Genomic DNA, 60948 nt, shown 5'->3' with positions numbered 1-60948 from the left:
TTTTTTCTATTTTTGGTTTCTCATAGGTTGAAGAATTTTGTGTTAATTGCCTACATTGTGGAGCTCAAGTTTGGTCACATGACCTGTTACGTTGTCACATCCAACTCCACTCCATTTGCAACAATCTTCTTCAGCCTTCCATGAAGAGAGGTAGTCCGTACCACTGCTAAAGCCTTCTCCAAACATGAGAAGAGCTTCATGCTCACTGTCCAAGCACCGAATCACGCTACTCATCAAACTGAACTCTACGCATTGAAGCCCAATGATGAGATAAACAAGTAGCTGAATAAAGTTACTTCCTTGAATCATCATGATCAGGATTGCACTTGAGATTTCCAGGTTCCAGCACTAAATGAAAAATAGCTTACAAATGTTTGGAACAAAGGAGAATGAGGGAGAGGAGAGCAAAGGTGGCTGAAATATTCAACTCTTTTGCACTCTTAAACATGTGAATAGAACGTAAACAACTCGGTTTTTGTTGATTCGGACCTCTACTTTTGTCTTTTTCCCACTTTTTTCTTACATTTCGCTTTCTCGTAATAAATCGAAAAATATCTTATAGTTATAATACTCGTTCTATTATTGTGTTATAAATATTCACCATTTATGCAAACATATTCGTAGTTTAAAACTATCATACATCTTTGGTACGATGGTCATTTTATAAGTATAAGTATTTATGGAATGTAAGAATAAGGACTGGAGTTCAAGTTTTCAAGAGGAAACTTTACACACCTATATATATACTTAGATTAAGTTAAAATATAATTCTATATATATATATATATATATATATAAAAAGTGAAATTAAAAGTAAAAAATAAATATAAGTAAAATAGTAAATATGAGAGCATCGTTGCCTTCTGTATTATTTGATACTCACACTGTCACACATCCAAAACAAATCTTTCTTACAATGCATATGGGGAGAAGGAAGGAATACTGTTTGAATTAGCGTAGGACGCATATCGTCGTGAATAGTTCTTGCTAAAATGATGCATTCCAGGATGAACAGTTCGTGTGATTTATAATATTATCTGGGGGTGCACCTCACCCTATAGTCCAACACACGCTTTATAGAAAAAGCTAAATCAACTTGTTTCACAAGTTTTTGACAAAGTCAGTCTTCTTCTTTTTCTTTTTTTTGGTGGCAAAGTCAGTCTTTTCATTTATTAAGAAGTGATGTTTTCATTTATTAGGAAGTGATGTTAAACCGTGTGCGACACACTGAAGAAGAAGAAAAAACAAGCTAATCGGACTAATTTCCAAGCAATGGCTACAAAGTCTCTCTCTCTCTCTCTCTCTCTCTCATTAAATATAAATTTTGATAAATTTACTATTACTAGTTAGGCCAACACTTACAAGGCACGTGCTTGTTATGAAAAAAAAAAAAAGTAGTAATTAAAATTAATTTTAGATTTTATTTATATTACAAAATAAAAATATGAATTATTTGATTTTTAAAGGTTATATAGATTTACATTAATCAAAAGAGACATTAATTTTAAGAATTTTGATAATTATGTCGCAAAACGTTAATTTCATTTGCTTAAGAATTTTGATCAATCACAAAGTATGGGTAACTATTTAACATATAAATATTTATCTAACTATAATAGTTTTGTAGTACCTACTTGCTAAAGACAATGTATCTACTCTCTACAAACTTCTAAAAATGATAACAAATATCATCATTTTTCAATAATAAACAACTAAGTTTTGTTAAGAAATTTAAAATAAAATAAAAAAGATAACAAAATGCATGTATCATCGAATTTTTCATTAGATAAATTATAAGTTTTGAAAATTTAAACCTAGAAAATCAGCGTTCTTTAGATAACAAATAAAACACCCAATATCATCATTCTAACTTTCTAAGAATTTTTATCATTTAAAACTCAAAATATGTAAAGAAAATTTTTAGGATGTTAAAATTTAGTGGGAGTAATTTAGACATTACACAATAAAATATTTTAAGAATCATAAACTTTCATTAAAGTTTAACTGAGAGAATAACAGTATGACATATTGGCTCTTTTCCAAAATATTAAGGGAAAAATTGGTTAATTGTAAAGTTTAAGGAAAAATTGTAAACTACCTCAAACATAAAAGATGAAAAATGTTTTTTTCTAAGTTTTTGTTTTTGTGTGTAAAACTATGCGCTTTTACTTAAAATAGTGTGTAAACCCAAGAAAATTCTATGTGGAATGGTGAATTTTGGCTCAACAAAGTTTATTAAACCCACAAAAAAATTCTAAAAACACAACAAAATGACACAACATTTTCATAATACCTTTATTATATTTTATTTTAACTAGTAAAGAATTGACAGCTCAGCAATTTTGAAAATATTGTGACAACATCAAGATGTCTTAACATTTTTCACACTAAAAAATGTTATGTCCATGACATTTTCACAACAAATTATAAGTAGTAGGTTACTACAAGTTGTTATTGGTGGCAAAAAAGTAGTTTCATTGATAAGTTTAAATTAAAACCAATAATAATTTACCATATTTTATTTGTTATGAAAGTGTTGTGAAAATTATTGTGGACATAACACTTCTTTTTCACAATACTAAAAAGCGGCCAGCAAAACAGTGAAAGTTGAACAAACCAAAATTACTGTAGCGAAATTATTATAGCTTTTCTCATTCACTCTCTATATATATAGAAATATACATTGCACTTACAGTATAAATTTATATTGTAAACATATAAAAATTGGTGAATGTTGCACACATTTGCAAAATTTGTATAAATTTTTTTTTTTTGTGCAAATGTATATAATATTTGCTACTTTTTGTGTGTATACAATGTAAGCTTACATTACAAGTAGAAAGTAAACATATAAAGATCCTTTAAAAGAAAAAAAAAAAAAAAAAAAAAAAGCTCAAACCAAGTTGGTGAACTTGAAGAAATAAAAATAAATAAATAAAAAGGGAAAGAGGCAACTCACTAAACCAAAAATACTATTCATAAAGTAAACATATAAAGATCCATAAAATAAAAAATAAAATAAAAAACTCAAATGAAGTTGGAGAACTTGAAGAAAAGGGGAGGAAGGCAATTCACTAAACCAAAAATACTGTTCATAACACTATTTATGAGCCTATTCGCTCTTTTTATACGTAGAAAAAAGAGCACAAATCAATGACTGGAAAAATAATAACAACAACAACAACAACAACAACAACAATGAATTGTACATATTGAACAAACAAAAAGTACTGTAACTTTTACACATTCACCCAACAAGTGTCACAACATTTTCACAAAACATTTATTTTCAATTGTGGTTGGTCATAGTTTCATATTTTATTATTCTTATAAGAAATTGACACCTCAATAATTGTGAAAATATTATAAAATTTGTTGTGTCAGTATAACAATATATATGCGGGTTCTTATAAATATTTAAAGGAAAAAAAAGTACAAACAGAAGATTGAAAAAAAAAAAAAAAAGTTGTAGCTACAGTGCCACTTAAACAAACCAAAGCGGCACGGTAGCAACTTTTCCAAAAGAAAAAAATTCACTAAACCAAAAGGGCACTATATAGAAGCATGGCCTCTTTTTATATAGTTAATAGACGTTACATTCTCTTATTATATTATTTAAGTCATTAATCGAATAACTTAGCTTAGATTCTCACTTAAAAATTAAAACAAAGTTCCAGAGTTTCTCTAACCTAAGGCGGCGTGGCAACCCTAGGTTGGTAGAATACGTGCCTACTCTCGAAGTGAGGCTTTTGTTTTGGTTTTTGGTTTCCTGACCGGCGCGGCGTTGGAGTCTATCTCTAGTTGGCTAGGTATGGAGAATATGTCTGCTTTCTGGGAGTCTTTTTCGCTAACAGAGTCTGAAGGCAGTAAGTAGTAAGTACCAAGTGGACGATGATGGTCTTGAAGGGAAGTTTCTTCTTGCGGCACGGTTTTTTACGGGTAGAGTTCTGAATATTGAGGCCATCGCTTGCACTTTCAAAATACTGTGGCACACTAAGAAGGGCTTCGAAGCACGCGATATGGGTGATCACCGTGTGTTGTTTATTTTTTCTGAGCAGACTGATGTTGACAGAGTTCTTGCAGGAGAGCCGTGGTCGTTTGATAGGTACTTGGTTTCTTTGAAGAGAATTGGACGTCAAGCAAAGATGAAGGGATTGGTATTTGATAGTGTGTTTTTTTGGATTCAGGTATATGACCTCCCTATAGGTAGTTTGAAGTTGAGAGTGGCACAGGACATTGTTTCGGTAGCAGGGGAAGTCGTAAACTCAGGGGCAGCGGAGGAGGACTATGAAGGCAGCCACTTTATGCAAGTAAGAGTGAGGATTGATATTACAAAACCATTATGTAGAGGTAGAAAGATAGGACTGAGTGATGGCAAGGAAGGTTGGGTAAATTTCAAGTATAAGTGTTTGCCTAACCTATGTTATTGGTGCGGCTGTCTTACCCACCATGATAAGGAATGCTCGGTCTGGTTGGCAAGGAAGGGTACACTGCAAGGTAGTGATCAACAATTTGGATCGTGGTTGCAAGTGAACACCCCGAACCTGGCCAAGAAAACTATGATTCGGGTTGCTGGGTATGAAGAGGAGAAGCACGAGGATAATGAGACTACCTTATATCCGAAGAAGAGTGAAGGTGGGATGTGGAAGTTTTGAATACCATGCAAAGCAATGGGGACCGAGAGCACCATCGGAGTGATGATGATGAGGGTCGAAGTGCCAAGTTTGATGATGTGCACGTTCAGATGGAGGTACCAGTGGTGACGAAAGTGAATGGGATTCCTGATGTGAGTAATCTACATAGGTGCATGGATCCAGGAGACATTCGGGGCCCCACTAGTCGTAATTTCCAAACTTAGTTAGATGATATCGATGCCGAGTTAGCACGCTTCGATGGTGGGAAGGAACTTGGGAAGAAGGTCCGGGTTGGTAAGGGTAGTAGTACACCTTCAATAATACCAATGGAGTTGTTTTCCTTAAAGCATCCAAGGGAGGTGTCCAGTGAGAAAATGGGACTTGCTAATGATAGTAGAAAGAAACGGGTACTTGTGGTCAGAACTCAATCGGTGGAGGCTGATGTTCAGCCTTGTCGACAGGCATGAAAATCTTAGTTTTGAACTATAGAGGGCTTAGGAACCAGCGTGCAGTTCAAAAGCTTGTCAATATTGTGCAAGCACAAGATCCCATGATTGTGTTTTTGTTAGAAACATGGCCATCTAAGGAACATATGAAATGGGATGAGATCGGATTTTGTTTTGATGGGTGTTTTACGGTGTCTAATGATGATGGGGGGGGGGGGGGGGGGGATTAGCTCTTTTATGGAAAGCAAGGGTGGATGTTTGGGTGGATTGTTTTTCAAAGTACCACATTGATTCTATTGTGCATGATGGTTCGGAGAATGCTTGGAGATTGACTGGGTTTTATGGGGAGCCCGATATAGGTCATCGAAATGAGGGTTGGAATATGCTTTGAATGCTTAGTTCTAAACTGAAGCTACCATGTGTTTTAGGTGATTTTAATGTGTTGCTTGAGCTGTAAGAAAAGAGAGACGAGGCTCCTTGGGCTCATTTTTTGATGCAGAATTTTCGTGATGTGTTGGACCATTGCGGGTTTGTTGATTTGAGGTATTCTGGTCCAGATTTTACTTGGCATGGCAGGTGAAAGGGGGAGTGAATTTGGGAAAGATTAGATAGGGGAGTTGCTAATTATGAGTGGCTGACTCATTTGCCTACAGGTAGGGTGAAGCATTTGAATTGCCTTACATCAAATCATAGGCCACTTCTTCTATCCTTGGATGGGGATAATGAGTACCAAAGGTGGCGCAGGAAGCCTTTTCGGTTTGAAGCAATGTGAATTTTGGACCCTGAGTGCAAGGAGGTGGTAGCAAGGGCTTGGGATTGTGCTCCTAATGGTACTCCCATGTTCGTGGCAGCTATAAAACTTAAAAGATGTAAGAAACGGTTGAAGTCTTGGAGTAAGGTTCATTTTGGCAATGTGAAGCAGCAAATAAAGCAAGCAAAGGATCAATTTTGGCATGCTGAAGACGTTTTGGCCAGGATTGGGGATCTTGAGGAGGTTATTCAGATTAAGATGGAATTGAATGCTCTTTTGATAAAGAGGAGAAGATGTGGTAACAAAGGTTCAGGGTTCAGTGGTTGAAAAATGGTGATCAGAACACAAAAAATTTTCATGGGACTGCCACTCAAAGGAAGAGGAAAAATTTTATTAGGGGATTGTGTGATGGGAATGGAGCTTGGCATGAGGATGAGGAGGTTCTTTAAGCTATTATCACTGATTTCTAAACTCATTTGTTTACTTCCTCGAATCCATAGAATCTTGACAGGGTTTTGGAGGGGGTTGATGTTGTGGTCACTAAGAGTATGAGAACAGATCTAGAGAGGCCTTTTACTAGTGAGGAGGTGGGAGTGGCAATCAAAGAAATGGCTCTGCTTCAAGCCCCAGGTCCAAATGGTATGCCACTTTTATTTTATCAGATTTATTGGACTGATATCAGTATGGATGTTTCTCAGGCTGTTTTTTCTTATTTAAATTCAAGGTCTATCCTAAAATCTATCAACCATACCTTTATTACTCTAATTCCCAAAATTCAAAACCTTGAAAGGATCTTTGATTTTCGACCCATAAGCCTGTGCAATGTGATCATCAATAAGATGATTGCTAATCGCCTCAAGCCCATTTTAAATTCCATTTTATCTGAGACCCAGAGTGCTTTTATCGCTAATAGATTGATCACTAATAATATTTTAATTGCCTTTGAATCTTTGCATCATATGAAGAATAGTTTTACAGGGAAGAAAGGTTTTATGGTTATGAAATTAGTTATGAGCAAGGCTTATGATAGGGTGAAATGAGTGTTTCTTGAAAAAATTCTTAAGATGGGTTTCCCGGTGTGCATGGGTGGCTTTGATTATGGAGTGTATTACCACTGTCTCATATTCTATCCTCGTGAATAGGGAGCCAAAGGGTATGATAGTCCCATCTTGAGGTTTAAGACAAAGAGATCCGCTTTCCCCTTATTTGTTCCTTTTTTGTGCCGGGGTTGATTGCTCTTTTACGAGGTGCTGCAGTAAAAGGAGACATACAAGGTTTCTCGCTTTGTAGAAATGGGCCTAAACTAACTCATCTATTTTTTGCAGATGATTGCTTAATCTTTTGCAGGTCTACTTTAGAAGAGTGCAATAAAATTCAAGAGCTATTAGCTTACTATGAGATTGCGTCGGGCCAAGTGATTAATAAGGAGAAAACCACTCTTTGTTTTAGCAGGAATACAGATGAAATAACTCAAGAAGCTATCAAAGTGGCCCTCGATATCCTTGTTATTAGGCATTATGAGAAATATTTGGGTTTACCTTCTTTTGTTGGAAGAAATAGGTCGGCGTGCTTTGCTCAAATCAAAGAACAGATATGGGGTCGTATGCAAGGTTGGAAGGAAAAGCTGTTGTCTCAAGTTAGTCAGGAGGTTATGATTAAAGCAGTGGTCCAATCTATCCTAGTTTATTCAATGAGTGTCTTCAAGCTTCCGGTAGGCCTTTGTAAAGATGTTGAAGCCATGATTCAAAAATTTTGGTGGGGCAATGGTGATAGAAGGAAAATTCATTGGATTAAATGGAGTTCTCTTTGTTCTTCAAAATTAATTGGAGGCATGGGGTTTCAGAATTTCCAAAAGTTCAATAATGCATTGTTAGCTAAACAAGTGTGGCGTCTCTGTCATCGACGAGACTCCCTCATTTTTAAAGTATTTAGTGCTAAGTATTTCCTGAATGGTAATATTCTTAAGGCGTTTGTTTATCCTAAATGCTCTTATGCATGGCAGAGTATTCTTCAGGCACAAGGAGTTATTGAAAAAGGAGCTATATGGAGGGTTGGCGATGGAAAGATGATTGATCTTTGGCAACATAGGTGGCTGCCTGATTTGAATCATAGTAAGATCATCTCTCCAAGAGTTGATTCTTCAGTTCAACGGGTTTGTGATTTGTTTTTCCTTGATACAAGAGTTTAGGACCCAGTTCATCTTGCGAGTTGTTTGATTCCGTGGGAGGCTGACTTAGTGAGGAGGATTCAAGTATGTGAGGATGGGGCAGAAGATAGTCTAACTTGGCCTCTGACTAATGATGGGGAGTATAATGTTAGGAGTGCTTACCATATGCTTGTCTCTGCTGAATCTCTTCTTATGCCCAATTCATCATCTTCGGGTAGTAATGGTTTGGTGTGGAATAAAATATGGAACATGAGGGTACCTAATAAGATTCAACAATTTATTTGGTGTGCTGCTAAGGACTTTTTGCCCATGAAATAGAACTAAGAGGCTCGCCATCTCCCTATTGGCGAGGAATGTGATGGTTGTGGAGAGCACATGGAGTCAATTATGCATTGTTTATGGCTCTGTGATCAAGCGAGGTCGGTGTGGATGTTGCTCCTGGAATTTCGATCACTAATTCAAAAGAAGTGTCAGACTTTCTTTGAATTGTTGGAGGAGCTCTTCAGTTCTGGGTCGAATTTTAGGGCAGCTTTGTCCGCTAATGTGGCATGAAGTTTATGGCAACGTCGTAATCATATAAGGGAGCATCAATCTTCTTGGTCGCTACTTGAATTGGGTGATAAAGCTCGGAGGCTGGTTGAGGAATTCTGGGACGTGAATCCTCAGGAGCATGGTGCGTCTATTCCTCGTCTTGTGGTTCGCTGGTCTCCTCCGCCCGATGGTTACTTCAAAGCAAACTTTGATGCTGCTTATTTTGATGATTTGGGTTTAGCAGGTATTGGTGTTGTATGTCGAGATCAGTCCGGGCAAGCTATTACGGCACTATGTCAGAATCTGGGAAGGGTGTAGTCAGTTGAGATGGCTGAAGCTTGGCAGCTCGAAGGGTTGTGATTTTCGCAAGGGAGTTGAGTCTCTTTAACATTATTGTTGAAGGTGACTGCCTTCATGTTATTTAGGCCTTGAAGCGTAGTGGTCCTTGCCCTCTATTGTTTGGCCATATCATTGATGAGACCAAAAGACTTGGATGTATGTTGAGAAGTTGTTTGTTTCAGCATATTAGGAGGGATGAGAATAGATTAGCTCATAGTTTAGCTAAAAAATTAGTTTTATCCGCAGATCTTGAAGTATGGGTAGAAGATTTACCCAAGAATGTGAATGTTGTTTTCCAGTCGAATCTTCCATGAGTTTGATTTTTGTTTTGTAATTTGTTTTTTTCATTAATAAAAGATCGCTTACCTTTTTCTTAAAAAAAATAAAAAATAAAAGACTTTTAAAATACCCTCTCTCTTTGCACCGGAATTGATAGTAATAATAAAGTAATAACATTATTATTATTTTTTTGGTTAAAAAGTAATAAGTAATAACATTATTTATTTATTAATGTTTCCTTTCCTTGGTTGGTTCTCATTTTCAGCAAATGCAAGTCAAGCACGGAATAGTCGCCTCTGAACTTTGACAAAATGTTCTACCTTCTTGGACCCGAACTTGATGATGATGAAGATAAACCCAACCTAACCTCTTTACTGGTCTCTCCTCCTCTACTCTCTTACAAAGTCTTCAAAAAGCTATCTCAGTTCACACTCTGCTTATATATAGTTGAATTTTAGCTTCATCAATTTACTCCCTCTCTAATACTTGCATTTGAATATCCAAACCATATCCATCCCATCCTTTCAAACCAAAGATTGCCATGTTTCAAAAACCCCTTTCTGGGTTTCCTTTATTTTTCTTGGTAAGCCTCCTTAAACCTCAATCTCAGCTTGCTTTTGTATTCTCTCGCAAATTTGCTTCTACTTTTAGCGTTTTTTTTTTTCGTTTGATGAATATATTGACTTCTTTTGATCGGTAAACGAGTCAACTCAAACTGGGTAGCTCAATGTTTTATGCTTTCTTCCTATATTTGTTGCATACACTGTTTGGGGCTGTTTGGTTACGTTTTTAACCAAGAGTTTATATAACAATAATATTTTTAATATGTATTTTTATAACATTCAAACATGTATTTTTACCGTATTTAAAACTGAACGACAATACTTGAACACTGAATTTGGTTTTATTTTGTTATCACTTTTCTCATTTAAGTATGTTTAAGGCTTGTTTGGTAAGTCACCTTAAACTTACATTTTAAACAACTTTACACACATTTCTACACACTTTTTCATCCATATAAATTTTAAAAAATTACAAAAATTTCATTTCAAACTACTTTACCTAACACCCTAAATATTCGTAGAAAGCTGAACTGGTTTTTTTTTTTGTTGTTGTTGTTTTTCTTGATTTCTGTCTCAGGTGATGATGCTATGAAGGCTTTGGTTGTTTTTTACTTTAGTATTTTGAGCACTCTGACGTACATTTGACAGTAACCTCCAAGTGATTTAAAGAAACAAAAAAAAAATCCGTAGCTCGTTTTGGTTGCCTCTTGACGAAAATGGTTCTGAATGGCCGGCCTCTTACTGTTCTTGTAGTTGTTTCTCTCTGGTTGTTGCTTGTTTGTGGTTTGAGCTACGGTGTCCAAAGTGATATAGATTGCTTGAAAGGTATTAAGGCTGAACTTGAAGATCCTTATGGTTATTTGAACACTTCATGGAATTTTAACAACAATACTGAAGGCTTCATCTGTAAATTTACCGGGATAGAGTGTTGGCACCCTGATGAAAACAAGGTTTTAAATATCCGGCTTTCGGATATGGGACTCAATGGCCAATTTCCTGGTGCCATTAAGAATTGCACAAGCTTAACAGGCTTGGATCTTTCCAACAACAAACTTTTTGGAATTATTCCAAAAAATATCTCCCACATAATTGGATATGTGACATCTCTTGATCTCTCATCTAACAATTTCTCGGGGGAAATCCCAGCGGACCTGTCCAATTGTTCTTATTTGAATGTTCTGAAACTCGACCATAACAGGTTTACAGGTCAAATTCCTCAACAATTGAGTCTGCTTGCTCGGCTTAAACAATTTAGTGTGGCAAACAATCTTTTGACAGGACCAGTCCCCTACTTTGGTCCAAATTCTTCAATTACAGCAGATAGTTATGCCAATAATACTGGACTATGTGGGTTTCCTTTGGATCCTTGCCAGTCAGCTTAGACACAAGATTGAAGAGCAATGTGCTGGGTTGAATGGTGAACTTTGCCACCTCGTGGTTTTAATTTGAAGCTTGAATAAATTGAAACAGAATTATGCTTCTTACCTTAATAATAATTTTGTAGCTTGAAGTTTCTCACAATGTATCCGTTTTTTCTTTCATTCCTGTAGTTTCTTATTATGCATTGTATCTCGTTCTCTATTTTGTTATCAATTACCCTATAATAATATTTAACATCTCATTTGTTTTCTTCTATCTACAATTGATTGTTTTATCAGTACTTCTACTAAGTTTGGAAATAACATTAATGACATTATCCTTATTATCAAATACAGTATCAAATTTCTTGGTTACACTTCATAAAATAAAAAAAAAATTATAAAAAAATCCAGCTTACAGATTCTTTCAAATTTCACACGCTATGGTTTAAAGTAAAATTTGAATTTAAGAAACTTCATTGAAAATCAATTTGGGAAGTGATCCAAATATGAAGAAATTTTTTATTAAAATGTACATTTTGATCAAAATTTCATAATAACAAGAGTTCTATTCAACCCATAACAACAAACGTGACAGTATTTTTTTTTTTTTTTTTGGGAGAATCAAGACAGAAATTTCATTGAAAGACAACATATGAGATTAGAACATCCTCAAACATTTCTTCGAACCAAGCCCGAATCTCCTCAAAATCTCTAGCCTCATGAGCTAATGCGTTGGCAACACTATACTGGTAATTGTAGTCTTTCTGGTATACTAATGCCTCTATTGTAACCAGTTGAGAAAACCCTGTAAAAGAAGAAAGGAAAAATTACGGGGAAAAGGTTAAAAAGATGCTTATACAATATATGTGGAAAAGAAGTTACAAGAAATCCACTTAAGACCATTTTCACAGATCTTTGGCTAGACTAGAAGAGAGTTGAGTTCAACTGTAAATAGGCAGATAATACAAAAAGATGGATATGATCACTAACACGAGATCTTTAATAATCAATATCCCCACAAACACAAAAACCAGACTGCCAGAAGAGATGATAAGAGTACCTTCTGTAAGCCTTTTTTTCATTCACAAATGACACAAACTTTATTAGGAAACGATGAAATCTATATACAAACAGCACGCATAGACTCCCTCGAGACAATTACAAGCCAAAATTCAAATTATTAACCAAGACTACAAAGGAAGGGATACGAACACTACCAAAACCAATAGAATACTCATACATGACAACAAAATAAAGATTTTAGCTCAAGAATTGATAACTCAAAACCATTAAACCTGTGGTTACATATCTCTATCCATATTGTCCATATAAGCGAAGGGGGGTGGATATCCTAGTAAGAAGCAATTAAGCATGAAAGCTCATTTCAAATGGCAATTATGATCCTGATGATTACCAAACTTACATTACGCTTTCAAATCAGTCACGGCTACCCCAAGATAGTTTACATGGATTTCTTATTACTCTCAATTAATGCCAAAGTCAAGAGATTTATGCACACACTAATTACAAACAAGTAGGCCACTTTTCGTTCAATCACAGACCATACCCAGTAATTAACCCCAATTTTCAAACCCAAGCAAAATCATCAAGCTTTATTCTTAACAATAAAAACTCAATCATCAAACGGATAAAAACTGAAACAAAATGAGACCCATATCGTTAAACATAAAGAAAAATTAAAGAAAAAAGACAATAGAGAGTGACCAAGACGAGAGATAGACCCATACACTAACTACAGTTACCACTAGTCTATAGCAATGAAGGAAAAAAAAATCAATTAAAGGAAGGCAAAGTCTTTAGTGCTATAAATGAGTTGCAACTTGCAAGTGTTAGTCTTTTTATTTTTTATTTTTTTAAATATTAATGTTTCACTTGGAAGATAATAATATTTAACATTAAAAACTAAAATGACTATAAATATATATATATATATATATATTTTTTTTTTTTTTTGGTGCTAAAGATCAAAAATCGAGAAGGCAGAGAGGTGAATGTCTTTTGTCCGTCAATGTCAACACTCTCTCTCTCTCGCTGTTGCTTCTCTTTCCCCAGTGTTAGTAGCAATAGCAGTAGCCTTCCCAAAGCCACCGCCACCACCACCACCTCCTTCAATTCAAATTCAATCTCAACTCTCCTCAGAGCTTGTAAGACCTCTCTCCACCTCCGCCAACTTCACGTCCACATCATTCTTAAAGGCCTCATCACCCCTTTCATCTCCCTCTCCCTCTCCACTCTTTCCTATTCCACTTCCATCTTCAACAGCGTTCGTCAACCCTGAAGGTTTCTCTAGAACTCTCTCATTAGAGTTTATTCTCAAAAATCTCATTTCATCCACGTTGCTTCGCTCTTCATTCGCATGAAGAGAGAGGTTGGTGTGCCTGATAGCTACACCTACCCATCAACCATTAAAGCTTGTTCCACCCAGTGTGAGGTTAGCCTAGGGAGTGCCCTTCATGGGTCAGCATTGAGGTGCGGGGTTGAAGGGAATCTCTTTGTTAGGACTAGTATGATTGACTTCTATGGGAAATGTAAACATATTTTCAGTGCTCGTAAGCTGTTCGATGATATGTTTGATAAAAATGTGGTTTCATGGATAGTTGTGGTTGTCGGGTATAAATCTGTTGGGGATTTAGAAGAGGCAAAGAAGCTGGTCAATGAAATGCCGCAGAGGAATGTGGCATCCTGGAATGCTATCATTTGTGGCCTTGTGAAACTGGGTGACTTGAAGGGTGCGAGGAGGATGTTTAATGAAATGCCCGGGAGGAATGTGGTTTCATATAGTACCATGATTGATGGGTATGCAAAGGCAGGTGATATGGCGTCTGTGAGGTTTCTGTTTGAGCTGGTGCCTCAAAGGGATATTTTTGGGTGGTCCGCATTGATATTGGGTTATGCTCAAAGTGGTTAGCCTGACAAAGCGGTAAAAGTTTTTCCTTGAAATAGATTCAAGGGATGTAAAGCCTGATGAGTTTGTTATGGTGAGCTTGATGTCTTGTTCTCAAATTGGTAATTTGGAATTGGCTAAATGGGTCGATTCTTATGTAAGCCGGAGCACAATGGATATCCAGCAACCTCATGTAGTTGCGGCTCTTGTTGACAAGAATGCTAAGTGTTGAAACATGGAGCGAGCAATGAAGCTGTTTGAAGACCAAAGAGATGCCCAAAAAGGACCTAATCTCATATTGTTTCATGATACAAGGGTTGTCGTATCATGAGCATGGGAACAAAGATGTTGACCTTTTCAATAAGATGGCTAAATGAAGGGCTAGTTCCAGATGAGGTGGCCTTCATTGTCGTCTTGCCAGCATGTAGTCATGCCAGATTTGTTGAAGAGGGTTGACACTAATTTGAAAGGATGAGATATGAGTACTCTTTACTTCCTTCTCCTGATCACTATGCTTGTACGGTTGATCTTCTTAGCAGGGTAGGAAGATTGAAAGCAGCTTATGAGCTTATAAACTCAATGCCTGTGGAGCCACATGCTGGTGCTTGGGGTGCACTTCTTGGGGCCTGTAAGCTGCATTGCAATATTGAATTAGGGTAGGTTATTGCTGCTCGCCTTCTTTTCATTTTCTTTCTCTCATCCTCTCTTCTCAGCCGCCTCATCCCCTCTCTCCCTCTTCACTCATCCCTTACCTATTTCTTTAGCCACCATCTACATCTTTTAGATGAGAAGCCATTGGAGATTAGAAGAAGTTCTACCACTCTTTTTGCTTGGATTTAGTTTGCTGGGTTTGTATTTCTAGTTTTTTTTTTGTTTTTTTTTCTCTGGATCAAGGGTCTGTTTGGATAAAAACTTATTGCTGAAATTTGAAAACTGAAAACATTGTAGCAAAATAATTTTTAAATGTGTAAATAGTACTGTGGGACCCATTTTTAATGAAAAAGTTACTGAAAAGTGCATGAACAATGCATAAACAGTGCTTGCACAGTGCGTGAACAATGCTTGCACAGTGACTTGTCCCCCTAAAAGGGGGGAAAAAAAAAAAAGAAAAACTGAAAACGCAAACGCGTAGACGCTGACTCGGATCCAAAAATACCAAATATCTTTATTTTTTTTCTTTGTTTGCTTTCTTAGAAAATAGATGTGATAAGGAAACCCTCTTTTTGCTTGGATTTAGTTTGTTGGGTTTATATTTCTAGTTTGTTCTTTGTTTGTTTTCTTTGGATCAATTTCTTTATTTTTTTTTTCTTTGTTTACTTTCTTAGAAAATAGATGTGATAAGGAAACCCCCTTTTTGCTTGGATTTAGTTTGCTGGGTTTATATTTCTAGTTTGTTTTTTGTTTCTTTTCTCTGGATCAGTTTCTTTAATTTTTTTTTTTTCTTTGTTTGCTTTCTTTGAAAATAGATGTGATAAGGAAACTAAAAAAACCCACTGAAACCTACTGAAACTGAAATCCAATCGAAACTGATTGATTTCCAATTACTTCGGTCGGTTTCAATGGAGAAGTTCACAAACCAAAAATTTCGGTTTTGGTTGGCCAACACGTACAAAACCGACCAAACCGAACCAATTACACCCCTACTTTACTCACCACCAATACCCAGAACCTGAAACTTGTCTTTAGGTTACAAAGCCATAATGCAATGGACAAAATTTAGAGAGAAACCTTTCAAACTATTTATATATCTTTTTATTGATTGTGAATTTTGACAAATTCACCATTAAATTGCATTTTCTTATTATATATATTTCATGCTTGCAAAATTTTTAAAAGATCGAAGATAATAGCTATGTCATCAATCAAATATTTAAATTTCAATTTTTGTAGTCTTAAATTATGCATAAAAAAACATGTTTATGGATCGAATAGTGAATAATATTAATTTGAATGAAATTTGATATATTTATTAAGAACATAAGAACATATAATCTAATTGTTAGATGTTTTCAAAATATGTAGCTATGTTAATAGTTTAGTGAAATTTTGTCCTAATGCAAATCATTATTCTCTCTCTTACTAATGAGACTTTCTCTAATTAGAGTATACTCTTACCAATGATAATATACATAATTTCTTTATGATTTATTATTTGGTATGAATTTTTTAGCCATTGGAAATAGTTAAATTTGTCTTAAAAATAAAAAGGTATTCGAGACAAATTAATATAATGAGTTAAAATTGTATTTGGATACTAGAATTTGGATTTCAAATAAATAGACTTAGAATTCATTGATTCCAAGCATGGTTTTAAAAATCGGTATGGTCAAATAACCGATTTGTGTCTTGGTTCTTAGTTCAACCCAATTTTTACTGGTTTTGAGGGATTTTACCAAACCGGATTGGTGCTCAGTTTCCAGTTGAACCGGTAGGTCCAATCCGGTTTTCAAAACAATTTCCAAGTTAATAAATTTTAAAATTCTTCATTTGAACCTATTTTTTTGGAAGGAGGATTTGAATTCTAAAAGTCTAAAATTTATTATTTTGAAGCTCTAAAAAGTTATAAATTTGGAATTTGAAACCCATTTTCTTCTAAAATAACCAAATAGCTATCATGACCTCCAAAATGATGCTTGAAATCTTTAAATGATCGTACAAAACTAACTTTAAAACATCAAAAATAAACAAAATAACCCTAAAATTTCCTAAATAATAATTTAACCAAAAAAAAAAAAAAATCTACGAACATTTCTAATAGATTGGCCAAACCCAAATTGCTTACATTATACATGTTTGGCTTCCACTTTTAAGAACAATTTTCAAAATACTGAAAAAAAAAAAAAAACATCTACGAACATTTCTAATAGATTAGCCAAACCCAAATTGCTTACATTATACATGTTTGACTTCTACTTTTAAGAACAATTTTCAAAATACTGAAAACAAGAAAATGATGTTTGAAAGACTATTTTTTAAAAAGAATTACAAAAAGGTACGTGTAGAATCTGTAGATTACTTTTTTTTTTTTTCTATTTTTCTTTTTTGGATAATGATAAGGGAATAGAGCTCAAGTTCTTTTGAAGTATGAGACTTTTTTTTTTCTTTTTTTTTTGTAATAAAGATAAACCCCTTAATTTAATTTAAGAGATAAAAAAGTTTATACAAATATGTGGAGTCCACTATTTTCAATTTATTTACAACTATGCAATTAAAAAGCTTAGTTATAAAAAAGTACCAAACCACTGGTTAAACTGTGAACCAAAGTATTGGGAATGGTTTGGTGTAAAATACTGAATATGCAATGACCCATTATCAAACCCGGTAAACTGACGGATTGCATAGGTTAATCTTTTTAACCCGCAGATAAAAGCAAAAAAATACCGATTGGTTTGCATAGAACACAATCGACCAATATCACAACGATAACACCTAATTGATTTTGATCATCAGTTGTATTTGGAATAAGTTAAAGACTTATTTTGAATTTCTATGAGATATGTTGTTTCAAGACTTTTGGATTATATAACTTGCTTATTGGATGATTTATGTGAATGATGTGTTTTTTTTATACTATGTAACTTTACGTCATCTGATGTAATTTTTTATTGTTATAATTTATTAATTTACCAATTTGGAGTATTTTTATTTTTCTTTATTTTAGTTGCAATTTATAATTATAAAATATATTAATTAATTGATTAATTAATAAACCTACAATTCAACCAATGAACCATTGGTTGAACCAATGAACCAGCGAACCAATTCTTCAGCCAAGTCAACCTCTGGTACGGTTTTTGTAACTATGTTAAAAACATATTATGTATCTTGAAAACATCCTATCAACCGTTTTCAAAATCTTGTTTTTTTTTTAGGGGGATCAAAATCTTGTTTTGAATAAGGAAAATAGGAAACAATTTTCTAAAAACTATATTTAGAAAACATAAGTCAAACAATAGATTCAAGTATGAGACCACCATTTTATGGTTCACAAAACAAAAAAACTATAGTTTAATTCTCTTACCAAACAAGCCCATAGTTTCTCTTACATAGAGAAACATTTTTGCTTATTTACAATGACTCTTCAAGCAAAGACAATTACAGAAGATCAATAAAAAGATTTCTTGGTTCAAAAAATTCCTAAAGCTGAAATAAGGGATATTAACTCTCTTTCTCTCTCTCTCTCTCTTTGAGACTTGAAGGTATATGCTGAAGCAGGGTAGGGGTAGGGATACCAAATTGTTTTAATGAATAATAATGATCGCAAAAAATTAAATTAGAAAGAGGTGCATTTTTTTTTTTATAGATTAAAAGAGAGAAATTAGAAAGGGATTAATTTAATGGTTCCAAAAAAGAAATGTTGCAAAAACCTAATGAATTTTGAGTTAGTTTTGATAAATTCATTCCAAATTAGATAAGATTTGATAAATTTCCAGATTTGAACATATATTATGTATATGTATGTATGTATACTATAAAAGACTATAACATAGATTTGATAAATTTCAAATTGCTTGAAATTTTTAAACAACTTGTGCAAGACTAACATAAATTTGAAATAATAATTGTGGGGGCAGAAGGGTCAGAATATGTTTGTGAGCCTTAGGCTTGGTCCGAGGATATTAACTCGTCCGAGGAGGTCTTAGTGGTAATAACTATACTGAATATAAAAACCCACAAGCAAATTATTACGAAAGAAGGTGGTGGAAATGGTCCGAGGAGGGAGATCTCCTCGGTTATATGAAGTAAAGGTTATACCATACACCCTGATGTATATAAGGGAATTCTAGGAGGACTGATGAGGGAGGATATGTTCCACATGAGCATAGGGAGAAGGAGTGAATAAGAAATATCTTAGAGAAAGCTGCTACCACCGTATTAAAGACTCTGCACCTACCTCTCTGGCCGCATTAATGGAGAAATAATCTCTAAATAGTAGTGATCAGTGTTACAGCTATTGTTTGAAGACTTTAAGAAGGTGGTGAATGTGACAAGTATCTAGATTGGTGATCTGGTCCATACGTGAAAGATGGTGGAAAGAAGGAAGATGGTATAAAAGGAAAAGAGAGGCATTCAATAGGGGGGATCGGGAAAGAAAGAAAAAACACTATACACACCACCTTCAACTATAATTTATTGTTGAAAGAAGAAAAAGCAATACAAGTCATCATCGGCTTACGTCCGAGGAGATTTTCTGTTATATAATCATTTCATTGCTCATGTATTGGCGATCTAACCCACCATACTTGTTATCTAATATCCATAAAACCTAGATTTCAAGACTACGCTCTACAAATTTCATTGTATAAGGCTCTTTAGGCCTGCATCCTTCACACGGTTGGGTCCGGGTGCAAATTGTGTCCTTACAATAATAATGCTTAACATTAAAAGAAAATGTGAATCCATAAAAACATTTGATTTTTTGGAAATTTAACTTCTTTCAAATAATTTAAAATTTTCAAATTGTAATAAATTAAAAAAAAAATTTATTGTGACAAAAAAATGATTGTGGAAAAATTTGATGAATGTGTATTTTAAATTTGAAAAACATAAGCATGAGAAAGAATAAAGGTAGTGTGGCGGGCAGAGATTGGATTCAACAGAAATGAAAACGTACACCAGTTACTATGCGCTCACACAATTAATTTTTAGAGATGGGATGCAAGGCCAACCTTTTAGTACTCGTCACAATAAAAAGTGACGTTTAGAGTATTCAAATGAGAATAGTTTTGAAAAAGCTAAGTGTTCATGCTCAGATTTGGTCCGAAGAGGTTGTTACAGTTTGAAGTCTTCTCTCTCTCTCTCTCTCTCTCTCTCTCCTCATTTTCTTAGACCTTCCCCTTTATCTGGATGCTTCTTGGCTTTATATATCTCAGCAAAGATGCATCTAGATCTTATACTTGGAGGGTCATGATCATACTTCCTTGATACTTGTCCCATTAGACCTTGCTAGAAGGTTTTGACACCAAAGTATTAGCTGTGAAAGCACTGTTCAATGTCATTTCTTCATTAATGCAGCCAATTGAGTGGTTGTAGGGTATTTAATGCGAAGGGGATGGCCACTCTGACCTTTCTTTTTCTTCCCTTCCATGCTTAACACCAAATTACCCTTGTCTCCCCTCGGACTTAGCCATACTCCCCTTGACTCTGTCCCTCAACCTTCCGAGGTTAGGCATGTGTCCTCGGCATCTTCGCTAATTATGGTTGCTCAGTCCAAGTACAAATTACATGGTTAATTTTCGAGGATAACCCAACTACAATGTCTGAGGTTTACTCCCATATGAGCTTTATCAACTCTTTGGATCCTTGTCCCCCCATAGGTAGAATAAAGAAAAATTAAAAAAATAAAATAAAATTTAAATGGGATAGAAAAAGAACAATAAGTTGTTTGGAAAGTGTATTTAAAAACTAGAAAGAAAAAATGAAAAAGCATGGGTCTATTTGGTAACAGAGTTTAAACCATAGTTTTCAATGTTTGAGTGATGAAAGATGTGAAAAAAAGAAAAAGAAAAAAGCACATGTTAGTAACAGTGTTTAGTGTTTAAGTCATAGTTCTTAATTTAGAGTGTTTAAACACATACTCATACCAAACACTCGTGTTTTTTGTTTTGAAAAAATGTTATAAAAATATGGTACTAAACGCATTTTTTTTTTGTGATATAAGCCTTCAAACTACTTTTTTTTTTTTTTCATTACACTTTTTAGTTCACAATTTTCACATCATTTTAAAAACTATTACGTAAACATGGGTACCAAATGACCTTGTATTTTCTCTCCAATTTAAGGAGGAAAAAATATTTCTCTATAACATATACTCTAAAATGTTTATTTTAAGTAGAGTATACTCTAAAAGAAGACTTTTAAAATACCCTCTCTCCCTCTCTCTCTCTCTCTCTCTCTCTCTCTCTCTCACACCTGAATTGATAGTAATAATAAAGTAATAACATTATTTATTTATTTATTAATGTTTCCTTTCCTCATAGTAATAAAATACTCTAATAACTTTATTTATTTATTAATGCTTCCTTTCCTTGGTTGGTTCTCATTTTCAGCAAAAGCAAGTCAAGAACCGAATAGTCGCCTCTGAATTTTGACAAAATGGCCTACCTTCTTGGACCCGAACTTGATGATGATGAAGATGAACCCAACCCAACCTCTTTACTGGTCTCTCCTCCTCTACTCTCTCACAAAGTCTTCAAAAAGCTATCTCAGTTCACACTCTGCTTATATATAGTTGAATTTCACATCACAACTTTTATTCTCTGTTTTTACCTTCATCAATTTACTCCCTCTCTAATACTTGCGTTTGAATATTCAAACCATATCCATCCCATCCTTTCAAACCAAAGATTGCCATGTTTCAAAAACCCTTTTCTGGGTTTCCTTTATTTTTCAGGGTAAGCCTCCTTAAACCTCAATCTCAGCTTGCTTTTGTATTCTCTCCCAAATTTACTTCTACTTTTAGCTTTTATTTTTTATTTTTATGAATATATTGACGTCTTTTGAACGGTAAACGACTCAACTCAAACTGGGTAGCTCAAAGTTTTGTGCTTTCTTACTATATTTGTTGCATTCTCCTGTTTTAAATAATAATAACACTTTTAACATGTATTTTTATAACAATCGTATATATTTTTTCGATATATTAAGAATATTACGTCCACAATATTTTTACAACATTTTCATAATAAATTACGGGTGGTTAATTATTATTGGTTCAAATTTAAATCTAACACGAAAATTACTTTTTTGCCTCGACAGTAACAACCAATAGCGATTTGCCACTTAAATTTATTGTGAAAATATTGTGGACATATCATTTCCCTTATATTAAATACTGAACAACAATACTTAATTAATGGAGCCTGGTGGCTTTATTTTGTTATCATTTTTCTCAGCTGGGTATGCTTAAATATTCGTAGAAATCTGAACTCGGGTTTTTTTGTTGTTGTTTTTCTTTATTTCCGTCTCAGGTGATGATGCTATGAAGGTTTTCGTTGTTTTTGGATTCAGTATTTTGAGCACTCTGACGTGCATTTGATAGTAATCTCCAAGACTCCAAGTGATTTGAAGAAAAAAAAAAATCCGTAGCTCGTTTTTGTTGGCTCTTGATGAAAATGGTTCTGAATGGCCGGCCTCTTACTGTTCTTGCAGTTGTTTCTTTCTGGTTGTTGCTTATTTGTGGTTTGAGCTACGGTGGACAAAGTGATATAGATTGCTTGAAAGGTATTAAGGATGCACTTGAAGATCCTTACGGTTATTTGACTTCATGGAATTTTAACAACAATACTGAAGTCTTTATCTGTAAATTTACGGGGATCGATTGTTGGAACCCTGATGAGAACAAGGTTTTAAATATCCGGCTTTCGGATATGGGACTCAAGGGCCAATTTCCTAGTGCCGTTAAGAAATGCACAACCTTAATAGGCTTGGATCTTTCCAACAACAAACTCTTCGGAAATATTCCGCAAAATATCTCCAACCTAGTTAGATTTGTGTCATCTCTTGATCTCTCATCTAACAATTTCTCGGGGCAAATCCCAGTGGACCTGTCCAATTGTTCTTATTTGAATGTTCTGAAACTCGACCATAACAAGTTGACAGGTCATATTCCTGCAGAATTGAGTCTGATTTCCCGGCTTAAACAATTTAGTGTGGCAAACAATCTTTTGACAGGGCCAGTCCCCTACTTTGGTGCAAATTCTTCAATTACAGCAGATAGTTATGCCAATAATCCTGGACTATGTGGGTTTCCTTTGGATCCTTGCCAGTCAACTTGGACATAAGATTGAAGAGCAATGTGCTGGGTTGAATGGTGAACTTTGCCACCTTGTGGTTTTAATTTGAAGTTTGAACAAATTGAAACAGAATTATGCTTCTTACCTTAATAATAATTTTGTAGCTTGTAGTTTCTCACAATGTATCCATTTTTTCTCTCATTCCCTTAGTTTCTTATTATGCACTGTATCTCATTCTCTATTTTGTTATCAATTACCCTATAATAATAAATAACATCTCATACCACCGCACACCCTTAGTGCGATGGTTCCTCCACAAGTATAAGTGCTTGTGGGGTGTGGGGGCAAAAGCCGAGGTTCAAGTCTCCAGGAGGGAGCTCCACACACATATACACTTAGATTAGGCTAGAGTAGAATTCTATCTTGTATAAAAAAAAATAAAATAAATAACATCTCATTTGTTTTCTTCTTTTTACAATCGATTGTTTTATCAGTACTTCTACTACGTTTGGAAATACATTAATGACATTATCCTTATTATCAAATATCAAATTTCTTGCTTACTTTTTTTTTAATAAAAAAATCCAGCTTACAAATTCTTCCAAATTTCACACACTATGGTACAAAGTAAATTTTGAATTTAAGAAGCTTCATTGAAAATCAATTTGGGCAATGATCCAAATATGAAGAAATTTTTTATTAAAATATACATTTTGATCACATGCTAACAAGAGTTCTATTCAACCCATGATAATAAACGTGACAGTTTTTTTTTTTTTTTTTTTTTTTTTTTTGGGGGAGAATCAAGACAGAAATTTCATTGAAAGACAAGATATGAGATTACAACATCCTTAGGCATTTCTTTGAACCAAGCCCGAAACTCCTCAAAATCTCTAGCCTCACGAGCTATGCGTTGGCAACACTACAGTGGTAATTGTAGTCTTTCTGGTACACTAACCTCTATGGTAACCAGTTGAGAAAACCCTATAAAAGAAGAAAGGAAAAATAATGGGGAAAATGTTAAAAAGATGCTTATACAATACTAGCTCTGAGCACACGTGTTTTGAGTAAAGATTAATAATTTGCATATATTATAATTTAGAAATGTATTTTTTTATTTTTTAAACAAATAAAAATGATAAACTTTAGAGATAAGCAATAACTGTAATTTTTTTTTTTTTGAACATAAAGGGAAAAATCCTAAATTTTAGTGTGCGTTCCAAAATAAGGCTACTGGGTCTAAGGGGAGTTTGGGCTCACAATTTATTTGTATGGTGGGCTTTTGGATTTCCTATCACGGGTGGCACTATGCTCGGCTGCCCCGTTTCCTGAGTCTCCCCTCTTTTCTCACTAACACTCCCCTTTCTTCCTCGGGATGATTAATATTACTTTCTCTAGTCTTTCCACTCTGGAATTGCCAACCTCTGCAACTAAATCTTCCCTGCCTATTTATAGTCAAACTTAGTGGAACGGTCATGATTATTCCCCTAGTGGGTGGAAGGAGGGATCCAATACTATTACCCATAAGTGGGGGTTTAGTTGGGAGTGAAAGGAAGTAAGAGTGGCATTGAAACTGGTTTCACCGCTGGATTTGATGCTCAGTAGAGGCGTTCCCTAGGCAATGGAAGGGAGGTCCAATACCGTTTCGCCTAAGTGGATGTTTGGTGGGGGGAAGGAGAAAATGATAGTGGCGTTGGGACCAGCCCCGCCTGTAAGTTCTATGCTTGGCAAGGGCACGCCACAGGCTGCTTTGAGCACTCTGAGCTCAAACCCCTCGGACGGCACATGCGTTACCATGTGTGATCAGTGCAGGGCTCTTATACGAGTTAGTCTTCATGGGCCTTAGGGCGATTGGGCTTGACGGGGGGTGAGACCCGTACAATAGCCCCCCCTTGATTCATGCTCTGCTTCAGGCGATAAATCAAGGATCCCGGGCAAGTCGTAGTGATGGCTTCCAGCGGACGTATACTCTCTGCACACGGCTAAGGCGATTGTCATAGCAGATTTCTCGAAAATGGCACTGTATCAGGTTGTCACGTCAGTAATTAATATTTGGTAGTTGGAGAATCGCCCGACGGTTCGTGAACCGTGCCCACGCGTGTGGGGGGTTATCCAAGAAAGGGATTTGGGAGGGTTTTCCCCCTCCTGGCCTCATTAAATGCTTCAAGGTCCTATAAATAGCCCATTGTGGACTCATTTTTCACTTTTCGCGTTCCTCTTGCTCCCAATCCCTCCTTTGCCGAGCATTCTTCTCTTGCTCAAAAACTTCCTCAGTTCTCCACTCCCTAGAGCCCAAAGTAAGTTCTTTCTGTCTCTCTTTCCTTTTCGATTGTCTTCCATTTCATACTCTAGGAATGGGGTTTTCTCACCTACTTACCCCTAGGGTTGCCTTGGCTAGTTTTAGAGAGACCTTTGGCGTCCCAGGGGATGTCGACGTTGCGTATTGCAATGTGGGCGACCTCGAACTTCAAAGGGCTGCTGACTCGAACACAGCGTTCTTTCTACTGATGTCCATACTTGAGGGTGGGGTTAGGTTCCCTGTAGACCCTCTTGTAATAGGTACCCTAGGGTTTTACGGTCTGTGCCCCGACCAGTTTCCCCCCAACTTTTATAGGATTGTTAGTTGTGTCATCCGGTTAAATCACATGTTCGGACTGCAATTGAACCAGCACGACATAAATTTCATGTATAAACTGTGCGGCAACTTCACATGTGGTTATTACTTGAAAACTAGAGATACACGAGTCCGACTTATATCATGCCTACTAAACCCTAACAGGAACTCGGTCGGAGAGTTCGTTCGGGTGTGTGGTAACTGGCATGCCGGTGAGCTTCTTTGCCTGCTCTCACCACATGAAGTTGGTCGGTACCGATAATCCCCATTTGATTTGTTCTTGCATCATATATATTTTTTCTTTTATAGCTGATCGGTTTGTTCCCGGACTTGTTGCAGAATCCAAAAGGTTCTTTCCGGACACTCAAGTTATACACACGCGAGACCTCAACTTTGTTCTTAGGTCGGAGATCTTCGTGCATGACGACGGGCAACTTAGGGCATCTCATTTGATCATCGGTGTCAACCCCGTGTACACCACTTGGCAAAACTTCAGCTAAGCGCTTTTGGTAGACAACCCGCTCCTGTCATACATCGACGTGTAGTACAAGACATTCCTTCCCCCCGGGCTCACCACAGGCGAGGCTCGAGAACGTGGCCCGCGCTATACTACTATAGACGACATCGCGCCTGTGAGGGACAGTTCTGCCGAGCGCGTGTCCCAGAATCGACAGAGGCACGAAGCGATTGGATAGCCAGAGGACGCCGCCCCCGTAGCCGAGGAACGAGCTGCTGAGCCAGTAGGTATTCCAGGCGTTACATTCGACCACGCGGAGAGAATGGTGAAGCATAGGGAGATGACCCTTTCTTGGTTCATTCCTGGCGCTGGACCTGCGGCTCAAACTCAGTCCCCAAAAGGAACGGGTCAAACTCCTCCCAGGGGCGAAAATAGGAAGAGAAAAAGGGTTGCCGAGAAGAACCCTCCTGTCTCGGGTGACACTTTGCTGAAGACCCCTCCCCGTGCAGTAGGCAGTTCCAGGCTTCCGGAGGGGCCGGTGGTCACACCCCCTGCGGTTCAAGTTGGAACCATCGTGGCATCCTCTTCCCGGCCGGGAGTCAGCTAGCAGCACACCTTCCGGTTAGGTGATGAGTGCTTGCTGGAAACGGCCAACGTCCGGCTATGGGACAGGGGTGCAGAGGGTCTCATGTTGCTCGAGGATGTCCATTATCATGGACAGGGCAATGACAAGACATTTGCCACGTGACTACAATGGCATTCCATTGCGGTAACACTCTATTCCCCTTGGCTGTATACATTGTAATGAGTGGTCTTTTTTTTTTTTTTTTTTTTTTTTTTCTCCAATTTCACCATTTGGCTACCATCCTATCTCTAGGCTGCGCAGATGACCAGCATTGTGAACGGGCGGTTGAAGGATGCGGCCGAGGCCCTGGAGGGGGAAAAGGCGCTAAAGGCTGTTGCTGAGGCCACAGCCAAGGAAAAGGGGGAGGCTACTGCGGCATCGGAGAGGAAAGCGACAGATGTTGAGAACGCCCAGCAGGCCGCTGAGAGAAAGCTAACCGTCCTGAAGGCGAAGTTAGGGGAGACAGAGCTCAAGTTAGCGACGGTGGATAGCTTGAGTCTAGCCCAAGCTAATGAAATCGCCGGCCTGAAAGAGTCCCTTGAAGCCTGCGAGGAAAAGTGGTACAATGTTGGCTTCTCGGAGGCTGAAAACTCCGCGGAGCCGATCATTCACCAAGCTCGGCGCCATGGATTCGGGGAGGGATGGTTAGCTGCTTTTCAGGCGATATGAGTAGCCGCGGACTCTCCACCATGGGACCCCAAGCAGATCCCTTACCCAGCCCCTCCTCCCCCCCGTCGTTCAGAGTCGGACTGAGGCTTCAAATGAGGAGGAGACTCCGAGTATGATTGACCTCGTGCGGGATATTGATGCTCACGGGGAGGCAGCTGACCCGGAGGTTACAAGCAACATCCGTGTTGGGGCCGAAGCTGCACCAGACCAGGTCCCACCGATAATCCAGACAACTGCGAGTGGAACTGAGCAACCCGTTCCTCCGCCCGCACCAACCGACCCTACCGTTTGAAGATTTAGCCTTTCTTTTGTCTTTTTTTTTTTTTTTACTATTATTATTTATTTTTTTTTGACGTTTGATGAGCCTAAATCGCCGGGCTGTGGCGATGGAACAATTTCCCTGTCTTCCGGACAGTTATAATTAATGTCGTTTGAATATCGTTGTTTTAATTAATGTCATTTAAATATTGTTTGTGCTTCCTTGTCTCTTGCTTGGTAATTGCCGATCCTGTACATGATTAAGGTTAGGTTGCCCATCATACCTTACTTTCTCACTTTTGGGGGCCGGGAGTAGCCCCTTTGAGTTCAAGCCATAGTGGCTTACGTTACTGGACGCTCAGCGTCGCTGGCCATGCCGAGAACGGGTCCTTCTACCTAGGCGAGAATAGCGTAAGGTTTTCACCTGCTCGGTGATAGGAATCGGACCGAGGACAGGTTTCTATCCTTAGATAAAATAGCCTGAGGTTTTCACCTTCTCGGTGATAGGAATCGAACCGAGGGCAGGTTTTTGTCCTTAGATAAAAATAGCCTAAGCTTTTCACCTTCTCGGTGATAGGAATCGAATCGAGGGTAGGTTTCTGTCCTTAGATAAAAATAACCTAAGGTTTTCACATTCTCGGTGATAGGAATCGAACCGAGGGCAGGTTTTTGTCCTTAGATAAAAATAGCCTAAGGTTTTCACCTGCTCGGTGATAGGAATCGAACTGAGGGCATGTTTCTATCCTTAGATAAAAATAGCCTAAGGTTTTCACCTGCTCGGTGATAGGAATCGAACCGAGGGCAGGTTTCTGTCCTTACCGTGAATGAGTTGCCTTTACCCTCACGATTCTCTTTATAATTCCTGCTTGGCAATAATAACTTGAAATAAGAAAATGGGGGATCTTGCTGAATAAATGCCTTCGTATTAAACATGTAGTAATGCAGGATTACATCAAGTTTATATCTTTGGAGGCTGTCCGGTCACTGATAAAATTTTTTCAAATTGCGAACATTCCATGGCCGGTGGAGCGGTTTTTCCTCCAAATCCTCCAGATAGTATGCCCCTGCTCCAGTAATAGAAGTCACACGGTAGGGCCCTTCCCAGGATGGAGCTAGCTTTCCCGCGCTTGTCTCTCGCATATTCCCCACGACCTTATGGAGTACCAGATCTCCCGTGGCGAACTCCCTCCTTCTGACGGCTCTATTGTACCTTCGGGCAAGCTTCTGTTGATACTCTGCCAATCGAATGGTGGCCACATCTCGGTGTTCCTCCAGCAAGTTCAGCTCCTTGGCCATCAACTTCTCGTTCTCGTCAGAAGCGAATCCCGCAACTCGGGTGCTACACAAGTTTACTTCAGTAGGGATGACTGCCTCCGCCCCGTAAGTTAGAGAGAATGGCGTTTCTCCCGTGGATCTCCTTGGAGTGGTTCGGTATGCCTATAAGACGCTTGGCAACTCCTCGGCCCATCTACCCTTGGCGCCCTCCAATCTTTTCTTCAAACCGCTCACGATAGCCTTATTGGTCGCTTCTGCCTGGCCGTTACTATGCGGGTAGGCTAGTGTGGAGTATCGGTTCTGGATACCGAGGTTCTCGCAGAACTCTCGGAAAGCCCTACTGTCGAACTACAGGCCATTGTCTGATATTAAAGATTTCGGCACGTCGAACTTTGTTATAATGTTCCTCTACATGAATCTCTTAACGTCAACATCTCAGATGTTGCCAGTGCCTCAGCTTCTGCCCACTTTGTGAAGTAGTCTACTGCCACCAGCACGAACCTTTGGTTGCCCGTTGCTTGGGGAAATGGTCCAACTATATCCAACCCCCAGCGAGCGAATGGCCACGGGCTGCAAACTAGGTTCAAGTTCCCGGCCGGTTGGTAGATCATCGGCGCGTGCACCTGACACTGTTCACACTTCTGAGCGTACTCGGTAGCTTCCTTCCTCATCTGCGGCCACCAGAACCCCACATGGCTACCGCAGACTCCTTCGTGCAGTTCAACTAATAGTCCTTTAGTCTGGCTGGGGTGAAGGCACTACAGGTATGGCCCTTCGAATGATCTGCGATATAGCTTCCAATCGGCAAATAACCAGTACCGAGCGAAAGTTCGCCGTACTCTAGCTACCTCTTTCCCATCTTTCGGGGCTCGATCTTCTGCAAGAAAGTCGATGATTTGATCCATCCAGCACTTCTTGGCTTTAATGACCTGTAGAATCAGTGCCCTAGCGGTAATACTTGGTTCAAGCACCAACTTCACCCTGATCAGCTGAGGTACCTCGTCAGCTATTGATGATGCTAGAGTTGCCAAAGAATCGGCGTACCGGTTCTGTCCCCGGGCTATCCGCTCGATCTTGACTGTCACAAAGTTACCCATCATCTGCTTTACTAGCTGCAGATATTCTATCATCCGGGGATCTTTGGCCTCGAAGTTCCCTTGGACCTGACTTACTACTAGGAGGGAGTCCGAATACACTTCCACCTCCTTTGCCCCCAGATCCATGACAACCCTTAGTCCGGCTAGTAGAGCCTCATATTCGGCCTCATTATTAGAAGCCCTGAAGCCTAATCTGAATGAGTGTTTTAGCTTCAGATCTTCCGGGGTGATGACCACGATCCCTGCCCCCGCTCCAGCCGCATTAGACGCTCCATCCACAAATACCTTCCATGGCTTGACTTCTACTATGCAGGTTATGTCCGTACCTCTTGGCAAGAACTTGGTAATAAAGTCCGTAAGTACCTGTCCCTTCATTGAGTTCCTCGGCTTGCATCTGATGTCGAAAGAGCGCAACCGAGTCCCCCACTTGGCTATCCTCCCCGTAAAGTCAGATCTCCTCAACAATGACTAGAGCGGGTACTCGGTCAAGACGTAGACTGTGTGGGCCTGAAAAATAATGGGGGTAATTTTCGGGTGGAATGCACGAATGCCAACACCAGTTTTTCTAGTGGTAAATACCTAGTCTTTGCGTCGACTAACGTCTTGCTGATGTAATAAACCGGGAGCTGTACACCGCTATCCCTCAGTAGTATGGCGCTTGCTGCATGCTCGGATACCGAGAGGTACATATACAAGTCTTCTCTTGGTTCTGGGGCCGACAACGTCGGTGCCCGCCCAAGGTAATCCTTTAGATCTTGGAAGGCTCTGTCACATTCCTCGTCCCACTAGAACCCCTTCCACTTCTTCAGAAGTTGGTAAAAGAGCTGGCACCGATCAGCGAACTTGGAAATAAATCGGTTAAGAGCAGCCAACATACCAGTCAGCTTTTGAACCTCTTTCGGATTGCTTGGCGGTTTGAGACGTTTCACGGCTTCAATTTGATCAGGGTTAACTTCGATCCCCCATTTAGTAATTAAATAACCCAGGAACTTGTCGGATCCAACCCCAAAGGCACACTTATCGGCGTTGAGGCGCAGCCGGTGTCGTCGAACTATCTCGAATACTTCTTTCAGGTCGTCAATGTGCTGTCCTTCTTGCTTTCTTTTCATCACCATGTCATCAATGTACACTTCGACTGTCCGTCCAATCTTATCCCTAAACATCCTCGTCATCATTCGTTGATAAGTGGCTCCCGCGTTCTTCAAACCGAACGGCATCACGATATAGTGGTAGTTAGCATCGGGCGTTAAGAATGTTGTTTTCTCCTGATCCTCGGCGGCTAGGGCAATCTGGTGATAGCCTTGGAAAGCATTGAGGAAACTCATTCTTGGGTGCCCGCACGTAGTGTCCACCAATTGATCGATTTTCGGCATTGGAAACAGATCCTTCGGACATGCGCGGTTCAAATCGGTAAAATCAATACAAACTCTCCACTTACCGCTCTTCTTTTTCACGACCACCGTGTTTGCGAGCCATTTTGGAAAGAATGTTTCCCTTATGGCCCCCGCCTCTCTCAGGTTCCCAACTTCCTGTCTGACGACTTCCACATGCTCCTTAGCAGACCTTCTCGGTCTCTGTTTCTTGGGAGGGCATAGAGGATTCACATTCAGCTTGTGAACTATGAACTCGGGGTCAACACTGGGCACCTCATATGGATTCCATGCAAACACATCCACGTTTTGTATGAGGAACAGCAGTAGCTGCACCCTTTCCCCATTATTCAACCCTGCCCCTATCTGAAAACTCCTTTTACTTCTCGGTAAGATCTTTACGCTTACCAAATCCTCGGCAGCGTTGGTCCCCTCCACCTGGGGATGCTGTAATTGCTATAGGGGCGTCTTCTCGGCTGATTCCCTCTGCTCTATTTGTTTGTTTGTTGCAGCTACCAAACACTGTCTGGCCGCTTGCTGATCACCCCTTATTACTGTAATCCCTTCGTCAGTTCGGAACTTGACTTTCACGTGCAAGGTAGACGGTACAGCCCCCATGTCATGTATCCATGGCCTTCCGAATATTGTCGTGTACGGCGAGAAAGAGGCGACCACTATGAATGTCACCATTACCTCCCTGCCTCCCATGATAACTGGGAGCGAAACCTGCCTTTCTGGAGTCACCATATGCCCATCGAATCCCATTAAAGGTGTATCATACTTGGACAAGTCCCCCTTTTTCAGGCCGAGCCCCCTGTATAGGTCCGGGTACATTACATCTACGCCACTCCCTTGATCTATCATTATTCTTTTCACTATAAAACCCCTTATTCGGGCCGTGACTATTAAAGCATCGTGGTGAGGCTGAGTAGTACCTTCCAGGTCATTGTCGTCGAATGCTATAGGCTGTCTACTGTACCTCGGCTTCTTCCCCAGGGATTGTTTGCTAGCGCTTCCTTCCGTTGACACCACGGTCAACACCCCTTTTGCTGTGGGTGCTCTAATTGCCCTTGGTGCGGCGTGGATGACCTCTATCTCTCCCAAAGGGGGTGGGAGAGGGTTTCGACGCAACAGATCTGCCTGCCCGGTCTCTTGATTCCCTGTCGCCACCAGAAACTCTTTCAAATGCCTCGCCTTCACCAACTGTTCCAGGTGATCTTTCAACACCCTACATTGCTCGGTGGTGTGCTCTTTATCTCTGTGATAGGTGCAATACAAATTCTGGTTTCTCCTTGACGGGTCACCCGCCATCTTGTTCGGCCGCTTAAAATACTGCTCATTTTTTATCCTATCAATGATGCGGTGTACGGGCTCCTTGAACGTCGCGTTGACTCTCCCAACCGCCGGGTCGGGCTCTTGAATTCTCAAATCCTTCCTGTGTCTAGGGTTAAAGCCATTGTTTCGAGGATAACTGATTATCGGCTCCTCCCCCTTGGACTGCAGCCGATCATTTTCTAAGCGCTTGTACTCCTCGATACGCCTCATCAACTGCCTCATATCCTCGGGAGGCTTTAGGGTCAACGATTCTCTCAGCCCGGATTCTTTAGGTAAGCCCATCCGAAAGGTGCTCGTCGCGATCTTTTCATTACCCCCACCGATCTCGTTATACAACTCTCAGTACCGACTAGCGTAGTTGCGAAGGGTCTCTCTAGCCCCCATCTTCATTGATAGCACCGCGTCCACGGGCTACGGCACCCGGCTGCAAGTCATGAACCGCACTCCAAACTCCTAGATCAGTTCCGAAAAACTATGGATCGAACCCTTCTTCAACCCGTTGAACCACCTCAAAGTAGTGGGGCCAAGGCTCGAGGGGAAAACCTTACACATCAATGCATCATTATGGGAGTGTAAGGACATCATCTGAATATAGTGACTTACATGTTCCACTGGGTCTGTCTTCCCAATGTAGGAATTGAATGGTGGGCGTGCAAACCGGCTTGGCATAGGCGCGTTCTCGATATCTCTTGAAAACGGAGACCGGGCAGCTTGACGCAATGCTCGGCTCATGGTATCCATGGCCGCATTACGTGGTCGCTCCGCGTCGAGGGAAGTCGATTCACGGTCCGCATACTCTAGCGAACGGTCGCGGTGTCTACGAGACCCGGATTGATAAGATCCTGCCTCACGACGATTCCCCACACTTACTGACCTTTCCCTTCGTTCTCCCTAGTCCCTTCTCCTGCGTCGACCCCGTGCTTACAACTCCAAATCCCTAACCGCCCTTCCCAGGCGTTCGAGCTCTTGATCCCTTTGCTCAAGCTCCTAGTCTCTTCTGTCAAGGCGGCTGCGGCCCGAGGCGTCAGACATTGTCCGGAGGGTTTGGTACGACCCTTCTCTGGGCCTAAATTCTTCTACCTCCTCATGCCTTCTGTCCTCCTGCCTTCTTTGCCTACTTTCTCGCCATGTAGACCCCCGTGACGACCCTCTAGTGTCGCTCTCTGCATGACTTCCCTGCGCACCTCCAGACATTCTTGCGAGCGTGCCAAGATAGCATCACAGCTACGTAGGAGATCCCCACAGACGACGTCAATTGTGCATTCCAAAATAAGGCTACTGGGCCTAAGGGGAGTTTGGGCTCACAATTTATTTGTATGGTGGACTTTTGGATTTCCTACCATGGGTGGCACTATGCTTGGCTGCCTCATTTCCTGAGTCTCCCATCTTCACTAACACTCCCCTTTCTTCCTTGGGGATGATTAATATTACTTTCTCTAGTCTTTCCACTCTAGAATTGCCAACCTCTTCAACTGAATCTTCCCTGCCTATTTATAGCCAAACTTAGTGGAACGGTCATGATTATTCCCCTGGTGGGTGGAAGGAGGGGTCCAATACTATTACCCATAAGTGGGGGTTTAGTTAGGAGTGGGAGGAAGTGAGAGTGGCATTGGAACTACCTCCACCGCTGGATTTGATGCTTGGTAGGGGCGTTCCCTAGGCAATGGAAGGGAGGTTCAATACCATTTCGCCTAAGTGGATGTTTGGTGACGGGAAGGAGAAAATGATAGTGGCGTTAGGACCAGCCCCGCTTGTAAGTTCTGTGCTCGGCAAAGGCACGCCATAGGCTGCTTTGAGCACTCCAAGCTCAAACCCCTCAAACGGCACGTGCGTTACCATGTGTGATCAGTGCGGGGCTCTTATACAAGTTAGTCTTCATGGGCCTTAGGGCGATTAGGCTTGACGGGGGATAAGGCCCGTACATTTAGGAATTCTCTTTTTGAATTCAAAATGAAATTTGTTATTTGACATTTATGACCCCATGTCTAAATGAAGTTACCATTCATTAATGAGAATATTTTTGAACCACAAAAAAATCTAGTTATAAGAGGGGAATCCTCTTATATATAGTATAGATATATTGGAAAGAAGTTACAAGAAATCTACTTAGGACTAATTTCACAGATCTTTGGCTAGACTAGAAGAGAGTTGAGTTCAATTGTAAATAGGCAAATAATGCAAGAAGATGGATCTGATCAATAACACAAGAGTTCTTTAATAATCAATATCCCTACAAACTAGGGACGGACCCAGGATTCTAAGCTAGCAGGGGCCGGGTATAGAGAAAAAACAAATTCTAAATAAACATCCATATAGTATTAAAAAATTATAAATACACAAAATCATTATTTCTAAATACATTAAGATGAAATCATTTACCAACAAAGACAAAAACAAAAACAAAAACAAATTTTTTTTTAAAAAAACTAGCCTAACTAGGATTTTTTTTTTTGGGTTAAAGTCAGAGCATTCACAGTGGTGATGCTAAAAATTTTAGCTTTTAACACCTCAAAAAACTATTTTATCTATTTTACCACCTCACTTTACAATACATCCAATATCAAATGTTCTATTTTTTTTATACTTCATTTAAAATAATATAAAAAGCTCATTAAAAATCATAAAGGAAGAGAGAGAATTCGAGTTTTTTAATTGAAGGAAGAGATATAATCTTAATAAAATATTGCATTTTATTTTTAACAACTTGCTACAGTCAACTAGTATTTATACCAATTTACTGTAGTTGAAAAAAATTTAGCTTTAACTTCTCTAATAACATATGATTTTTTGGTTTTTTGATAGTAAAATAGTTTTTTTTTTTTTGGTTCTAAAATACAATCACCATTGTGAATATTTTTATTGTTTTTGTTAAGTTTTTGGGTTGGATAGTTGTTATTTGAATGAGGCTAACTAAGCTTATTGAAAAAAAGGGGGTTCAACTAAAAAATTAAATTATATAATAACTATTAAAATAAATTTGGACCTAGGGAGCCCGGGCCCTTGGGCCCCCACTTGGGTCAGTCCTTGCTGCAAACGCAAAACCAAACCACCAGAAGAGATGATAAGAGTACCTTCTGTAAGCCTTTTTTTTTTTTTTTTTCATTTGACAAGTGATACAAACTTTATTAGGAAATGATGAAATCTATATACAAACAGCATACATAGACTCCCTTGAAATAAATACAAGCTAAAATTCAAATTATTAACAAAGTCTACAAAGGCAGGGATACAAAAGAAGGGATATGAACACTACCAAAACAAATAGATTACTCATACAATGACAACAAAAATAAAGATTTTAGCTCAAGAATTGATATCTAAAAGCCATTACACCTGTGGTTACTTATCTCTATCCATATTCTCCATATAAGGAAAGGGGGTGGACATCCTAGTAAGAAGCAATTAAGCATGAAAGCTCATTTCAAATTGCAACTATGATTCTAATTGGCTACCAAACTTACATTGCGCTTTTAAATCAGTCATGACTTCTCCAAGATAGTTCACATAGATTTCATATACACACACCAACTAGAAGCAGGCCATTTTTCGTTTAATGCCATACCCAATAACCTCAATTTTCAAGCCCAAGCAAAATCATCGAGCTTTATACTTAACAATTAAAACCCAGTCATCAAATGGATCAAAACATAAACAAAATGAGACCCAAGGGATATTGGTAAACAAAATGAAGAATTAAATAAATAAATAAAAACAACAGAGAGAGATTGAGATGAGAGAAAGACCCATACACTAACTACAATTACCACAAGTCTATAGCAAGGAGGAAAAACAAAATCAATTAAAGGAAAACAAAATCTACAGTGCCATAAATGAAAATAACGGAGAGGATCTGAATCCCTTAACCACCAAACTCACACATGCATCCTATTTTGATTTTTGAGTTGCAACTTGTAAGTGCTAGTCTTTTTTATTTTAAAATATTAATGCTTCACTTGGAAGATAATAATATTTAATATAAAAAAAACTAAAATTATTATATAAATAAACAATATATATATACTTTCATGTAATTACCATTAATATTTATTATTATTACAGTATTTTTTGTTTTTGCTTATGATAAAAAACGAAGAAGGTGGAGAGAACCTCTCCACCTCCACCAACTTCACACCCACATCATCCGTAAAGGCCTCGAGCAAGACCACTTTCTCATCACCCTTTTCATCTCCATCTCCCTCTCCCTCTCCACTCGTTCCTATTCCACTTCTATCTTCAACCGCGTTTGCGGACCCAGTAGGTTTCTCCAGAACTCTCTCATTAGAGTTTATTCTCAAAAATCTCATTTCATCCACGTTGTTTCGCTCTTCATTAGCGTGAAGAGAGAGGGTGGTATGTCTGACAGTTACACGGCCTACCCATCAATCATTAAAGCGACTTCCACCCAGTGTGAGGTTAGCCTAGGGAGTGCCCTTCATGGGTCGTCATTGAGGTACGGGGTTAAAGGGGGATCTCTTTGTCAATACTAGTTTGATTGACTTCTATGGGAAATGTAAACATATTTTCTATGCTCGTAAGCTGTTCGATGATATGTCTGACAGAAATGTGGTTTCATGGACGGCAATAGTTGTCAGGTATATAACTGTTGGGGATTTAGAAGAGGCAAAGAGGTTGTTCAATGAAATGCTGCAGAGGAATGCGGCATCCTGGAATGCTATCATTGGTGGCCTTGTGAGACTGGGTGAAGTGCTGATCTTATTGGAAGAGCCTTTCCATCAATTAAAAAAGAAAAAAAGAAGTGCAAGGGCTGATCGATTTCAGAGTCCTATCGTCCCGACCACAAAGAATCGCAGCAATAGTTTTCTGCCAGAAAAACCTGAAATCCTAGTCTCCAGTGGTCACTGGGAGAAGCTGCATGTGTTGCTGCTTTATAACATGATCACAAATGAGCTGGTTGGTTTCGGTTAGACTCCAATCTGTGCCATTCCAGATTTGGTCCAGTAAGTATCAACTAAACATTAACTACTGTAATGAATGTGTAAAATTTTTACTCTTTTATTTTGTGATCAAGAAGGGATTTTTTTTATGTGGCTTGCTATTAGCACTGCTAACTTGTAGTTGAGCACAATATAGCAATCTCAGTCCAGTGATTTTGTTGTGATCCTTGCTCTTTTAACCAATAAATATATTATCCATGAAATTGTTAGTATGTGGAACATGATTATTCTACAGTGTAAGTGTTGGCCCACCTTTTCATGACTTAAGCTTTTAAGATTAATCGTAACCACTTCTTACATGTATCAATTAAGTGATTGATTTTATTATAACATGATTTCTTCTGGTGTTACCGGATGGCATCTGGCTGATCACTCAACTGGTGGTCTGTTTTGCGGGTCTTGGACGAGTTTCTTTGTACCCATTTGTTTATGAATTCAATTTGACATGGTTCCTTTGGCTTTCAATTCAGTGGTTTACTTTGTGGATTGACCACTCCCTGCCACTAAAATGAAATGGTAACAGGTTGAGAGTTTTTACTTGTCTAAATAAGTAATTTATAAATTTTAAGCTTTCTACTGAGTTAAGCCATATCGCATTTGTTGATTTCATAGGTGGATGAAGGTTCAGCTGCTATTTAAGACCATGAATCACAATAGTATCTTAATAAAATGGGGCCACTGGAGGAGTCAGTCATTTTATGCTACCGTCTCTTAAGTAAATATTTTTTTGACTGATGAATCAGAATGCAAAAGTTTATCTGCTAGTGATTGTTCATTTTCACATCCATTCCTTTCATGTGAGCAAAATCTCTTAGTTCTCCTACTCATACCTGAGCATCTACTGTCCAGCCTCAAAAGCATTTTTTTGAAATCTGGATCAAATAGTTCTTTGTCTCCTAGTTTTTATGTCCAAAATTCTAAGAGCACAATTTCATGTTCATTAATGTTCTGATCCAGCTTATACCAGTCTTCTTCATTAAGCTCTGAAAGCCATTGGCAGCTTGGAAATCTCCCATCTCTTCCACATCCTCCAACCTTCGACCAGCCTATTTATGCACATGATTCAAAAGCTTCATTGGTTTTTAGTGGGGATTTAGACAATCTATATGATGAGAAGAATTCAGAAGTTCATATGATAGACTTTCTTAATTTTTCTGGAGATGCTTCTAAAATTTGATGACCTTCACAGTGTAAGTTGTGCAAGTGACAGTTTTACAGAGCAACTGGAGATACAGTTTTTGTCTGATGAACTTGACATAGCTATCACTGACCATGGAGAAAATCCACGGCTTGAAGTAAGTATCTTGTGACTGCCACTAGTTACATTCTGATTAAATGTATATCTTGACTAAAGTGCCATGTAAAGGGAAAGGATGATAGTACATGGTGCTGAATCAAATATGACTTGATTGTTCGAACAGATTAACTTCTGGTATTATCACCTAACTTTTATTACAATTCAAAAGAACAGAATGAATGAGATATGGTCTTTCCTTTTGAGTCAAATATAAAATCTTTGGGGAGGGATTATTTGAGCAGTATGTAGGAAATTTATGAAAAACCACAAGCACCAACAAAACCAGCCATAGGATTGACGTGTAATCAAAGTTGTCACTCTGTGGTGCCAACTCTTGATGATCTTTCAAGTCAGCCATCTCCCTGGTCAGCCACTTGAAGGTTATGCCACTCCATGCATGTTTTGTACAGGCTGTCACCTGATGGGTCTGAGGCTTTTTTTTTTTTGAGTGGTATTGTTATGTTTTTAGTACATGAAAAAATTTGCTGTCTTATCAACTGTTATGAAAGCTTTGAAAGTCCTATTCACCTATTGTCTTTCTGTTGCGTGTAGGTCTGATTTGTTTGATCTGAAACGTAGAGGCTACTCCAAAGGGCATATTGAAGCATATGCATGTTGAAGGTTTGACTGTCTATCATGTGAAAAGCCACTTACAGGTACTTACATATATCTGCTGAATTAAGTGTAAATTTTCAATCAGCTACCATTCATATTAAGCCTGTGTTGTTGTATGCCTATGCAGAAATACTGACTTGCCAAGTATACGCCCGAGAGAAAAGAAGTTAAGGAACAAAAAAGTGGAAATAAAGTGATGCCTATGTTCACCCTCGTCATAATCATCATCTTTTAGAAATTATAAACCATATCAGTATAAACATCTCATTTATTCATTTTAGCAGCTTATGTTGTCAATGAGCTATTGCTCAAATGACACTCCTTCCCCTGTAAGAATAGAGAGAGGGTGATATTGAGGGTTCAAGACCTCATCGGGTGCATGTGTAACTTAAAGGAGAATAAAAGTTTCAGAAGCTTCCATCCTATTTCACCATCAAAACTCTTTGGAGTGATACCTGCAATTATAGCAGTATGATATTATTCATGTCTGGACTCTGGACCTACTTTTGCTCAACTTGTATTGCCTTTGTAAATTTCCTTCTTTCCCTTTATACTTCTTCTACTTGTGACTCACTAGATATGTCCATGTGCTAGATTAATGCTCCTTTACCATGTAACACACTTTTTATTTTTTACAGGTAAGAAAAAAATTATTGGAAAAAGTCTACTTCATGCAAAAATACACGAAGGGGTCGAAAAAGTTACAATGGAAGTCAAAAAGAATTATGTACCTATAAACATTGGGAAGGATTCGCTTTACCATATAACACACCTGGTTTCCATTTTCCACAAGTAAAAAAAAAAAAAAAAACATAATACTTCAATAGCTTTAGTTATTCTATTGTCGAGCATGAAGGCTAAAATTCAGAGGGAAGCCTTATTGCTTTTAATATCATTTCCACCTTCATATGATACCTTGGTGTGGTAGAAGACTCACATGTGATGGGGAAGATTTGTTTAAATATTTACATGGGAGTGATTATTGGTTAAGTAGTCAAATCCCATATCAGATAGTAGTGAAAAGAATGAGTAGTTAATGTAACATTGTTGTACTTTAACCCATTGACTTAAACTTGCAAGTTAGGGTGGTATCCCAACATGTTGTGTCAAGTCCTCACATAGAGGTTTCCGGGTATTAATTTCCAACTCTCCAACTCTCACAGACCTGATATCTCAACATCAACAATAATAATAAACATAAACTACGGTTTTAGGGTTTTTTTTATTTTATTTTATAATTTTACTTTCCATTTTGAACTTCAGTTTTCTCCAAATCGTGGGAGTTCTCTTGCAAATGTAGTTACTTTTTAATTGATGGTTCTGCTGCTAGATTTCAAAGAAAGTGGTATATATGATATTCCTTATCCTTGTTTATGACACTCATTCATATTTCTGTACTAGTGTCAATGACATGTTTCTTGCGAACTTTATATTTCTTGAAGGAAACTTTATGTTCCTCGTCTAGGAACATAAACTTACATGCTGATGTCTGGAACATCTTTAAAACTATATCATGAACATCTTTGTACTACACGTTATTCTTTGCTTTGTGGCCTTTTTAACTTTGTGGTTAAGGTCATTTGATGTATTATTCATTGAGATGGTTGCTTTGATTTTAACTTCTTATTGCTGCCTGCCCTGTTTGATCATGGTTTAGCATATTTGAGATAAGTAAATATGCTCATTTTAAGGGCTTGATTGGTAAGAGTATTTAAATATAGTTTTTTTTTTTTTTTTTTTTTTTTGCAATCTATAAAATGGTAGGTCCCACACTTGAATCTATTATTTGGTTGATGTTCTCTAAATTCAAATTTCAAAAAATTGTATCATATTTTCCATATTCAAAATAGGATTTTGAAAATAACTAAGAGGATTTTTTAAGATACAGAAAATATTTTTAATGACATAATTGTACATAAATTAAAAACAGTAAACTCTACATATTTGACATAATTGTACATAAATTAAGGAGTTTATCTTTACAATAAAAAGAATTCTCACACTTCAAATTTGAAACTTATCATTATAAAAAAAAAAAAGTACATGAGATTTATTCCTTTATCATTATCCACAAAAAAAAATAGTACTCTACAGATTTTACATGTTACTTTTTGTAAATATTTTTTAAAAAAATCTCAAAAATAGAAATGGTTTCCTAAACAATTTTTTTTTAATATTTTAAAAATTGTTCTTAAAAGTGAGAGCCAAACACGTATGATATAAATATTATTATCTGAAAACTAGTTCAATTTCAATATTTTGAAAGTTTGTTTTATACTGTTTTGAAAACAAAAACAAAAATCTTCTTACCAATCAGGCCTTGAGATTGTATTTGGATACTAGAATTTGGATTTTAAATAAATGAATTTAGAATTTATTGATTGTAAGCATGATTTTAAAAATTGGTACAGTCAAAGAACTGGTTTGTGCCTTGGTTCTTGATTCAACTCAGCTTTATATCGATTTTGAGGGATTTTGCCAGACCAAATTGGTGTTTGGTTCCCAGTTGAACTGGTTCGGTCCAGTCCTGATTTTGAAATAGTTTCCAAGTTAATAAATTTAAAAAAATTTCATTTGAACCTATTTTGTAGGAAGGAGGATTTGAACTTCTAAAGTCCTAAAATTTATTATTTTGAAGCTTTAATAAGTTATAATTTTGAATTTGAAATCCATTTCCTTCTAAAATAATCAAACAACTACCATGATTCATGACCTCTAAAATGATGCTTGAAATCTTTTAATGACCGTACAAAACTAACTTTAAAACATAAAAAATAAACTAAATAACCCTAAAATTTCCTAAATAATAATTTAACAAAAAAAAAAAAAAACTACGAGCATTTTTAATAGATTAGCAAAACCCAAATTGGTTACATGATACATGTTAATTTTTACTTTTAAAAACAATTTTCAAAATACCGAAAACAAGAAAATGATGTTTGGGAGACCTTTTCTTTTTAGATTAAAAAAAAAATGCAACAAGGTTCATGTAGAATATGTAGATTAATTTTTTTTTTTTTGGAAGATAATGATAAGAGAATATAGCTCATGTACTTTTGAAATGTGAGAATTTTTTTTTTTTTTTTGTAATAAAGATAAGCTCCTTAATTTAATTTAAGAGATAAAGAGTTTAGACAAATATGTGGAGTCCACTATTTTCAATTTATTTACAAATATGCCATTCAAAATATTTTATGTATCTTGAAAACATCCTCTAAGCCATTTTCAAAATTTTATTCTAGATAAGGAAAATATGATACAATTTTCAAAAAATTTTATTTATAAAACATAAGTTAAACAATAGATTCAAGTATAAGACACACCATTTTATGGTTCACAAAAAAACTCTAGTATTTAAATTCTCTTACCAAACATGCCCATTGTCTCTCAGCACAGAGAAACATTTTTGCTTATTCACAAGGACTCTTCGAGCAAAGTCAAGCACAGTATATCAATAAAACATTTCTTGGTTTAAAAAAATTCCTAAAGCTGAAATAAGGGAGATTAATTTTTGATCTTTCCTCTCAATTTCGTTCTCATGACCACACGTTTTCTATGTCTCCCTCTCTCTCTCTCTCTCTCTCTCTCTCTCTCTCTCTTTGTTTGACTATGTCAGAGAATAAAGCTGAAGTAAGGTGGGGGACCTGGGGGTAGGGATACCAAATTGTTTTAATGAATAATAATGATCCAAAAAATTAAAATTAGAAAGAGGTGGATTTTTTTTTTCTAGATTAAAAATAGAGAAATTAGAAAGGGATAAATTGAAGAGTGCAAATTTGGTAGAGACTTGGTGTAAAAGCTTATTTTTACACCCTCTAATCAAATATCGTCACATCGGGTTTATGTAAATACAAGAATAGAGACCAAAATACGAGATCACAAAATCCATATATCTTCTCTCTTAGACTCATATTAGCCGTTTAAACCCAGATCAATCATCAGAATCACCATCATCACCAAAGATTGAAAAACGGATTGTATTAATAGAGAAACAAATTGAGAACCAAAAATAGTACAACCCCAAATGGTCACCCAATAAACCAGATGCTTTGTGAATGGAAGCACCTCTTCGTGTCAATCCCAGATGCTTTTCTTTTACATCCACTTCCAAATCATCATTAAAGACTCAACAATTGAACCATAAAGCAGTGAAAGCTCCACACATGACACAACGCTTGGGACTTAACAATGCATTGATTTGGTCCATTCTCTGCTTTGGCCGGACAATGTTTTATTCTTGTTTTTCTTTCTTTAGCGTAAATGGGACGTTGACAGTGATTTGGTGTTTTGCATTCTAGTCTTGCATTTATACAAATCTAACGCGGCTTCTTTTGACTAAAGAGGGTAAAAGCGTACTTTTATACCACATTCTTATTAAATTTAATTTATTAATTTAATGGTTCCAAAAAACAATCTTGCAAAAAATAAAAAAAATAAATGAATTTTGCATTAGTTTTGATAAATTCATTCCAAATTAGATAAGATTTGATAAATTTCCAGATTTGAACATGTATTATGTACTATATATATGTATGTATATAAAAGACTATAACATAGATTGGATAAATTTCAAATTGCTTGAAATTTTTAAATAACTTGTATAAGACTAACATAAATTTGAATTAATAATAATGACTAACATTAAAAGAAAAAATGTGTATCCATAAAATTTTTTTGAGTGTTCGGAAATTTGATTACTTTCAAATAATTAAAATTTTAATTGTAATAAATTTTAAAAAAAGATTATTGTGACAAAAAATATGATTGTGGAAAGATTTGACGATTGTAAATTTCAAATTTGAAAACTGTAAGTGTTGGCAAAATTTGAAAAACATAGGCTTGGAAAGAGTATAAAGGTAAAATAAAGAAAGATTAATTTTTTTTTTTAAAATGAGATAGAAAAAGAACAAAAGAATCGGTTGAAAAGTGTATTTAAAAACTAGATAGATAAAATGAAAAAGTATGGGTCTATTTTGGTAACAGAGCTTAAACCATAGTTTTCGGTGTTTAAGTGATGAAAGTTGATCCCCTTCCCCTATATATATATATATATATATATATATATATATATATATATATATATATATATATATACATGTGTGTGTGTGATTCTCAAAAAAAAAAAAAAAAAGTGATGAAAGCTGTGGAAAAAAAAAGAAAAAAAAAAGCCACATGTTAGTAACAGTGTTCAACAAGAAGTGTTTGAGTCAAAGTTCTTAATTTAGAGTATTTAAACACACACTTGCACCAAACACTCATTTTTTTTGTTTTGAAAAAATGTTACAGAAATATAGTATTAAACACTTTTTTGCACTATGAGTCTTCAAAATATATTTTTTTCATTATACTTTTTAGTTCACAGTTTTTACATCATTTTGAAAACCATTACCTAAGCACGAGTACCAAACAACCCTAACATTTTCTCTCTAATTTGAGTAAAAAAATACTTTTCTATAGTAGATACTCTAAAATATTATTTATTTATTTTTGAGTAGAGTATACTCTAAAATAAGACCTTCAAAATACCCTCAAAATCTCCATAATAATTGAAATAACCTAAACTTATCAAATAAGCAAAATACCCTTAAAATTTAAAAAAAAAATCATAAATTTTTTCTTATACAAAAACTCCAATATTACCCTAAAACCTCTCTCTTTCTCTAATCATAAGAATTTATTGTTAAATTGTTGTGAAGATATTACATGTCTCTCTCTATGGGAAAATTCTTAGGTAGTCCCGGAGTATAGTGAAATGGTGCTCCCTCCTCTCACATTCATGGTGGACCCCATCATGAATTTAATGAATGGACCTCACCATAAATATAAGAAAAAAAAATATCATTCTCCGTACTCCGAAAGTACCTAAAAATTACTCTCTCCCTGTATATATTTTCCCCATCTGAATTGATAGTAATAATAAAGTAATAATATTATTTATTTAATTATGGAAAATATTTCCATCCTGATAGTAAAAAAGTAATAACTTTATTTATTAATTAATGTTTCCTTTCCTTGTTGGTTCTCATTTTCAGCAAAAGCAAGTCAAGCACTGAAGAGTCGTCTCTGAGCTTTGACAAAATGGCCTTCCTTCTTTGACCCGAACTTTATGATGAGGAAGATGAACCCAACCCAACCTCTCTACTAGTCTCTCCTCCTCTACTCTCTTGCAAAGTCTTTCACAAAGCTTTCTCAGTTCACACTCTGCTTACATATAGTTGGATTTCACATCACAACTATGATTCTTTCTCTTTTTACCTTCATCAATTTACACCCTCTCTAGTACCTGCGTTTGAATATTCAAACCATATCCATCCCATCCTTTCAAACCAGAGATTGCCATGTTTCAAAAACCCTTTTCTGGGTTTCCTTCATTTTTCCGGGTAAGCCTTCTTAAACCTCAATCTCAGCTTGCTTTTATATTCTCTCGCAAATTTACTTCTATTTTTAGCGCTTTTTTTGTTTTTGTTTTTGTTTAATGAATATATATAGATTTCTTTTGATCGGTAAACGAGTCAACTCAAACTGGGTAGCTCAAAGGTTTATGCTTTCTTACTATATTTGCTGCACAGTCTGAGTTTCGATTTTCAGGTTTTATTGTATTATTATTTTTCTCAGCTGGGTATGCTCCAGCTTTAATATATGTGGAAAGCTGAACTGGGTTTTTTTTTTTTTTTTTTTGGGTCTTGAATTCTGTCTCAGGTGATATTGCTATGAAGGCTTTGGTTGTTTTTGGATTCAGTATTTTGAGCACTCTGATGTGCATTAGATAGTAATCTCCAAGAGTTTTTTTTTTAATCCGTAGCTCGTTTTTGTTGGCTCTTGATGAAAATGGTTCTGAGTGGCCGGAGTCTTACTGTTCTTGTAGTTGTTTCTCTCTGGTTGTTGCTTAGTTGTGGTTTGAGCTACGGTGTCCAAAGTGATATAGATTGCTTGAAAGGTATTAAGGCTGAACTTAAAGATCCTTATGGTTATTTGAACACCTCGTGGAATTTTAACAACAATACTGAAGGCTTCATCTGTAAATTTACCGGGATCGAGTGTTGGCACCCTGATGAGAACAAGGTTTTAAATATCCGGCTTTCGGATATGGGACTCAGTGGCCAATTTCCTGGTGCCATTAAGAACTGCACAAGCTTAACAGGCTTGGATCTTTCCAACAACAAACTTTTTGGAATTATTCCGCAAAATATCTCCCACATAATTGGATATGTGACATCTCTTGATCTCTCATCTAACAATTTCTCGGGGGAAATTCCAGTGGACCTGTCCAATTGTTCTTATTTGAATGTTCTGAAACTCGACCATAACAGGTTTACAGGTCAAATTCCTCAACAATTGAGTCTGCTTGCTCGGCTTAAACAATTTGGTGTGGCAAACAATCTTTTGACAGGACCAGTCCCCTACTTTGGTTCAAATTCTTCAATTACAGCAGATAGTTTTGCCAATAATCCTGGACTATGTGGGGTTCCTTTGGATCCTTGCCCATCAGCTTCAAAGAAGTCTCACACTACAGTTATTGCCGCAGCAGCCGTAGGTGGGGTGACAGTTGCAGCCATAGGCGTGGGTATTGGTATGTTCTTCTTTCTGCGTAGTGTGTCTGTGAAGAAGAAGGAAGAGGACCCTGAAGGAAACAAATGGGCAAAGAGTTTAAAGGGAGTTAAAGGCATCAAGGCAAGCAAATTTAGTGCACCTCTTTTAGTACATACTTTATAGTGAAAAATGTGGTTAACTGGTTATTCATTTTCTATTTGGTTTTTGCTTTTGGTGAACTCACACACATATTTTTTTGTTAAGTTCTTATTACTCTTTCAAAATGTATTATATTTGAGACGAAGCTATTTTACTTCAGGTATCAATGTTTGAAAAGTCAGTGTCGAAGATGAAATTCAATGATCTAATGAAGGCTACTAACAGCTTTTGCAAAGACAATATCATTGGGACAGGACGAACAGGAACTGTGTACAAAGGAGTCCTTGATGATGGCACTTCACTTATGGTTAAGAGGTTACAGGAATCTCAACACTCTGAGAAGGAATTTCTGTCTGAAATGGCTACTCTGGGGAGTGTGAAACACCGTAACTTGGTTCCCCTTTTAGGTTTTTGCCTAGCTAAGAAGGAGAGGCTTTTGGTTTATAGGTATATGCCAAATGGTACCCTCCATGATCAGCTACATCCTGTGGATGATGGTGGCAAGGTTACAGAGTGGCCTTTGAGGCTAAAGATTGGGATAGGGGCAGCTAGGGGATTAGCATGGCTCCATCATAATTGCAATCCTCGTATTATCCACCGAAACATAAGCTCCAAATGCATCTTACTGGATGCAGATTTTGAGCCCAAAATATCTGATTTTGGCCTTGCTAGGCTCATGAATCCAATTGATACACATTTGAGTACTTTTGTGAATGGGGAGTTTGGGGATTTGGGTTATGTTGCTCCGGAGTATGCACGAACTCTGGTGGCCACTCCAAAGGGTGACATTTACAGCTTTGGAACTGTGCTTCTTGAGTTGGTGACTGGTGAGAGACCTACACATATCGCTAAAGCCCCTGAAGACTTTAAAGGAAATTTGGTAGAATGGATTACACAGCTGTCAAGCAACTCTCAGCTTCAGGATGCCATTGATAAATCCTTGGTTGGGAAAGGTGTTGATGGTGAGCTTTTCCAGTTTCTTAAAGTTGCATGTAATTGTGTTGCACCAAATCCTAAGGAGAGGCCTACTATGTTTGAAGTGTACCAGCTTCTAAGAGCTATTGGGGAGCGATACAATTTCACAATTGAAGATGATATGCTGATGCCTTCCAACAGTGGTGAAGCTGATTGCTTAGAGGAACTTATTGTTGCTCGTGACGGAAAGGAGAATAATTGAAAAGGTATGGAAGAGGTATTTGGATGAATGTCATAATCCTTATGTAATTAACTATATGTGGTGTTTAAAAATGAAAAATAGTGTCACGTATAATTATAATGTATTAATCACTGGTTTTGACTTATATGTATTCTGAAAATACTGTAATGCCTTCATCTCATCATTTTCAAATGTGTATTTTAGGTCAACCGCTGATGGTAGTCTTGCATCCTATATATTTTGTTAAATAGAACAATTTTGATATATTGGTTCTGTCATATTTAGGTAATTTACATGTTATCGTTAGGGATAATATGAAGTGGACATACTCTTAATGACCTGTGTGTTTTCTTGGGATTTTTGCCTACTTGCTTCATCATTGTATATGATAGCAGTTATTGGCTTTGTGTGTATGGTTTGTTGGTTGGTTAATATTTGTGATTGATGACTTCCCTTCCAAATTTTTGTATATCTGATACAAATAAAGAGATATATTTGCATATAGCTTTGTTAGGCCTGTGTGTATGTATGTGTGTGTGTGTATATTATGTATGCATGTATGCACGTATGTATGTAGCGTGTATGTGTAGACATGTAAATGATTTTGATAAGTGAATAACCTACCAAGGGGCAAATTCCCTTGGTTCTATACAAAGGACACAATATGGATAGGTATATGTATGGATATGGACTTTTTCCTAATATTTTAAAAATTTCCCCCCAAAGTTGTTCCCATGGAGGCCAATGAGCTATTGCTCAACTGGCACTGCCACCTCCCATATTATTTGGATGGAAGGTGAGGTCATGGGGTTACGTTCCATGGGGTGCATGTGTAACTTACCAAAAGAAGAATTTCTTAACTTAGATTACTGAAGTTGTCTGAGTTTTATTGGAATGGTGATGCAGGACAAAACCAAAATGGATGTAACAACAAAATTGAAGAACCAAAAAAATAAAATGATAACTAGAAATGATCTCTTAGGCTTGCTTGGAGTCCACACCAAGGAATAGAGAACAAACCTAGAAGTCAGCGCCTATGGTTAGCTAGCTCAGACTATTGGAAATTTTCCAACTAGAATTTGATTCATCATAAACTAGTTTCCATGGGAGTGCAATAACATACTTATTTAGACTACTAAAACTGAGCCTTATCTAACTGATTTAGGAAAACCTTGATTCTTAAGGACTTGGGTAATCCTAGTTATTGAATTACAAAATACCCTTAACTCTAGGATATTAAATACATATACAAATACAAATTACCAAATGAACTATTAAGATCTAAAATAAAATCCAATTGACCTTATAAATACAATTGAGTTCCAAAATTAAATAAAACTAAATTAAAATAAAACCTCTTCCTGCATCAAATAGTTAGTGGTACTAGCAACCTAGCATGTTCAATTAAATAATGTTAAGCACCTAAAATTGTGCTGTATTAAGTGCATACAGTTCTGTTATTTCTTTCATCCAAGATAAGACAATAAGGTTTTTTTTTTTTTTTTTTTTTTTTATTTAAATATTTTTTAAAGATTTATTATTTTGCAACTGTGGCACGATACATTTCATATTTCAGAATTTTTATGAAAAGTAGTAGGCAACTCTACTGCATAGAAGATTTTGGAATAAATTATGCTAATAAAATTTAGGTCAAATGGCATCTCTGACCCCCCTAAGAATGGGGTCAAGGGTTTGGATAAGTAAAACTTACCAACCCACCTCCCTCTCTTGTCAAATGAAAAAGAGGGGGGGGGGGAAGCTAATGTATGCAGGAAAAATATACACACACACACACACTCACACACTAATATGTGCAGGCACACAAACAAACAAGATTAACAACTTAAAGTAGAAGCTTATGGAAACTTGTGCTTCCAAATGTAGGGATGTGAATGTGAAGTGTACACATGCATATCTAGAATGGCATGAAGAGCTTGTTTTCTCTTATCATATCATTACTTTAAAGGAATATACATTGTACATTACTACATTTCCGCTCTCAAAAATGGCCACCATAGATGGACCTAATGTTGTAACTCTCTCTCTCTCTCTCTTCAAGATCTTCTGTTTGTATATTTTCTATGTACTAGGGTTGCACCTTTTTGCTCTTTTTCAGTAAATCCTAAACCATAAATGTTCTTGCAATTCCGCTAACAGTTTGCCCATCAACTTGCAAGTGCAAATTCCCAGAGTTGTTTTTGAACCGCCAAGAACTTGTCAAAATTCTAGTACAGTGAAACAAGGCTATTAGTGTCTTAAACTTTGTCTGTTATATATATATACATAATTTCATGAACACGTAAAGTATTCTTTCTTTTGGTATTAGTTTACTAATTCTAGTCTTTTCTCCTTGATACAAGATAGTGGAAGTTAACAGGTTTTGGCTGCTATATCAAATACGCACTGAATAATAGAGGATCTGCATAAAATTTCAGTTGCATAGGATGGATGTAAATTCTCTTATTTCCTGTACTACACTCTTTCTAGCATTTTAAAAAATCAACAATGCGAAGGAAACAACAACAAAACAACATAACCCTAGTCCCAAAACTTTAGGGTATGCCATGGATCCTCGAGATGAATCAGGATTGGTTACTTGTATTCTATCCAAAATATTATACTTGCTGTCACCGTCTTAATTAGTGTATCTTTTTTTTTTTTTTTTTTTTTTTTTTTTTTACCACTACCAATGTTATTTCAGGTTTCCTCTATGTTTTGTTTATTTCCTCAACTTAAATCAAATCACTCATCCTAACAGGTTTATTAATCACTCTCCTTTGTACATGAAGAAACCATCTTAAGCAAGTCTTTCTCATCTTTGCATCATTAATACGTAAGAAAGAGAAAAGAAACTTATATGCCATCTTCTTAGAAATATTAAACTTATGAAATATAACATGAAGCTTTCGTCATGATTCATTTGAATCAAATGAAACTCGATGCCTATGTGAACCTTTCTGTTTTCATTTGCATGTGGAATTGCTTTTTTCTAATCTGCTGTTGTCATGAATTGCTTGTCTCAGTAATTCACAAATATATTATCTCTGTATTAAAAGAGAATTGATTGCGTTGTCTTGTGGATACATAAACTTAACAGTTTTATTTGTTATATAAAGTTAAATACTACATTGTATATAAGCTTTAAGCTCATATATTTTTTCTTTTTCATTTGTATCTTTTTAACAGTGTCTTTGGGAAGCATGGGCTATATTCTTTAATTGGGCTTTTTATTTTTATTAATTCATTTTGCTTGATCCAGGGCTATATTCTGTTAATTCATTTTACTTGATCCAAGGCACTGTCAATGAAATGATAATTGTTAAAGTGGCTTTTATGCAGTGCGTTTAAGCATGCGCTAGCTCATGAATGTATGGGTTTTCCACTGTTTTTCATGGTTTTCTTAACTTCAAAATATAGAAATTTGAGAGAGAGAGAGAGAGAGTGTTCATAATTCTTCTGTTTCTTTTTGTCTTGTATCATATGGTAGGATGTATTTATTTTTGTGAATGTTTCTTTTTGGAATTTTTATAATTTCAGTATTGCAGTTTGCAGCATTTTGATTCTAGTGTATTGTGTGTTCGTGCGCAATCATTCATCTCCCTATCCGCATGTTCATGTTTTCTTAACTTAAAAATGAAGAAATTTATGTCCTTGAGGGAGAGAGAGGGAGAATGTGTTCATTATTCTTCTATATCATTCTATAATATTTTGCAGTGTGGTAGGATAAAATTCTTTTGTTAATGGTGCTGAACTCTTTCATAATTTTAGCTCTGCTTTTTACAGCATAGTGTGGTCATGTAACGTTTTTTTTACTATACATCTTGTCACTTGTGGCAGAAAAGCAGAGTCAGGATTAAACATAGCTAAATTTTGTGCATATGCTGTAGGTTGGGTTTGGGGTTTTTCAATCCAACCAAATCCATAACCAATGTAAAAATCAACTCAACTCAACTCAACCCAAGCCATAGAGGTGGGGTTGCTCTTTTTTTTTTTTTATATAATAAATATGGTACTCACTAAATGTACCGCCCACCCCAATACCTCTGGCTTGAACCGAGTCTCCTCTCAGGCACTTAGTGCATAGGGAGATAACCATCTAGACTAATATATCTGTTGCCGCCAGAGAGGCGGGCTTAAGAAGCCAGGTCGAGCACAATTTTGTCAAACCTGGAAAAAAAAGAGGATTTTATTGTACATTTAATTATGTAAACACATTATTCAAGAAGAGATTGTAATTTAGAATTGGACCTAACATTTCAATGTTATAAAAACTTCTATTCAAAATGCAGAGGGTAAGACCAAATGAGAAAAAAAAGAAAAAGAAAAAGATTTTTGTTGAATGACGCATGAGAATAAGAAAAAGAGACATCAATGGCCAAGACAACTTCTAAAACAACTTCAAGCAAGTAGACACATGATTAAGATACGTTAGATTTATAAATATTTAACTTCCAAAATCAATTCGCAAAAAGGTAAATACTTAGTTTTATTAATATCTAACTTCTAAAATCAATTCGCAAAAAGGTAAATAATTAGTTTAGATCATCCAATGGCTAAAAATTTTGAACTTTTGAATGCCAGCATTTTAACACCGATACTCATTTATCTCAATTTCATATTTAACTCGTAGTGTTAAAATGGTTTTTATTTTATTTTTTTAAAAGGTCTATAATGGTTGTTAGTAGCAATGTATTGATTCATTAGTCAATCTAAGTTTAAGCTCAAATTCAAGTCTAATATCAAGTTTTTGAACTCAAGATTCTATACAAGTATATTATCAAGCCTATATTAAGCATATTATCCATCCTATTTGGTTGAGCCTAATAGTCCCAATTTCCAATTAATTAAAGATTTGGTAAAATATGAGTTTATTTTTCAAGCTCGTGTCAAGTTCACAAGTCTCTTCATAAATAATTTTTTCTTTTAGTTTTGGCTTAACTCGTTTATTAAATAAGTCTAAAATTAAGGAATTTTATTTACTTATTTTTATTTTTAAGATGAGTCATCTTTTACTTTTTACTCATCATAAGGCTTATTCATCAATCATAGAGTCCCCTTTTAATTGCGCATGCTGTATGTGCCGGAAATGATTATTTTAAATTGTAATTTGGACTAATAGGTAGAGATTCAGCTTGATCCACAATGGACTGGATTGAAAAAGAAAAAAGAAAAATCATGCATTTCTGAACTTTTCTAGTCCACTTCTTCAACTATTAATATAAGCTACACTTACGTTGCATGGAGAGGGAAAGGTTGAAACGCCCTGAAGAGGATGAGGATACACTGAGATGTAGTACAAAAAAGTTCAAAGACAGCCATCACGCTGTCGGAGAAAATGAGAAGCCGCAGATAGCAAAACAGGGTAGTTATAGGGATAAGCTATTAGGAGCGATTCCTGGTGCGTTTGAACAAGCTTTTGCTTTTGAAAGCTCAATGTAGGAGGACCTAGAATCAGACACGCGGTGGCAGCTCCAGTATTTTTTTTCAGGGTATTCTTTAAGAAGCATAAATTACACTATCTAATAAAAAGAGAAATTTATATATTGACAACAACAATAAAAAAAAAACGCAAATACATAAAATTTACAATTATCTTTTACGAGTTTTCATATTTTGAAATCGTTGTATGATAGTCTTATTATCAATGTTAGAAGCTATATCTTTTTCAATATATACAACCAAGAAATCATTCATCAACTAATCTCCCTTTCGATTGCGCAGTTAATTCTTTATATATTTCATTGCCGAAAAACTTCTTTCTACCGTTGCAGTAGAGACAGGAATGATCAAAACTAATTTCATAAGCAAATAAAATAATGAACCGTAATGATATCATAATTAATTTAATAATTTTTTTAAAGATAAATAAATACATTAATTAGTAAAAGTAGAAAAATTGACTAAAATAGTCAAAATAAATATTGAGATTTATCTTTCAAGTGTATTTCTTATATCATCACTTTCATAAAAAAAATAAGCAATACTAAATTATAAGCAAACATAAATTAAATATCAAGCTTCTTAATCAAGGAGTTGATAACATCATGGACATTGTTTTAATTTAGAGAAGAGATGAAATATATATATACACCCACATACTTATATAACATTTTTGTGCTAGTCTATATTTAAATTAATCTTAACTTATGCCCAACAGCCCAAGTCCATTTACTATGTATTAAATTTCATATATATATATATATATATATATATATATATATATATATATATATATATATATTGTAAAATCCGAAAGAGTGGCAGACATGCCCATTACAAAATTAATTAAGTCCCCCTCAAAAAAAATAATTAAATAATAAATACTAATACAAGGCCCAATTAAATGGTTGACAGCTAATCATTTGGTACAAGTAAAAGAAGAAAGTTTTGACACTTTACACGTTAACAGCCAAACGTTTACTGACTTGTGGAAGACCATGATAGAAAAAATAAAAAGTTCGTCTTCATCCTCAGCAAACGGGCAAAGAATAGCAGAGACCTTAGAAAGAGCAAAAATGCAGAAATGGCAAAAACGCAGAAAAAAAAAAAAAAAAAAAAGAAAGAAAGAAAGAAAGAAAGAGAGAGAGAGAGAAGAAAAAGAAGAAGAAGAAGAAATGGAGATGCAAGCTCATGGTCAGCCAGCATCTCACCATGGTTGAGAAGCTTCAACAATGGCTGTAATGGTAAATATTTTTTTAATTTGAGAGTGTTCCTGATTTTGCTTGAGGGTGTTTCTAATGTTTTTTTTAAGGGTAAACAAATAAAAAAATTTAAATTATTATATATAATTTTTTTTTTCTTTTCAGGTCAGGGTGTTCCTAAGAACACCCTGGCCTGAACGTGGCGCCGCCACTGCAGACACGGAAGAAGATAACCCTCATGAAGGAAGTGCAAGGGTTTGCTTTTGAAAGGTCAATGTAGGAGCACCTAGAATTAGACATGGAAGAAGATAACCCTCATGAAGGAAGTGCAAGGGTTTGCTTTTCAAAGGAGGAAAAAGCACGTATCAGAGCCCCATGGCAACATGCACTCATCATCAAACCGTTTGGTAGGAAAGTGGGTTTTCTTTTTCTAGCCTCAAAGATTCGCAGGATGTGGAATCCAATAGGAAGAATGGACTGCATTGATTTAGGGCTTGATTACTTCCTAGTCAATTTGGAACGAGCGGAAGACATTGACAGCATCCTTAAAGGAGGTCCATGGTTCATTGGCCAGCATTTTCTAGCGATTAGGTAATGGGAACCAGAATTCAAAGCTTTCACAACAACTTTTTCTTCAGTTGTAGTATGGGTAAGACTTCTAGAATTGCCTATCGCATTCTATGACCCAACTTCACTTCTAAAGATTGGTAAAGCCATTGGACCGGTTCTGCGTATTGATTCACACACAGTTAATGGGGCTAGAGGTCGTTTTGCCCGCCTTTGTGTATAGGTCAATCTGGATAAACCCCTTATAAGAAATGTGTATATTGGAAAACTAGCGCAAAGTGTTCAATATGAGGGCATTAGTTCCCTTTGTTTCTCGTGTGGGAGACTGGACACAAGAAAAAGACATGCCCTTGTCTCACTAGAGAGCTTATTAAGGAAAAAGAAAAGGAGCAAGATCCTTGCACAAGTTCGAACATCCTTGGAGGCTTACAACATGGGAGGAATAAGATGGAGGGAATGTGGGAGGAATATGGTGCTTGGATGGTGGTAACCAAATGCAAGCCACCTAGCAAGGCCAGAGCAAAGCCTCCGATCTAGGAGGGAAGTGACTCGGCTGAGGCAGTACAACAGATTGATGCAACACTCTCCCCTAGAGTAATGAACCAAGATAAGAAACAAGGGAAAAAGAAAAGTAAATCACCTACAACCTATGGTGCCCCTCAGGGAGATTGAGAAGACCGCCACGTTAAATCGCATGATATCGGGCACGGGCAGGAGCTTTAGGGATTCTGGTCATCGTGGGAAATCAGAACAAAAGGCTAAAGGTTCAGCTAGTAACCAATGAGAAGGGGCGGGCCCCAGTAAGAGTAGTGGGTTATTAACCTTTGGGACAGGTCGGACTTTTTAAACAAGAATGGGCCTGACCAAACCCTTTTTGCTTTTCTAGCCTAGCTAGCTCATGCCTTAACCCTAATGTTGAGGAAAAGGGACCAAGCAACACCACTCTGAAAAGTATCCGCAAAGGAGAGGAAGGAAAAATGGGCTATCTTCTACAAAGGAAAAATAATTCCGGTGGGAGACGAGTACAGCAAGACCCAACAGAAGTATGAGGTTGGTTCGAGCTAGAGCTGATGTTAGCATGGAAAAACTTATTCCCCCTCATGGAGACAAGCGAAAAGATGGGGTTCCTATCAATGAAGGACAAAGCTTGGTGGCTAACCCCAAACCCATGGTGGAGGTCTTTCATGGACAAGCCAGTGGTACCATATTCTCTAGTGAGCAACTTCGAGACATCATCACCAAAATCAAGTGTGCAACCTTCAAAAAAATCCCTATTAGAGGCAGAAATAGAGTGGACCCAACCTGTGATCATGGTGAGGAAGATTCTCCAGGACGTACCTGTGGAGTGTATGATGATGGGCAACCTCCATTAGGTGAAGCTCCTTCAGTTTGTAGAACCAGAGATCAATGGGACAATCCTCATCAAAGCCTCTTAGGATATGATGGGAATAATTAAACACTCAACAAATTTGTTCTGAGGGAGACTGGAGTCAAAGACAAAGCTGATGGAAGCATCGAAGTAAAGGGACATTGAGGATTACTCCTCCCTGATCCATTTCAATTCTACAACTACCCTTTTTAGAATCATGAATATCTTGATTTGGAATTGTAGGGGGGCCATGAAACCCTTTTTTAGGAAAACAATCATGGATTTGGTGGAGTAGCACTCATCTTTCTTGATGGTGATCACTGAAACGAGACTTAATAGGGCTAGAGCTGATGAAATCATTTAACACCTTCCTTTTGATGGTGTAGCAATGGCTGATATGATTGGTTTCACTGGAGGCATTTGGTTGTTATGGTGCTCAAACTCAGTGTAGGTGGATGTCCTTGCAGCAATGGAACAAGAAATCCATGCTCTCATACGGGGTAAGATCTCAAAATTTTAATTGGCTTCTTAGTGCAATATATGCTAGTCCTAAGTTCATTGAAAGATGTATTCTTTGGGATAACTTGAAAATGCTTTTACAATCTGCCTTAGGCCCTTATGGGAGATTTTAACGAAGTTTTGTTTAAAGAGAAAAAATCTGGGGCTAACCCTATTAGCCAATGAGGGGTAGGAGCTATCTTGAACTTTATGAATGTTTGTCATATGATGGACCTTGGCTTCTCAGGACCAAAGTTCACATGGTTGAACAAAAGAGAGATTGAAGACTTAATACAGTGCAAGTTGGATAGATGTTGGGCTAACTTAGATTGGAAAGAATTTTTCAATGAAGCAAATGCCACTCATCTAGCCAAAGTCAACTCTGACCACTGTCCACTACTCCTAAACCTAAATCCAAACACGGGTGTTATATCCAACAGGATGTTCAAATTCCAATCTGTGTGGTTGAGCCATACAAAATTCTCAAATGTTGTGAGAGAAGCCTAGTCAGGACGGGAGGATAACTTGGCCAAGGCCATATCAAGTTTTACCTTAAAAGCCTTAAGATGCAATAAAGAGGTGTTTGGAAATGTTTTTGTTAAAAAAAGGTAGATTATGGCAAGGCTCTTGGGCACAAAAAAAGCTCTAGCCAGCAGCCCCAACTCCTTTCTGACCAATTTACAGGACCAACTTGCTAAAGAGTATAATCAAATCCTCCAATTGGAAGAGGAGATTTAGGCCATGAAAGCCAGAATGAACTGGACCATCCTTGGAGAAAGAAACACTGCATTTTTCCACCTTTACCTTGAATAGGAGTAAGAACAGAATCATAAGCATTCAGGATGGCCAATGGAATTGGATTCATGATGCTAAAGAGGTTTAAGAGATTTTTGTTTCATACTTCACAAAAATTTATCAATCAGAACAAGTTTTTTTGCCACCTTGGACACCTTTGGAATGCAAATTGGTGTGCCAAACTTGTGGAAAAGGAAGCAGCATCTATAGCACACATTCCCTCTGATGGTGAAATTTGGTCTGCCTTTAAATCTATGAAACCATACAATGCCCCTAGAGTGGATGGGTTACATGTGGGCTTCTTTTAGAGGTTCTGGCTTATTGTTGGTGAATTTGTCAAGAAAGAAATCAAGAATATCTTTGAAAATGAGAAAGTTCCTAATTATTTGAATCATACCCTTACTATTCTCATTCCCAAACAGCTGGGACCCGAAACTGTTGGACACTTCAGACTTATAAGCCTCTGTAATACTGTCTACAAAATGGTCTCCAAAATTCTTGTCAATAGAATCAAACCCCTCCTACCAGCCCTAATATCACCAATGCAATGAGCTTTCTTAGAAGGAAGGAGGGGTTCAGATTATGTCATAATTGCTCAGGAACTCATACACTCCTTGAAGAATTGACTTGGAGAAAGCCTATGATCGCTTGGAGTGGAGTTTCATCAAGATGGTGCTAGAACATTTCAACTTCCCCAGCAACATCATCAATCTAATTATGAGCTGTATGGCTTCAACATCAACTTCAATTCTTTTTAATGTGGGTTAATTAAATCCCTTCCAACCTTCCAGGGGCATTAGGCAAAGCGACCCCATATCCCCATATTTATTCCTCCTATGCATGGAGTTCTTGGCAGCTCAGATCACCAGCATGTGTGAAGAGAAGAAGTGGGACAAAATTAAAGCATCCAGAGATGGACTGAGTTTTTCACATGTCTTCTTTACTGGTGACCTTATGCTTTTTACAAAAGCGAATTCCAAGAATTTTGAAGCAATAATTGAGGTCCTAGATAACTTCTGTAATCTTACTGGTCAAAAGGTGAGCCTGAGTAAGTCTCGTATTTACTTTTCCAACAATGTAAGCAGTAGAAGGAAGGGAAATATATGAAAGAAGATGCGAATCAAAGCAACAAATAACCTGGTCGTTATCTAGGCTTTCCCTTCCTCCATTAGGGCAGGAATGGGAATGCTTCTAACTTTATAGTGTAAAAGATCCATGGCAAACTAGTAGGGTGGAAAACTAAGCTCCTATCTAGAGCAAGAAGACTGGTTCTTCTCCAAGCAACAACTGCTCCTATAGCAGACTACTACATGCAATGCCACGCCCTCCCCATTAAAGTGTACAATGCCATTAACAAGGCTATAAGAGATTTCCTATGAGGATCTATAGTGGAGAAAAGAGAGATACGCATGGTAAATTGGCAAATGGTAAACTTGCCAAAGGAGTTGGGAGGACTTGGACTATTCCAAACGAGATGTAGAAACCTTGCTCTGTTGTCCTCGCTTTGCTGGAGGCTAGCAAATGAACCTGAAACCCCTTGGGCAAGGATGATTGCTGCCAAATATTTGTCTCCAAATAGATTGACAGAAGAGGGGAGGAAGCTTCCTTGCTCAAAAATATGGGTTGTTTGTAAGAAATGAGGCCCGATGTATGTCCAAGGCCTGAAATAGACTGTGAAAAATGGTGAATCATTCAATTTCTGAAAGAATTTCCGGCTGCCCATGGGAAATATTTGAAATCTCATTCAAGGTCCTTTGAACCGTGAGGAAGAGCAGCTCACTGTGAGGCATTGTTTTGATTCAAATGGGGAGTGGAACCTAAACCACATATCCTTTGAATTGCCAGAGAAAATTATCAATGCAATCAAAGCCACCCCTTTATCTTACAACCAAAATGCCGAGGATTCTTTCACATGGGCCTTCTATAAGGATGGCTTTTTCTCTCACAGGTCAGCCTATCTATTAGCTAGGGGCTTAAATCCCTTAAACCCAGATACTATGTCATTGGCATGGATATGGAAAACTGGAACTATTCCTTGTATCCAATTCTTCATTTGGCTATGCATACACAATAGTGTACCTACTGGGGAAGTGTTGGGTTCAAGGGGGTTAAGCCTCAACCCTCTCTACTCTCTCTGTCTTAATACCAATGAATCTATTGATTACCTCCTCCGGGCTGTGAGGTTGCTCAAACCTTTTGGAAAAATTTGAAGATTCCCCACTGCTTGATAGAGTCCTTGAATTAATCAAATAGGGCTTGGATTGAAACCAACTGCAAATTTGGAGTGGTTTCGAGCTTTCTGGGGATACCGTGGAAAATCCTATTCCCAATGGGAATCTGGCACTTATGGTTACATAGAAACAACTTCATCTTTAGAACGGGAGTCATTGACAGGTCTGTTCATAGCAAATGCATCAAGAGCAGTGCGGAATTCTTTGACACTGGAATCAGGTGCAAAACAATTAGACATAAAAATTCAGTCCAAGTGTCTTGGACTAGACCATCGGAAGGATGGGTGAAACTAAACATTGATGGCTCAGCTCAAGGGAACCCAGGGAAAGCAGGATGTGGAGGATTGATTCGAAATCACCATGGAGAGTGGATAATGGGATACACTAGAGCATTAGGCAACACTAACAGTTTCGTGGCAGAATTATGGGCTCTAAGGGATGGCTTAGCCATTGCAAAGGAGCTTGGATTGAATAATCTAATTGTTGAGTTGGATGCCTTAAGTGTAGTAATGCTTATGGACTATAGCTCTGTAAATTTGTTAATGGAACCATTGTGAATTGATTGCAGGAACCTGCTACAGTCCTTCCCCAGCAAAAGGGTAGTCCACACGTTCTATGAAGCCAATCAATGCGCGGATGCGCTAGCCAGACTTGGGGCGAGATCAAACCCCTCTTTTGTTGTCTTTTTGAACCCACCGCCTGTGGTGGCAAGCTTGTTGGCTTT

General features: G+C 37.2%; 6 protein-coding genes and 2 pseudogenes across 6 annotated transcripts; 5 read left to right on the top strand and 3 right to left on the bottom strand.

Annotated features, from left to right (window-relative positions):
- Positions 1 to 9421: 9421 nt before the first annotated feature.
- Positions 9422 to 11331, top strand: LOC142619231 (probably inactive leucine-rich repeat receptor-like protein kinase At5g48380). Its single transcript, XM_075792297.1, has 2 exons — positions 9422 to 9730; positions 10288 to 11331. Exon 2 carries the CDS (start codon positions 10427 to 10429, stop codon positions 11090 to 11092), a length of 666 nt encoding a protein of 221 aa, XP_075648412.1. The 5' UTR covers positions 9422 to 9730; positions 10288 to 10426; the 3' UTR covers positions 11093 to 11331.
- Positions 11332 to 13084: 1753 nt separating this feature from the next.
- Positions 13085 to 14929, top strand: LOC142621022 (putative pentatricopeptide repeat-containing protein At5g37570; annotated as a pseudogene).
- Positions 14930 to 21952: 7023 nt separating this feature from the next.
- Positions 21953 to 22997, top strand: LOC142620936 (probably inactive leucine-rich repeat receptor-like protein kinase At5g48380). The gene has a single exon (XM_075794253.1). The coding sequence runs from the start codon at positions 22085 to 22087 to the stop codon at positions 22757 to 22759; it is 675 nt and encodes a 224-aa protein (XP_075650368.1). The 5' UTR covers positions 21953 to 22084; the 3' UTR covers positions 22760 to 22997.
- Positions 22998 to 28315: 5318 nt separating this feature from the next.
- On the bottom strand, positions 28316 to 29280 carry LOC142620711 (uncharacterized). The gene is made up of 2 exons (XM_075794035.1): positions 29022 to 29280; positions 28316 to 28701 (listed from the first exon to the last, which is right to left on the bottom strand). Exons 1-2 carry the CDS (start codon positions 29278 to 29280, stop codon positions 28316 to 28318), a joined length of 645 nt encoding a protein of 214 aa, XP_075650150.1.
- An 87-nt stretch (positions 29281 to 29367) lies between these two features.
- LOC142620709 (uncharacterized) lies at positions 29368 to 30081 on the bottom strand. The gene has a single exon (XM_075794034.1). The coding sequence runs from the start codon at positions 30079 to 30081 to the stop codon at positions 29368 to 29370; it is 714 nt and encodes a 237-aa protein (XP_075650149.1).
- A 1451-nt stretch (positions 30082 to 31532) lies between these two features.
- LOC142620708 (uncharacterized) lies at positions 31533 to 32693 on the bottom strand. Its single transcript, XM_075794033.1, has one exon. It carries the CDS (start codon positions 32691 to 32693, stop codon positions 31533 to 31535), a length of 1161 nt encoding a protein of 386 aa, XP_075650148.1.
- A 3648-nt stretch (positions 32694 to 36341) lies between these two features.
- Positions 36342 to 39783, top strand: LOC142618753 (myb family transcription factor PHL6-like; annotated as a pseudogene).
- Positions 39784 to 45307: 5524 nt separating this feature from the next.
- Positions 45308 to 48332, top strand: LOC142619230 (probably inactive leucine-rich repeat receptor-like protein kinase At5g48380). Its single transcript, XM_075792295.1, has 3 exons — positions 45308 to 45658; positions 45978 to 46949; positions 47128 to 48332. Exons 2-3 carry the CDS (start codon positions 46101 to 46103, stop codon positions 48142 to 48144), a joined length of 1866 nt encoding a protein of 621 aa, XP_075648410.1. The 5' UTR covers positions 45308 to 45658; positions 45978 to 46100; the 3' UTR covers positions 48145 to 48332.
- The last annotated feature ends 12616 nt before the right edge of the window (positions 48333 to 60948 follow it).

This window comes from Castanea sativa, chromosome 12 (assembly GCF_040712315.1).
Source record: "Castanea sativa cultivar Marrone di Chiusa Pesio chromosome 12, ASM4071231v1".
Classification (NCBI taxonomy): Eukaryota; Viridiplantae; Streptophyta; class Magnoliopsida; order Fagales; family Fagaceae; genus Castanea; species Castanea sativa.
The sequence above is the reverse complement of the archived record's forward strand: the minus strand, read 5'-3'. Positions and strand labels throughout refer to the sequence as shown.

What these genes read in the sequence shown, in the direction of transcription:
- LOC142619231 (XM_075792297.1), top strand. Translation starts at nt 10,427, where the DNA reads ATGGTTCTGAATGGCCGGCCTCTTACTGTTCTTGTAGTTGTTTCTCTC.
- LOC142620936 (XM_075794253.1), top strand. Translation starts at nt 22,085, where the DNA reads ATGAAAATGGTTCTGAATGGCCGGCCTCTTACTGTTCTTGCAGTTGTT.
- LOC142620711 (XM_075794035.1), bottom strand. Translation starts at nt 29,280, where the DNA reads ATGAGGAAGGAAGCTACCGAGTACGCTCAGAAGTGTGAACAGTGTCAG. An exon ending in GTTGACGTTAAGAGATTCAT is followed by an intron (nt 28,702 to 29,021) that starts GTAGAGGAACAT and finishes GGGCGGAGGCAG; the next exon opens with TCATCCCTACTGAAGTAAAC.
- LOC142620709 (XM_075794034.1), bottom strand. Translation starts at nt 30,081, where the DNA reads ATGAAGGGACAGGTACTTACGGACTTTATTACCAAGTTCTTGCCAAGA.
- LOC142620708 (XM_075794033.1), bottom strand. Translation starts at nt 32,693, where the DNA reads ATGGGCTTACCTAAAGAATCCGGGCTGAGAGAATCGTTGACCCTAAAG.
- LOC142619230 (XM_075792295.1), top strand. Translation starts at nt 46,101, where the DNA reads ATGAAAATGGTTCTGAGTGGCCGGAGTCTTACTGTTCTTGTAGTTGTT. An exon ending in AGGGAGTTAAAGGCATCAAG is followed by an intron (nt 46,950 to 47,127) that starts GCAAGCAAATTT and finishes ATTTTACTTCAG; the next exon opens with GTATCAATGTTTGAAAAGTC.